Here is a 60,948-nt window from a genome sequence, read left to right on the forward strand (position 1 = left end):
GCTACCCTCTTTTTGTGCTGCACCTGGTGCTTCCCCAACTTGCACCGCTCCTCTAGCCAGGCTTCTCTTTGCCAGTAACACACAAGGGAACTTTTTGCTGAATGAACAATATTGCCCAGGGAGTTGCCTCAGCATTGTTGCGGTTGATCATGTAGGAAAGCACTGCTGTTAGGAAACATTTAAATAGATCTTTTGCCCTGGGTCTCATTTTGTTTCCTGTTGCTGAGAATGTTGTTTTTCCCGAAAAAAAAACGGACCTAATATTTTCTTGGTATTGGCAAGGCGACACTACACTATTGTTAACTATTTTTGATGCCTAGTTTACCAGGTAGTTATTCATCAAGATCGGCATTCCACTACAGCTCTGTCATTTACCCCCACTGGGCGCTGACCCTTTGGCCTTGGGAGAGGAGCTGTGGAAACCCATAGCAACCCTTCAAAGACAATAGGCGGCAATTACTCATATTCTGAGCAACAAGTGAAGCAGAAAAGCTCAGGATGATTGATTGCATCATATATGAATGGGGAAAGGAGGTTTGTCTGATCCAATAACTTCACAAGACATATTTCTTAAATCCAAGAATGCCAAGTCAGTATTCGTGTCCTTGGGGAGAACGATCTTCCCAAGTTGTCTTGGAGAGAATGAACTTCTCATGAAAGCATGCTTACAGTTGGAGATGTGCTTGATGTCGCGCGCCATCAATTAAGACGCACAGCTGTTCATTTCCCCATCTATTTCAGCCGGCTGTGTACTGTACACTGCTGCGCTGTTTGGATATGATGTGTTGTTCTTGCAATTAATCTCAGGGCTTCCCATTGGTTCTCGACGGCGAAGTTACCCTCCGAACTTCTGGTTTCTTAATCCATCCTCGTGTTCTTTTGTTTTGGAATCGTACCTCGGCCCTTAGATATTATGTCAAACTTGTCATGGAGGACACAAGTATTCACAAGAACGCATTGTGAGAAAGAGCTAAAGAGAATATGAGTCCTGTGTTTGTTGTCCTGTGTCAGCTATGATCTGGAGCTTTTCTTGGTCAGGGTGTCGACTGAACATCCTATCAGTTAGAATAGTGATGTTTCATTGTTTTATTTACATTTATGAACCATACATGTTGCCTCTGTGTTTTTAGGATGAAGGCAGTGAGCAAGAGCAAGGAGTCTGTGCTGACTGAGGGAGAGAAGGAGAAGTACCCACCGACCGTCCCGTCTCTGGACTTCAGCCTGGACGACCCGGCCCTGGACGACTCGGCCCTGGACGCCGGTCTGGAGTGTCACAGCCCGCCGCCTGACTACAACTATGTGGTGCGCTACTCCACCCCACCTGTGTAGCCCCCCTACCACCTCAGGCCCCGGAGAATCTGACTGATAGCCTCAAGGCCTCTGCTTTGTTCTCCTCTCTTTTGACTCCATCTCTGGACTTCACAGTAAACCATAAAATGCCCTGCCTTCCTCCTCTTTAACATAGCTTTGTTCTTTGCCAAGGTTTGAGAGACAAACATGTGAGATGCTCTGTTCAATTGTGGCTTTGTTTAGAAAGGACACTGTGAGATGCCTCTCTTTGCATCTGCTCCTCTCTTAACTTGCATCTGCCAACTTCCCATAAGCCTCCTGTGCAGAAAAACGAAACCTCTGGTCAGACTGTCCATTCCTCTCCGGTTTTCAGACTCGGAGCCCCACATTAATGCTGCTGGTCCTTTCCACATCCACTGTGATATCTCAAACAGCTAAAGACAGGCTCAGGTATTTCTTTGATCTACTGTGAAAACAAACAAAGCACAATGATTCCAACTACAATACAGATTTTACACAAAATACAATACTTATAAAGGAAGTGGAGTGGGAAGTGGGAGCATAAATGAAGTATGTGTTACCATGAGGACCATCCGGGGAAGAAAGGAGACAGGATAACTGAGGCTTTTCTTGTTTATATTGAGACTATTTTATATCTGTATTAGTATTTTAAAAAGTTGAAAACTGGAAAGTAATTTGTTATTTTATCCTTTTTTAATTATTCTTATTAATTACCTATATAAGGCTAAAGAGATGTTCTTTTTATAATGTGGATACAATGCCATCCGCATGAATGTCAGCTAAAGTTCAGTTGTTTTTTTTAAAGCACCAGGCAGACAGATAATAATATGATGGTGGCTATTAATTAAGGATGTGCATTGGAAATAGGTTTCTTATTTGAGAAGTCATTTCTCCTGTATTCCCCATTAACATGAAATATTAGCTACACTAACTCAGGTTGATCTAGAGTGACAGAGGAGAGAGATACTCAGTTATCTAGTGGTGGATTGGTCTTTTCTAAACCACCCAGGTTAGAGTCAGTCTGGAAAATCCCAGGTTAATGGAGGGAACGGGGCAGAGCTGAGAGTTAGACCAGACTGCTTTGGATTCAACACTACATCTCGACCGTGAATTGCATTTTAAATGAATGAGTTATATTTAGATTCCTCCTCCTGCCCTGATCTCGTCCCGTTATTGAAGAAACCCAAACGCTGTGTATTTTTGTTAGGGCAAAAAAAAAAAGTGGGGAAGTGAGAGGCTACCAGAGAGCCACATGGCTATGTTTATTTTCTTGTGTACAAAGCTAATTAGAAACATGAAGATTAGAATACAACTTCATAGGAACTGTCTTCAAAAGCACTAGTAAAATAAACTTTGCGTATTTATTTAGATTGTAAACATTGTCACTTAATAATCCGGTTCCGCTGATTCATACTGAAATGTTAACCAAAGGATTTACCAGCTCCCTCCTCCTGATATCAACATGTAATATTCCAGCATTTCATTCCAGATTTATATGCTGTTTACGCTGCTGTATACACTATAATGACATAGTAAAGCTGAGGGAATCTGCCTTTGCAGAAGTGTGTATAAGGAAATACTCCGTCCTTTGTCTTGTGCTGATTGTTACTAGAGCTTGCAGGGCAGGCTACAGAAACTCTACATGTGTATGAAGTTAGCACCAGGCTGGTCACTATATACTGGTCACTGTAACTTATATTATCTGTGTTAACATATGTACAATCTGTCATTATTTTTTAAAAGGTGAGCATTTTATTTGTAATACAGAATCTATTGGATGTACTGTGGACCAAACCTTTATTTACTTCACCAGCTAATAGTCCAGCTTGTGTTATCAGACACATACCCTGTAGGAGTGTGGCTAGCTCGTGCTTTTTGACCACTAAATGAAAATGAAGTTTTGTCAGTCAACTATAAAGTGGGTATTTTGAACCCTGCCTCTAAACCCCTAAATGTTGCCAAATGATGTTTTGTTGTGTGGACCAATTGTTTTTTGTTTATTTTTTGTGGAGGGGAAATGATAATGCACTGATACTTTATATCAAATATAATTTTTGTATTCTAAATGTATATTATTAACCAGCAGTGTTGGGGGTCACACATTACAAAGTACTCAGATTTTATTTTATGAGTAATTTAACACTAGTCTTTTGATTAATGTAATTCAATACCTTACGTACTTTTTCAAATAAGTCGGTTGTTACTTTTACAGTATTATGTTGTATTGTTTATTGCCAGCCTATCATCAGTTTCATGCTTTATTATGTTCACTACATCTTAACTTTCCTGCTTCATTTGAATGGTTTGTTCTGTCATGTTGGCTACTGCTATCAACAATAATATGCAAAGGCCTCAATTTGAATGCAAAGAGAAATATATTTGCAATGTATTGTATTTATACAGAACAGTGACTAATAACACCTGCAAGAGTCCAAGCCATCTTCCAAGATTTGTTTTTTGTTTGTAACAAGTTATTTTACTGAAAGTAATGTTCCCCAACACTGTTAACCGAGCATATGAAGTAAATGAATGAATAAAGATCTATATATTTATACATTACTTGCAGTCTAGAGTCATAATTGTTCAATAATCTTGCATGAAGAATATGTATTTGCTCTAGTCAAGCGCACTACCAAGCACCAGAGCTAAAAATAACTTAAACCCCAATTTCAGGACCTTCATTAACCTTCAATATGTGACTGAATCACTGGAAACTTTGAAACTTTGAGTTCTTTGCTTTCATTTGAGCCCAGTTACATCTCTATCCAGGCAATGCAGAGGTTTCTGCAGCTCAAAGTATGTGAGTTAAAACCATGTTGTAGGAATTTAGGCAGGTTGAAGTACTTAGAGGTTGAAGTACATACTTCGAAGTATGAGGAAAGAAGTTGCTGAAAATGATTTAAGGTCAACAAAGAGTCTCACAGATCTTTGAACATTTTTGTGTGCATTGGATTACTTTTTGGTCATCTTGCCTTCCTAAATCAGGAAAAAACAATGTGCAGCTACATTGCTTCACTCTGTAAGACAAAACATTTCCTGCTGTACATTTATTGAGTCTGGAGAAAGGTGACTCATGGGCTTATGAGAATCATGTGTATTTAATTTTATTTTCTTTTTTAAAATGCATACAATCTCCTCATGAATGGTCATCTATGTGATAGTATGTTGCTAATGAAATAAATCATGACTGAGATGATTGAAATCAGTCAGGGCATAAATAAACATTAAAATGAGCAAATCTTGAAATGAAATGGTATCTTCAGACTGGAATGTGGCCCTGTGTCATCAACATTCGGCTCTTCTGCTGCTCCTTGGGCTGTGAGAGACGCCCTTCCCTGTCGGGACGAGGTGCCGGCAGCCTGTCTGTTCACCGGGACAATGCCCCACAGAGCGGGAAAGGAAGGAACTCTTAATCATCCTGGTCACGACCGGAGGACGCCACACACAGGGTTTCCTATGGGACCTCGCTGCCCCTGGTTACTGGCACAGGGCGTGTCCAGAGGGAGCACACGCCACAGGACAGGTTTGGCCCCGGACTGTCTCCGCTCATCACACACAGGATTCACCGTGTTTACGGTAAGGTGAGCCGCTTGTTTTGTGAAACGCTGCCCAAATATTAGACATCTCAACAAAGGACACCTCCAATACAGACTATTTCCAGAATATGAGATGCAAACAAACAAGGGAAGGATGTTGGAAGGGGGAAGGGTATCGTGACTGTCATTTTTTTTTTTTCTTTTGGTAACAAACACAACAGGCTTGTGTATCTACACCTACACAGTACTTTTCCATACAGACAGAAGCATGAAGACCGCCCTGCTCCTTTCCTGAGGGGCTGGACAGACGACAGACTGAGCCTTGAAGCAGCCGTATCACTGCTGAGAGTCTCTTTAAACTAATTCAATAATGTGCAAGACATAAGGTAAAGATTGAGTTCAGGTAAAATCAAAAACTGCACTTCTGAGGTTATTCAAAACAATCAATCCAATTCTCTTCACGTTTAAATCAAATGTGGCACTATATCCAAGCAACAAAAAGAAAAATCTATATTAGTAACTTAGTAATTAGTGAATGCTCAGTAACATACATTTTTGACTGTCATAATGGCAATAATTTACTCTCAATTTACTCTTATAAACCTCTTATTATACTCTAGTATAATTTACTCTTTGGCTCGTTGCTGGAGATGGAGAAAGACTTTTATTCTCAATGACTGTACTTTTAATAGACAATGATAAAAAAACATTCTGGTGGCACTTAATAATGATAAATAGCAAGTCACCAAGTGGGAAATACACATCACTGAGCCTCATATACTGTAAAGTGCAATGCCATGACCTATATAAGTCCTCATTATTGTTCTGTGATCAGAAGTATTACTAGTATAACGTAACAGCATAAATCTGTCATCAGAAGGGCCAAGAGGAGGATATGAGTCAAGATGGAATGCATAAAACATTGTAAAGTGCTTTTGCTCTAACGAGAACAGTATAGGACTTTCCCAAAAGAGTCTTCTGTGTTAGTAAGGTCGCCTGCAGCACAAAAGATTTAGGTTTGGAGAAGCTATAATATTCAAAAACATCCAGTTTGCATTGAGCTTCTCACCCACCGCGCTGTGTGTTTTTGTTTCTTTCATTTAACAATTGTATTTATGAAAATGGACCCCCTCCCCTCCTCGACCACTTCCACATCCCCCGTCCCAAAGCAAACACGGCCCACTGCAGCAAAACACTCCATTAATCATTAAAACAGAGGCATTAACACATTCAGGACCCTCTGAAACGGTGCCAGAACACATCCTTAATCCAACGGAACGCTACGCAGCTTGAAATCCTATCATGTGCTGATTTGAGGCCATGGACCATACAGTACAATGATGCCCAAAAAAAGGTTCCCCATATAATGGCCGCGCAATGTTATTCCCAGACCCCTGCCCAAGAAGGTGAATGGTGGGTAGGCCACATCCGCGCCTCTCACCTAAATGCAGAACAATGAGCCGGATACTGTCCCCTTAGAAGAGTTAACTTCACTCCACCTTTAACAAGCAAGGAAGTATAATAGACCGAGCCAACAACACATCCAGCTAAATAAAGACTCCTCCATAGTGGGCTTCACAGCTCTCTGTAGCGCAAAGGGTGGTGAGAGAAAACAATCAAGCGCCAGTATGCATCAACAGGTTGCTGTACTGTCTTGCAGAGTTATGTGAATGTCTGTGATCATGAATGAAATAAATCTAAATGTGCTGCATCAGGAAAAAGCACAATTTCAAAACATTTCAAATAAACGTTTCATGTTGCCATGAATCATTCGTGTAAAATTCCAAAGTAACTGCTTTACTATAAGTCATCCTCTGAAACCTACTACATTGTTTGACACAGTGAAAAAAAGTCAGCAAATTAATTTAAAAAATCTGGGATTTCACATTCATTCATGAATGATGAATGGTAACCGAAGCCACACAAGGCCACTGCAAATGTTGGCAATGCAGCACGGGGAGTCAGACGAGACCAGATCAGACGAGGCCAGAGTGCCAGTCCACCACCACACATTTGCAAACTGCTTGTGGCAGCAAACAACAGGAAGTTCTGATGTCCCACATTTGGGCTCATCGACGGGATTTGAGTCCACTAAAAGGGGGTCGACCAGAGCCACAAGCATGGTACAGCCGCAGAACAGCCATGGGGTGCTCAACAGAAGCCACGCTGCACCATATCTATCCAGAAGATTATAAGACTGGGATTAGCACCACAGCCCGCCACAAACACGCATTTGTGCTCAGAAACAACCCCAGCATCTTCACATTAATTATGGCAATGTGGTCCCTGCATATTTCCCATGCCCTCCTGATGTATGAGCATCCCCCCCGCCCCGCCACAGACATAAACAATGGGGGCAAACGGGTGAGCTGGATTCACTGCACTGCTTTCCTTTGAATGGGCATTGATTAAAATATGAAGCATGGCTGACACGCTGCTGTCACAGTTCTCCGGAAACAATGTGAAGTCTGAGAATTCATCAGCTGTAAGTTATGTGAAGTTCGTGATATCCGTGAAATGTGGATATGTGGAAGCAGAAGATGATCAGAACAATCGGTTTTGTCTGATATAAGCCTGTTTTCAGTTTGCCCATCGGTAAACAAATAGGGAACGACAGGGGAGAAACACATGCTATGAATAAAGTAAACATTGTGCAATATCTCTTTGAGTTGAGTAGTGTTTTCCCCACTGGCATGCCAGCTTGTCAAATGCAAATTAAGACTGACACACAGGCTTTCTATTGTTTTGGTGGAATGTGGTTTTCAGAAATCCACTAAAAATTACATTTGAACTCTCTTCATCTCCTCTCACTAATGCACAACACATGAATGGCTCAACCAAAATAAATTGCAACCTTTTTATAGTTCTTATTTTCAAGAATAGTCCTGAAGCGAGTTTAAAATTCTTGGAGCATCAGCAACAGCACGCATTTTCAGCATGCTGTGTTTTATCACTTCCAGCAAATTCTGTCTGTTCTGATTTATCGTGAATCAGCTTTTGTCCGGTGCGCATGCTGGATTTACACTTGTGCAACGCTGTAGATCTGTTGCCTTGTTGTGGCACAGACTGAGGTCAGATGTGTGGGGTGAAACATCTCATTTTAACTTCCTGTGTAAATGCAGCTACAGTGTAAATCCCTTTTTTCTTTCACTTTTCCCATTGTTCCTCATCTTGGGGCTTCAGCGATGGTGTCTTCTTTGTTCACAGATGAATGTTTTTGACTTCTAAAGTTTCCTTCACACGTTTCTTTTCCAGCAGCTCATTTACAATCATCTCCCCAAGCTGTAAAAAAAAATGTTAACTCTCAGGCATTGTCAAAACAATAGTAGCGTGCTTTGTGAGATGGAATGGTTTTTCCACAATCTTGCCAACATCTCTGTCTGTTATCTCCTGAATGAAATAATCAAAATACTTGAACCTGACTTGTGTTTGCAGCATCCTGCTTCAACTTTAAGATGCATGTGTTTTACATTATAGATGACAAATAAGGACCAGTGCCTGTGTATCAGCCATGCAGGCAATTTTTCTAAAAATAGTAGCAGAAGGTCGTGTTGTACCTTCTTTCCCACAGTGAAGCTCTGTGTCCACTTCAACAACAGCTATGGAGTTACGTAACAAACTAAATTCTTGGGCTGCTTCAGTCTGTTTGCATTGCTAACTGACACAGATCTGTACCATGTTTGTTTAAGTAAAGACAAGAACTGAGTTTTGTTAAATTTGTTGACTTAAATGAGAGACGCTAATTTTAGTAATCCAATCATCATTCTTATGTCCTCAGAAAGTCCATATGTGTGTCAGACACTTGCCACAAATTAGCATTTTACTTCACTTCACCATATAGTCTGAAACTGCCGTCCCAGGAGTCATTTTCACCCATGCTCAAACTGAGCAAATCATTCATACAGAATTAAATGCTGACTGGGCCTTTCCCAAATCAATCAGAGGATCTCAGTTTTTGGACAAAAGGTCCTGCTCTCTCCATGGGGATCAGCTAGCTTCCCGCAGAAAAGCAAGACCAGACTCAGTAAATTGTCTAGGAAGCTGAAAAAAGTGAGTGTACCAAGGTGGACAAGGCCAACAATATAGTGATTCATGGGGCAGGATCCTGAAGAAGCCAGAGAACCAGAAGTGTGATTTGAGTCCGAGGTGCAGTCTGGACTGAGGCTGCTCTGCTCTGCTAACAATGAATGGTAGAATGGAGGGGTTTTTTTTTTTTTGGGGGGGGGGGGGGGGGGGGGGGGGGGGGGGGGTTATACAATTTGTCTGAACTTCAACTGCCAAATGAGTATTGTATTATAGCAGCGCTTTCAGTCCTGAACCAGACCTGGATACTATCACAGTCACCTTGTCAATCTTTTGCAGTGTATTGTATATTGAGCTGTACATCTGTGTATCATCACAGATTATGAGGCAGGAACTGTGGTCAATCCAGATAGAAGTTTTTTTTTTTCTATGTATCTAACCATCTGTGTGTGTGTGTGTATGTATGTATGTATGTATGTACAGTATGTATGTATGTATCTATTTATCTATCTATCTATACATACATACATACATACATACATACATACATATCAAACTTTCCCAGGTCACAGGAAGAGCATATTTAGTTAAATTAACTTGTATTTGCCTTTTAAAGATATATATTGTGAGCCTGCAGTTTCACACACTTTTTCTGCTTCACTCTGTCCAGCAGAAGGCATGTAGAGGCCAATAATGTGATAAAACTAAATGTAATTAAGCCAATAATGCAATAAAAAGCAGGTGTAATACAGTCTTGAACCAATAATGTAATAATTTTTTGGCCAATAATGTAATTACTTATTACATGAATGTAATTACTTGTTACATTATTGGCCAGTCATTACATTGTTGGCTTGTTAAGTATTTTGTTATACATATATATATATTACATTACTGTACTGTTTTTTAATGATCAATAGTGCTATAAGGTGTAGTTTGCCTCACTGAATCTCTGGCTGAAAATGCACATAACTGACTCAAGAGCGCCATCTAGCGGAGATATGCGGCTTGTTCATGGAGGGAATTGAAACGTTTAAACTTTGTGTTTAGTCTCTACACAGTTTTCCCTATTGAACTGCCTACTGTCAGTCAATCAAGTAATCTGTAACCGAAAACTACAAGTCCTTACAAAAAAGAACTAGCCTACTGTAAAACACAATAAAATGGTATATAGTATAACACAGTAAAATTATGAGTACCTGTAGGAATTTTTAAATATATGTATATCAGATCATAAATACCATAAAGTGTGATATAAATAACTATAAAAACTATAACTTGACTTATATTAATTCAGGTTGACAGGTATAATGACTACCTCAGGCACACTGTAAGACCCTATAGGACTGAATATTATAGTGACTTTTCATGCGGGTGTAATATATGAAATATATTATAACATTGAGTGTGGTGTATATTGTGGTATGTATTATAATAGAGTTATTATATTATTATAATGAGTTTTAATAAATTGCTGCTAAATACTTACCAAATCCTCCACAGCTGTAGTGAAGCTCACTGTGTTAGTTGGTGGACGCCGCCCTCTGCAGGCTGCGGCCCGGTCAGCGAGCAGCGGGAGTTTTACACTCAGTTTGATGACAGTAAATGGAGTCGTGCAGCTTTCCACAAGAGGGCAGCAGTAAGCCTGAATCATCAGTCTACCTCCTGTATGTGACACAGATAACACACAGGACAAACCTCTCCTCGGTGCAAAGTCAGGGGTGAGGCCCGTCAAAAGAGGATGACAGCAGACAAATTACAAAGAACCGGTTCAGCTGCTGAATGTTATTTTGAATAACTAAATGTATTGTACAGCAGGAGAGCAAATATATTTCAGAATATCCTGGACATTACAGACTGAGGTTCATTTGTTTCCAGTAAGATGAAACTGTGGAATGATCATAATGGATTTGTGCCTGATCTGTCTGCTTAGACATGGATGGTTGTGCATATGTGTGTGTGCTGGTTTGGTTTGTGTGTGTCCTGTGTGTGTTTGGTACATTGTTTGTGATGCTTCTGACATAGAAATTCTCCAGTTGTATTAATAAAGTAGTAGAAGTAAAGTTTAAGTAGTAGTAGTAAACCCACCTATAATCGGTTTACCCTCCTTTTTAGGCTGACATAAATCTAGCTATATGACCTGAATTCATAAATCACCCTAAGTACCTGTTGTAAATTATATGGAAATATGGGCTTTTAAGGGGAAAGGGACTGATTAATGCGTTTCAGTAGGCTAAATATCTTCTTTTTTTAATTATTATTTATCTTGGTGATCATGATGCCATATGATGATCACTGGAGGCCAAAGTTAATCTTTTCTTTTTAAGTTAAACTTTAATTTAGCACTTAACCACTATGCAAAGTCCTTCCTAAAGCCACCCAAAAAGTCAGTCCAAAGAAATGAAACGGGTCATACGCAATACTTCAGAGTAGAGACAGCCGACGGACAGCCAGGACAGGACAGTCAACTGTGTACAAATCATTGGTAGAGAGCTGGCTGGCCGTGGGCTGTCAGCAGATAACTCGATTACACTGTCACATAAATATTTTCGGGTCAATATACCAGATGCTCCAGAGAGATCCATCAGCATAGAGGACTTTGTGTTGGACTTAGCAAACCAATTAGTCAGCTCTAATAAATAGGCCCTTGGACACCTGCCAAATTAAAAAGAAATAATAAGAAAAAATCAAGCAAAACATTCAACGTAAAACAACGACTTTAACAAATGATAAAACATCCTCTATATGACCCAGTGCGTCCCTTATCCAGGCATAATGACCTATAGAAAAAGACAAGTTTGAACAGGTCAGACTTATCAAATAGGCCTAAAATTTCGTTCTTGATAGAAAAGCTGCATTGTAAAATCATTGGCGAGGTAGACAAAATCCTTTGACATTTACAGACAGATCACTATTCAGTTGTTTTATCAACTGAATGAACTAAAGTCATTTTTCTAAGTAAAATAGTGAATCAGTTTGCAAGGTCTAGTAGCCTAAATCCCTACTGTCAAATGGAAATCTTCAAAAAATCTTCTCAACAAACTCAGCTTTTCAGGAACTAATAAAAAAAAAAGTCTATGTGTTCAGTTTGACGCTCGTGCGTTTTTAGAAACGAATCACTGACTTTTGAAATGGGCTGCTGTGTCACTGAGGCTCGTGACACTTAAGGAACCATGTAACCCATCAAATATCAACAAAATAAAATCCCTAAAATTGGAATTAAGGGATTTTCACTCGACAGCAGTGAGTTATGTGTTGACGTGTAGGCGGTGGGACTGCTTTGTCATGGAGGGGGTTGTCTTCATGCAAGGAGTTTCCTTTTAACCGGAATTAGCTGTGAAGTGCGACCTTGAGGTGTGAACATGGAAAGGTCCGACTTGCCTAGAGAAAAAGTCTCTCATACTTTGCACCTCGTTTGCAAGTGAATATCTTAACAAATAAGATGGGGTGTAAGCGTCAAACGAAGTTGGGAACTGTGTTGAATTCCCATAATAACAGGTTCAAGAGCCAATTTAAAAACTCACAGAAAAAGAGTTTCGTGTTGGATTTAGTGAAGAAACACGTTATATGAACTGATACACAACACATAATTTCCAATGCCTATTCTCTTTAAAATCAGTAGCCTATTACCACAAAACACAGTTAAAAGTAATTGGGTTTAACCAGTAAAAGGCCCTAAATATCTGTGCAGCAGCATAATAAAGAAAAAAAATGGTTTTGTAAATTTGGGAAGCCCTAACTGGCGCGTAATATTAAAGAATTACGCACAGGCCTTCCTTGCGTGAAAAAAGTGTTTGTGGGTGTGTTACCTTGGCCTATTGCTGGTTCATGTAGCATGTGCAGATGATAGGCTATGGTGTTAATTTATTCATGGAGTGGAAAATTCAGATGTTCAGGATAGGCCCACTGTCAGGTGATGACGCGCTGCAGGACAGGCGCAAGGGGCCAGCTGGGCCGGCAGCATCGCTTCTCTCTCATTTGGATGCAAATCTTCAAGACTTGAGGACTTGGCTGACGTCAGGCAGACCTTAGTATACCTTTACTGTCTTGTCAACGGAGCCACATCATGTGAGACTGGATGAAGTCTGGAACTACGTCGCAATTCACTTTGGGAACACCTCTGGACTACACAAGCACAGCATAAGGATTGTTTTACGGTTGCAGACAGACAGTTGCAGGGCAACCATGTCGCCTTAAGAAATACTATTGTCTTTGCTGTTTCTATTTTATTTTGTTTTGTACAAATCATGTATGTGGGATACCTACTGGATAAGGAAAGCGGCATGTATCACCAAGGGCCTGTAAGAAGATCAAGCATCAATCTCCCTCCACAGAATTTTGTTTCTACCCCACAGTACCCCGACTTTACTGGATACCATCATGTGCCAAACATGGATACGCACGCACAGTCTGCGGGGAGTTGGGGACCTACATATGGCGCTCCAAGGGAGGACTGGGGCGCATACAGCCTGGGACCCCCTAATACTATTCCTACGCCCATGAACAACTCTTCTCCTGGACAAGTTTCTTACTGCTCGTCTGAGTACAGTCATATGCATCCTCCAGGATCAGCGGTATTACAACCTCCACCGGAGAATGTTACTGTTGCACAACTTTCCCCTGACAGAGAAAGGCGCAATTCATACCAGTGGATGAGTAAAACTGTGCAGTCGTCTTCCACCGGTAAGTTCGTCACAGATCTTAAACACTGTGCCAAAATGATATTCCTTCCATGGTTGTATTTGATTGGCCTGTATGCTCACTTCATGTTTCCTTGCATGCAACAAGGGCAGAGTGTTTTTCCCCTTTTCTCCCCTGACATTTTAATGAGTCGAGACTGTGATACCTTCAAATAGTTCCATGTCATTGGAAATAAGTTTCCCTATTGGGTTTATATTACTGAAGAAAAACGGGGTATGTAGCATTCATTTATTGCTGGAGTACAAAATGTAAACAACTTGGTAAAAGCTGAAAAAGTTTCCAAAACTTCCAGCAACTGGTTTTTGAAAACATGACTTTTGAAGTAACAGAAAGGCAGACTGTCCCGATGACATTCATAATAATATTGATAACTGAAGGGGTTACAGGCCCTTCAGCGCGGCCTTCTCTATGCGCTCCTGTGGTAGAAATACAAAAAAAAAAAAGGTGTGAGGAATCGGCGCCAGGCGCAGTTGTAATGTTAATTTCATGACTCCTGTAAACAAGATGTGAGGTCGACTTCCCCGTGACATTGTTTCAGGTTTGGAGGGTTATCCGTCATATCCAGGCGGTGGCCCCTTCTTTCAACACCTCTTCACTTTGATATGCACCAACCTCTCTTCTCTCTTCCTCTGCAAGAGTTATACTGCCGGAGAGAGTGACGTTTTTCACAGCAAATGTCGCAAACGTGGCTTACATAGGCCTTTAGAGTATGAGCTAAATTAAATCTTCAAAAATAGAAATACCATATAATATAAATTCAAATGATATAGGCCAATAAGCAATTTAAAATTATTCGTTAAATGCATTTGACCTTAGTTTGAGGAATACGTTTTGAAGAAACAAAATAAAAACAAAACATCATCCTCATAGCTTTTTATTTTGACATAGCCTAATTCCTCATTATCTAATTTGTTTTCAAGCTTATGAAAATAATAAGATAATATTCAGTCGTGTAAACTAATATATAATATTATAAAACCAGCGATATGGTCCAGTCATTTCTAAATAACCTGCATGTTATCTGGAGGTGTTTATCGAATAGGGAGTGACATGATTTCTCAGACTTCATCTCTTGGTATCCTACCTCGCAGGCCCGTGTGTCGTGTGTTTCAGTTTAACATGTCAATGGGGGTCTGGGTCACATATTTGAAATTCACTGTACTACAGTTTGCTCCAAGTGTCATCAAAGCAGGATCAGAAGCTCAATTTGCGTATCTGCAGACCGAGCTGTGGAGATGTGGATTTAAGGCACAGCTAATAAAGATCGGCTCTGCAGATAGGCTTGTCTTGGCATGCAGCCTCCTCATTTAACAAAGTTATAGAAGAAAAATCGATGTAAAATTTCCAATTCAACAACAGGCCTGTGAGTTATAATGGTTATTAAGTCCATGAATGAAAGATGGACCTGCATGGTGAAATGGAACTATAAAGAATTTCTGTCACATCCACGACCTTTGAAGTAAAGTGTTTTTCTGTTTTTGTGACATTCACAGGTAAAACGAGAACGAAGGAGAAATACAGAGTGGTGTACACCGACCATCAGAGACTGGAGCTGGAGAAGGAGTTTCATTTCAACAGATACATCACGATCAGGAGGAAATCTGAACTGGCGGTCAACCTGGGGCTGTCGGAAAGACAGGTAGGTCCAAAATACTGATGCCTGATATATAAAAGCACTGACATTTTGACCCCATATGCATAAACATTGACTAAATTTGCATACATGACATACAGTATAGCCTACTGTATGTTATGCATTGGTATTCATGGAAACTACATGTAAAAAAAATTTAATCACAGGCTATATGTAGCCTACCTATACAATATATGAGGAAAATGTAATGTCAAATACAAAAATGGACACTTTTATATGCAGGAGGCTCCATGTATTTACATTCATGGCAGTCTAAAGAAATTAATTTGACTTGGAAAATATTTAAATGTAGCCTATGTTAACCCTGGATCTATTATCCATAAGTATAGCCTACATTTTGAAGTATGAACCTATCCCAGAATACAGTATTCATGAATATATTTCCTAACATTTTAAAATACATACATGCTCATCCCATGAAGCATTAAACATAAAGATATTTAGGCTACTTACATTTTGAAATAACCTTACACACAAGTCATCATATATTATTCATAAATTACATCTATCTATCTATCTATCTATCTATCTATTTATCTATCTATCTGTCTCTGTCTACCTATTTATTTAGGCTAATTTACGTTCAGGTAGGCCTATTTATTATTTTATTTAGGCCTATCTATAGGTTATAGGCCTATAGCACTGGGATGAAACGACCAAGTGACCAACAAACTAAAAATGTATTTTATTTTTATTCCACTTGCAGGTAAAAATCTGGTTTCAGAACCGCAGAGCCAAGGAAAGGAAATTAATCAAGAAGAAAATGGGTCAGTCTGACGGCAGCGGGGGATCGGTGCACAGCGACCCGGGCTCGGTCAGCCCTCTGCCGGTACCGGGCTCCCTCAGCCCCACAGACATCCACGGCTCTCTGTACCCGCCACAGGGAATGAACACCTTGCCATCTATCAGGAATATACAGCAAGTTACTGTCACCCAGTAATGAAATTCGCCTTCTGGACCATTTAACTGAGCACTCCGACACACTGAGAGGACACTTGCTAGACTTGGATAGGCTGCCAGGGGATGAACTCACATCCTGAAGCACACGGCTGTGGATAAAGAGATGATTTATAGCGACGAAATGCTGGAGGCTCTTGAAATATTGCTTTTTTTTTATAGAATAGTTCTAATAATTGAGAAAAAAAACGAAAAATCGACGTGTTTCAAATTTAAATGCTTTAAATTGTTTGTCTCTCTGAGTTAATAAGATATAAATATCATTTTTTTTTGTATGTGATGGAGTGTATGTGTTTGTTAATAAAATGAGAATTCAGGGACATTTTGAATGAAGTTTAACACTGGATTGTAGCCTATGTAGCTCATATCGCATTGGACAAACTCGTTTGACTTTTCAAATAGGTTATATGCATTATCTTCCATTTCAGCACAATTAAACCTCTTCAATAAAGCAGGGGTGACAACCAGGTTTTAGTGATACGGGTAGAACGGTTGTTTGATGGCAACGTTCAAAATGTAAATAAACTGTTTGTTTTTTTTGCAATAGATCTGTCACTTTTCTTCTTTCTGAATTTGGGGCTTTAGCAAAGTTCATTATTGCATCATTTTATTTTGGTCACTAGCATTTCCAATGCTTTTCTTTGCAGGTATAGGGTATGACCATATAGCTTTTTATTTGTACTTTCCAAAATGTTACACTTTGACAAACTAGGCTATAGCCTGCATTTCCAAAGGATATTAATTTGGCTACTTGTAAGTTTGAAATGCACTGGCAAAGTGAGCAAAAATAACCAGCAGGCCTATAGGTGTATTTTATTTTGGGATAGACACGCCTGATTTCTTGTCAGTTAGGCCTACCATTTTCTTTGTTGCCTGTTTTATAGGCTCTAAATATGTGAAAGTCTCCACAAATATAATAGCAAGTAAATTTAAAGAGGGGTTAATATATTTGCTTTGCACGTTTATTAGAATTTGCTGTTTGGATTAGGGTTCAGTTGATGTGTCAGCAGTGACACATCGACAGGTGCAAAAACATTTAGCATTAAATCTCAATGAATGTACATCCAATGCATGATGCTATTTAGAAAAATTACAAAATTAGGATTTGTTGTGAAGGCCTATACTTGTAGACTGTAATAGTCTTTATGTAGGCCTAACGCAGGCCTGGGTCTACTGAGTAGGCTTGGGTTACTAAAATTGTAACCTCAAACAAATAAGCATTTGAAGTAGCCTTCAAAAGTTCAGGCTTTTAACCGGGTTCAAAGTGTAGGGTTCGCGTAGGCTAATTGCTTTTAGTGACAAGCTAAAATTTGCAGCATGTTTTAATGCAAGCTATTTGTCATATGGCTGAATAGAATAGACTGGCTATAGCAGGATCAGGACTTCTCTTGACTTTGACACAGTGTCAGTGATTGGAAAAACTTAATGCAAACTTTATAACCTGCAATATTATAATTTCAAAGACTGCTTAAAAAGTCAAATGCTTACTCCCCTCCTCTCTCACTCATGTTAAGTCAGGCCATCAGGTCTATGAACTACAATTTGCAGCCAAGTCCCTCTGCTCATGGCGGAGCACAGAGGGCGATCACCGGTTACAGACTGGCTTCGCTCGCTCGTGCGTGCGCATCCTGGTAGGAAAACGTCATGAGCGTCTTACTACCCAACATGGCGGACTTTGATACCATTTATGAGTTAGAAGACGAAGATGATGAGCATGTAGTGAGTGAGGAACACTTGCCCAGATACTGTCCAGAGCCCGTGGTTATGCGAGGGGCCGGGCACATCACAGTGTAAGCAATACCATGTTTGTCGCTCGTCTCCGTCGGGCTTTGCTCTGTTGTTCTGGTACCAGCATCTTTAGCCTAACTATTTAGCTGATGCTAACCTGCTAGCTAACGTAAACCACAACAACTAGCCTTATGGTTTGTTATGAAAATGGACGGTTGGCCAAGTAACGACAGCCAACATTATTAAGACTTTTGCTAGCAAGTTTCTGCCCACACGATAACAATAACAGTCAACTAGCCAACTAATGTTAATTAGTAGGTAAGTTGAATTGCATGTGATGAACCGTTAGCTACAAGTCAGCGAATTTAACGTTATAACCAGGCTGACCACTGCATCATCATGCCTGTCTTTTCGACAGTAACATCACTGTCAGCCAATAAGACAAAGGCATTTCAGCAACTTAATCATCATCCCGGACTTTTATATTGTTAATATGATTCATCATCGTTTACAAGGGGGACGTCCAGTCATTTAGCTCTCGCCTGAGGTTGTGGCACTAAATCAGGACGATAGCTGGAGTAGACTGCGTTCATGATGCATGTCAGCCCCCTGGATGACGTCATCCAGCAGTTTGTCAGTTTCTGGACAAATTTCAAAGCTGCAACGGCAGATCATTTTAACCTGAGAAGTTAATTATCAAATCCACCCCTCACCTTAACCCTGACATTAATCTGACTGGAGACTGAGTGCCTAAAGTTCACCTGCCTTAGTCTTTCTCCTTTTAATTCAGCCCGTCGTGCATCTTGATGCCAATAAAAATAACAAATGGGATAGTCAATTTTAAAACAAAATCACGTATGTTATTATTCACATCTATGTTGTTATTGAGCTTGGGCTGTCTAGTCCTACATAGGTGAACATGAAAACAGCTTCCTACCAAAGCTAAAAGATAAGAGAAAACACAACTCTTGTAATAATGTCATCAAGAGACAAATTCTCACGCTGCTACATTAACAGGGGCACAGCCACAGTGAGATATGGGCACATTTTCTGGTTCGTACTATAATAAAATAAATGAAAATGAATACCCAGTCTACAATGTCAGTGCCCGGTTCATAGTCAATGGAGCAGCTTCAGGTTTTGTCTTATCAGGTCATCAAAAAATGCAACCTTGGTTAATTGGTTTTAGCTCTAGGAAAGTTTTATATTTTCATGTTCAAGTATCTGAGTTCATAGGAATATCATTTCTGTGGAATTCTCTTGAGGGTGGAGTTTTTTATTTAGTTTAGGATAAAATGTTAATTATGAAATCATTGTTAACCTTCTATGTAATGGTTTTTTGTTTTTTTTTCAGGTTTGGACTGAGCAACAAATTTGACACAGAATTTCCCTCTGTTCTCACGGGAAAGGTACAGTTGCTTTTTATCTTTCATGCACTTCAAGCAATGTCTTGCAGACTGCTTTTCTGTTTCAATTCCAAGTGGGATGAATTAAGCAATTAAAGTCCATGGTGATTCTATTGTTCTTTTGGGCCTTTGACAACCCTGACTTCCCCAAACTACCCCTTTCAGGCCCCTTGGAGCAGTTTTTGATCTGATGGTGATGCATTTCAAGTAACACACCACAGTGTATCCAAAGTGCCTGAATGTATAGCTCTGTAAATGAGTAAGCCATCTTTGGGGCTCAGTTGGCGGGGACCCCAGTGTTTGGGAAGGTACAGCTCCAGGTGATAAAATAAAGAAATTAAGACTCTGCCATAGACACGAAAGGAAAGCTTCCTGGGTCGGACGCTGAAACACAAAAAGGCTGCAGGGGTAAGAGCAGGCCGAGGGAAGTGTGGGGCAATAAAAAAGTACCTTCAGTATTGTGACCCAGGGTGACATGTGATGGATGAGGTCACAATTATGATGATTGAAGGGTGCAGATCAGGCCCTGCTGGGCTTTATTCTAAGGTCTTTGGCTGTTTGCAAAGAGACCTTTGCATCCTGTCATAAAAGATTACGACCCCTGTTTTATGGCGTACAGACTCAGCGAGGAATGAGCATCCATTCATGTTGTTTGGCCGGCGCTGCCACAGGCAGTGAGCTTATCTCTCCTTTGAGTCCCTCCTTGCCTTGAATAGTCTAGAGCTTGGTTAGCAAGTCGCAGGCATACTCTTTAGAGATCTCATCTCATCTCTGGACAACATCTCCAAATATCTACCTGTTGGTTTTCTAAAGCTCTTTGATCCTCCAGGACAGGTTTCTTTAGAGCAATTAGGAATCTTTCATGTCAGTACCACCTAGAAACACTTTTGAATTGTCTCACTCCTTCTCACTCTTAGCTGTTTGGTTCATGCTTCATTTTTCTGAAATGTTTTGTCATTGTATAGAACTTGTAGGCGGTCTTCATTTGTTTATTTGAGTATACATGCATACATCCATTCCCTCTTTTTCTAGGTAGCACCAGAGGAGTTCAAAACCAGCATCAGTAGAGTGAATGCTTGTTTGAAGAAGAAACTTGCCTGTCAATGTGAAGTGGCTTCTTTGCGGCTGCCTGTGTTGTTGCTGTACAGTAGGCTGCAGTCTATGGCCCGTTATCTGCCTCAACAAGAGAGTAAGTCCCAATCCTCCTGTGACGCGTGCTGCACCGTCCAAGTCTCCCTTAAATCAGCACTAATTACTCAGGGGCTGTTATAGCAATCCAGCCGTATTGGTCAAAGTGTAGAGGGTAATAAACTCGTGTTCAATTAGTGGCTCTGTGTAGAAATGATACATTGCGCTGCACAAGTCCTGCCCAGCTCAAGGGTGTGTCATTTAAAGGTGGCGTTACTACTCAGAATTACTGACAACAAAGTGGAAATTACTAGCTGGTTAATTGGGAGTTCAGTCCATAAATCCTGATACTGTGGTTATTTACTGTTACCTGTTAAAGTGTAAAATTGAGTAATAAGTGAGTATTCTGCCACTTATTGTGCTTACATTTCTTTTTTCCCCAACAGACAAGACGGTCTATTCAGAAGTTGTTAGAGTGGGAAAATAACCGATTATACCACAAGGTAAGAAAGAGGACAAATTGCAAATTAGCACCTGTCTGTAAGTGTGTAACTGTCTGTGTCAGTATTCAGCGTTAGGGGAGTATCATAATGATGGATAATGACCATTAATCCGTTCTGTAAACTCTAACCCTCAACACAGCTCATTTTCCCTCAAAGCTATTTCAGTCAAATCTGGTGATCTAGAGTGCAGGGTCTGAGAAGACCATGAGGTCAGCAGTAACATGCCATGTTAATTTTGTTTTGTCTCGCAGCAACAAATTACAGCTAGTAGCTGTGCAAAGGCATAAAGGAAGCTCTTCAGGGTGTCTGGCCACAGTTTGACCCCAGCGAGACCAGACAGCCCTGCTCTCAAATTCCCCTGACACTGAAGGGGAGATTTCAGACAGATTTTCCTTTGTGTGTTTGTGTCTTTGTGTGTCTTCGGGTGCCTGTTTGAGAGAGAGATGTGTTTATTCACCGTGTCTGTGTCTCTCATCAGCTGGGGCTGCACTGGAAACTCAGCAAAAGAAAATGTGAAAGCAGTAATATGATGGAATATGTAAGTAAAGATGCACACATCAAAACAAATAAAACATACACGTTATTGGATTATTGCCTCTCTTTAATGTTATGAACACGTTCATAGTTAGGTTTAGACATTTTACAGTTGTCCTGAACGAGAATGTAATTTCTTTTCCCTCCATAGGTGATTCTTATAGAATTCTTACCCAAATATCCTATATTCCGACCAGACTGAGGAGGCTGTTCTGAGACTGGATGTGTGGCCCTTGAATCTTATCCTTAGTGCCTTGTATATATGTTGGAATAAGGGTCTGCACTGGTGTCTTGTGATGACCCTGTACATCTCCCAGTACCTTGTACATTAGAATTTGCAACACTGTCACTTTGCTTTAGAGCAGATTTTGCACATTTCCTGACAAAAATAGACATGTTCCCTTTGTTGCACTCTATTTGTTTTTGTTACATGTGACAAATAAGTGAAAATCTTAACTCTCAAAAAGTGCATTTACCCCAAAGAACCATCAACCTATATCCCATCTATTGTATCATTAATCCCTTGCAAAGAATTTGATGCCTCCAACTTCCTTAAGTATCCTTGCCTTATATAATAAAAAAAAAAATAACTACATGTAACAGGAGGAGGAAGGCATTGGGCAGTTCAACAAGTTCTTAGGTTCAAATGCTGTTTGTTGGGTTTCCTCTCTTCGAATCTGGTTCTTTGCAAGTAGATGGGATGGTTGAAATCGCCTAACGTACAGTGTACGTCATCACCCTGTGTTTTTCTTTACTTTAGAATTAACCCTCTGTACATGGGAACTAGCTAGAAAAAAGAACTTGACTTGTAAATACCATGTTAGGATAAGCTGTACAGTGGTATACCATTGTTTACATAAAATTACTTAGCTCTTTAGTTTGTTCTGCCAATATATTGCTGTACCATAGTTTTGTTTTATGAAAGATGTCTATGTACCTTTCCAGTTTATATGGACCTGTTTACCTAGTAAGCCATATAGTTACAATGTATGTGATGCCAGAGTTAGGACTGATAATTGCACTTGAGCCCAGCAAAATGTCAGGATTTCAGACTGCAGTGTATCTGAAGTCCTGAATATTCTTACAATGACAATAGCAGTGCATGCTACCATGTGGGTTTTGCCAATGAAGAAGATGACATTCAATTACATGTCATCCATTTTAGCTGGAGATGGCTGCATCTCTGATGTGTTGTTGGAAAACAATGATTTGAACTCTGCACTTCCACTCATTCATTTTGTCAATCTTTTTATCACAGCTTTGAGTTAATTTTATAGTTTTGTAATTCCCTGTGCTGTGTTTTGTCCTCCTGATGTGTTGCGAAGCACATACATCTACAGTACATGGCATATTGAGCTGAAGGTTCCTTTGTTTCACTCATTCTGTCCAGTGTTAGTATTATTTTCCTGAATCTTAGTCAAGAGATTGCTGCAATGCATTGCATTAGAGTGCCTCTGGAGTAGTAGGTGAACCACAGAAGTACAGGTTGAAATCTGTTGACTTGTACAAAGGAGATTTTAAATCCTCCTCCCAGTATTGTCCCTGTTACAATTCTTGTAAATGTTTGTCATGATGACCTAATCCCTATGGAGAGAGGAAATAAATTGTTGATTTTGAGTTTTCTTTATTGCGTCTGTTAACAATCTGTTAAAAAGGAAACTGTTAGCATCTACTGTCATATGCTTAATGAATGAAGTGCCATCTTAGTAAAAATAGATCATTATTGACCTGGTAATGCACTTTGCCCAAAGCCTGCTGCCTCACTACAGAAACGTGGCTATTTGTCATGTTTAACAAGGTGTTGAATCGTTAACTTAACAAGACAGCCAGCAATTACTTGACACATTTGTAAAACTCAGGAATGCTATTACCATAAACTGCGACTACTGCTACTATTTTAGGGAATACTACGTTTCTACTGTATATCACAACAACCCCCGAGTGCAGAAGTGGTGTGGGCTTCACTGGTTGGTTTTATGGTCTTTTTGTTCTTTGTTTTAGTGTTCACATTGTCCTCTCCTGTTGATGTGGACAGAGGGTTTCAGTGCAGTACCATGAGAGATTTCTACATTACCTCCAGTCAGCCATTAATGGTATAATTGTTTGAAATGGACATTATTTCTTTAACTTGGAGTATGTTATACTCAAGTTGCCACCAATTTCAGTTGATTTAGTTAATTGTTTATAATGTAGTATATCAGTTATATATAAGTTTCTGTAATAGTTTATAATGAGAAGATGAATACTTGCTCAGAGTTTTAGCCATACAATTTATTCTTTGAATTCATTTTGACAATTCCATTAACAATGTACAGCACCTTCAATGGATAATTAACATTTTATGAAGCTTATTTGACTTGGGAACAGGAAGGCAGTCAGTTGATTGACTTGCCTCTGTGTTTTGATTGTTGAGATACCGGAAGCAAGAATTGAAAGCATTTGTTACCAATGCTTGTGCCATTTACCTGAAAATTGACAGCCTGTTTTTTATGTCACAACATAAAACTGCAAGATGTGCATATTTAGTGAAACACTCTTTGACATAATTCACTTGCAATACTATTGCTTACAAATGCTAACAATTTCCAATATATCAATAACCAAAACACTGGTGTCAGTATTTTTGGATGGACTGAAAGCACTTACAGTAGTTCAGTATTCAAACCAGGTTTCTTGTCAAAACCTGAATCTCTCCTTTACCTCGTGCAGTCTCTGGCCACTAGGGGGCAGACTGAGCCATGAACAGACTGTACACTTAACACTGGACATTTCTGTTTCCCTTCTGGCAGGCTTGCTCACCCATTTGCATTCTATCCTGTAGTCTGTGGTGAATGTAATATTCTATCCGGGAATCTGCCACACCTACAAAATCCCTGTGCGATCATGCTGCCAATAAGAGCTGCTTAACCCTGATCACCATGAAATACGAACCAATAATAGCTTCTGAAGCCTATAGTGACCTACACATTCACATAAGCATCATGTGATTTGCAGTGATTCTCTACAGTTTCTTTGACATTTCAGAGGTGCGAGGCAAAATATTAATGAAATTCACTACGGGGCTTTAAACCTTGCTCGATACCCGGGGTAATTTACACCAGCTGTCCTTGAGTTGTGTCCGTTGCTCTCCACTACGCTGATTTACATTCTTCCTCGCCAGGCTTTGCTGTGAGATCTTGCCTGGCCCACTTTACCCTACACGCCACTTCAGATGAGTGATGTCCCCCACAGCGCAGTCAGAGGCTATGGGACAAAGTATTAGCAAACAAGATTCATTGTGTGGAAAGCAGCAGAGCTTTCATCTGATAGAATGGCCATCGAAGAATATCACTTGATGGGGCGTGAAAGCTAGATAAAACAGAAGATAAACAGAAGAAAGTTGTCATTCCTTAAGAGTTTATTGAACATGATGGGACAGGGGGATGGGCCGATACAACATGTTACCTACATTTCACAGCCACTCTTGACTTGACTACAAAATTACGAAACAATATTCAGACTGGTTCCATGTTGTCTCCAAGATACAATAAAGGCCACTCAGAAAGTGTAGAGCCAAAAAGAATGACTGAGGTAAAATGAATAAGCTTTTGTGCCATAGCAAGGACATTATATTCTCCTCACAATTCATATGAACAGGAAACCGTTTTAAACAAAACACAGTGTGCTACGTGACATTTCAAAAGATTATTTACCATTAAAAGAGTGAGATGGGAAACAAAAGACGGGGAAAAACATTTTGGTTTAGTGGCAATTAAGGCAAGTATTCACTGATTTGTCCTTCAATGTGTACAACACACCCACTTATCAGAGACATTCAGTGTGAGACATTGTACAGAAATTGAAGATAAATACAGCACTGTGGTAAATGGACATGGATCATTCATTTAATAAATCAAATGCCACTGAATGTATTGCTCATGGATAAACACCACTGATGAAGACCAAACATGCATCACAGGATCATAGTATCCCCATGTTTGCTTCTATACGGGTTCCCTGTTAGTTTTAGGAGTAATTTTAAGACTTTGTTGATTCATTTTAAGGCTTGGATTGGCCTGGACCTTAGATATATGTCAGACCTTTTAACCCCTTAAGAACTGAACTGCAGCTTGATGTCGCCGCGACTGGACCTTTGCCTTGCAGGTTCCTAGGCTTTCCAACGCCCTGCCTGAGGATCTCACTTTTTAAACCATTTCTTAAAACATTTACACACAGGATTTTGTTTCATATATTTGTTTTTACTCATTTTATTATGGTTGTAGTAGCCTGTTTTATTCTTATGTAACCGTAATTTAATTCATGTCTGACCTTTTTGTTGTTTATCTTACTGGCATTTTGTAAAGCACTTTGTTGCACAGTCTTCAAAAGTGCTACATAAATAAAGTTTATAAAATCAAAAGCAGTGGTAAAACAGGCGTAGGACAGGATGATTTATCTGTCTTTGGCATCTGTCTGCACCGTCAACAGTCATTGTTTTCTTATTATACCAAGTCATCCGTATTTCTTCATTACGATTATGCAAATGTATACACTACATTTCATCTTTGGATGATATTTATGCAAATCACTTGAATCAAAATCATGACTACCAAATGATAAGAGTATTCAACAGGTAAGCAAAAACATACATAAAGCTTTCAAGACAGGATAAAAAAGGGTAATGATCCTTCCAGTTTGCCCTTATATAATACAGTCCACTGATTGTCATCAGTTCTGCACCCTGATTTAACCCAATTTGTTCACTGAGTCATGCAATCAACTGCCCTTTACATCAGCGTTTGCAACAAGTAGGTACCTACTAAGATTATGTTTGTGAAAATCAGTCCCACTCTAGACAGGATGATCTGCAAGTACATATTCTGTATTACATAAATGAACTCTGATGATCAAAAGACTTTGCAAGAATGTCACCTAACATAGAGGAAGGGACAGTGAGCGTCCAAGTGAAGAATGCAGCTGAGCAGGGCAAGGTGTGTGTGTGTGTGTGTGTGTGTGTGTGTGTGTGTGTGTGTGTGTGTACACACCTAAAGGGGGTGAGAGAAAGAAGAGAGAAAAAGAGGAAGAATGTGCATGTGTGTGTTTTGCTACACCAGGCTCCCCGGCCAGGACACCACAGTCAGTGTGACTTTATTCTTCTGCAGCTTGAGCATGGGGATGAGAGATGAGTTGTTCATTCCCACTGTGGTGGCTCCGTTCACCGCCACGATCTCATCACCACACCTGCAGGGAACCACAGGCCGTCAGTAAACATGGAGTATGGTGAGTAAGAGTGATGAGAGGGTATAGGCGCTAGTGACATCACATTATGGACGTCACGCTGTGGTTAACTTACTTGAGGCGTCCATCAAAGTGAGCGGGTGTACCAGGCACGATGGTTTTGATGAAGAAGGGCTGCTGGCCGTGGCTCTCCTCGTAGCCCCCGACGATACTGAAGCCCCAGCTCTCATTGTTGGTCTTTAGCAGGATAATGTCACGACACCAGTGCATGTGACTGAAACGACAAGGGCAGAAACACAGCTGAGTCCATATCTTTCATATAAATATGCAAACTAGAGATGTCTACGCAGCAGTGATGAGGCTGAAGGCGGCTGTACCTAGGCAGGCCCAGCCAGCGGGTCCACAGCGGGGTCCACTTGAGGTTGTCTTCCCCTGGGATCTCTATAGAGTCCAGCTCGTCCATGTTGCCATCCTCGCAGTCCTCCTCAGAGTCCTCGGAGATCGTCTGGATGACACGCAGCACCACCTGGGCCTGAGCCGTCTGCGCCTTCAGCACAGACACGGCCTCGTTGTAGGTCAGCTGGGTCAGGTCCACACCGTTGATGCTCAGCAGAATGTCACCTAGGGCAACACAGACCCATGGGAGCAATTTTAGATCAGAGGATTTCCATGTTGAACAAGACACATACAGGTTTCTATCAGAGGAGGCTCAATTCACTGACAATTCAAGAAGTTATTCACTGGATAAGAACTAGGCCAAGAGCTAGAACGAGGACCAGGTTTCAAGTCCCTCTTTTGGGGAGCATCCGCCCTGCTTAAGTGTCCTTAGCAAAACACTAAAATCACTGAATGGAAGCAAGTCAAATGAAAATTTCCCTTCCCTAATCAATCAAGTATCACAGGATAATAATAATAATAATAATAATAATAATAGTAATAGAACATGAAATTGTTTGCCATAAACAGTTTCCTATTGTATCTGTATCAAATCTATAATGAAATTATACATAGTGAAGTCTCTATCATCATAATGTGAATTAAGTTTTTAAACTTTGAATGAACTGACCCAATTCCTGGTATCTATACACTAGAAACACTTACAATAAAAACCCTTTTTGTGCGTTTATATTTAGCTGGCCAGGCCATGTAACATTACAAAGATACTTTCCTGTTACAGTATGAAATCATAGATTGCCAGATGCTATTTTGTACCTGTTTTGATGGTGCCGTCTCGGTGCAGACAGCCTACAGGCTGGACACTTGTGATGTAGACCGGCAGGCGGCTGCGGCAGTCCCTCCCCCCGGCGATGGTGATGCCCAGGGAAAGCCGAGGCTCCTTCTTCAGGCTCACGGTCTTTTCCTGGCTAGAAAAACCACCTGGAGGATCCTAAATGTCAAAGAATGAGACAGATTCAGTACTTCAGAATGATAAACACATTAATCTAGATAGATGAATGTAATGATAGTTAATACCCTGTTACCCTGTTATAACACTCCATGTTGCCCAATTTCTCCAGATGGATCATAAAAGTTTCATCTTATCTTATTCATGTTTTCTATTATCCATTATCTTAGGCTCTCCAGGATCCTTTGACTTAATTGATTCCTCTTACAAAACCACTCGTAGAAACAAATGTGAAACATTTGAGATGCAGCTGAGAGGTAAAGGCAGAGGCAAAGTGTGAGGATCCACACTAAGCTCTCGTAGTGGAAAAGATGTGTGGAAAACGACAGCTTGACCCAGCTTCCTTGTTGCTCTGTGGAGTCTGTAAACCATCAGAGGGGACGCTCGGGGGAGGTGGGGGCTCTTCCTCCCCCAGCAGGGAGCCCATCCCCCCCAGCAAGACTAAAAGGCTCTACTCTGCAGGCGAAAGCTAACTGTCACCAGCTTTGATCCTCTGCCACCCAAAGAAACAACAAAAAAAACAAGACAGTGGCCCCGTAGCAGCAGAGTGAGCAGCACCCTAGGCCTTTTGATCAGGACAGAGGGAGGCCCCAGAGAAGGGCTTTTATCTCTGCTCACCGAAGCAGGCGTCTGCTCGCAAGGCTTTTCACCTCCAGCTGGGGTGTTGCTACTCTCTCCACTGATAGTGTATGGTATAGCTGAGTGTGACCGAGAAAGGCCCAACGATTACTGTTACACTATGTAAACATAAACACGCCGCGTTTGTAAGACCCTATATACCCGTAGCTATTAAAATCAAGCTAAAAACGCACATAACACATCAATGTAATTCAAGGACGACAATATAAACACAACCACTTTAGAATTAATTAGAATTAGAATAAGCTATAGAGTGCAACAAGAAAAAAAATGTTAGTTTGAGGCTTGATTTGAATAGTTCTATTATGCAACAGTTGTATAAACAAAGCTATTTATCAAGTAATGGTAATTTTGCAACAACAGATTATGATTATTATTATTATTATGTCTTTTATTCGTCTGCCAACAAAAACAGTTCCCTCAGGATTCCACTACCAAGACCGTATATCAGTACTCATTGAATGCCTCCTGTCCAATCGCATTACCTGACGGGAAATAACGGTTGTATAAACACACATAACACATCATTGTAATTCAAGGATGACAACATATACACAACCACTTATAATTAGAATTTCTAACACTGCAAAGAGAACAATGGTTAGTTTGAGGCTTGATTTGTGTGGTTCTGTTGCTTTTCCAGATTACCTTCATGTAGGTAGAGCGGCGCCTGAAGTACTGCGGCTCCGGGACTCTCCTGGTCGCTCTGCCTGGTCCCTCTCCACCGCTCCCTCCTTCCTCCTGAGTCTCCGCAGGCCTCATCACCACAAAGTTCACCCGCACCTCACTGGCCTGGATGCACACAGTTGCAGAAACGGCAATTCATTTCACATTAGATATATATCCTTCTTAGATAATCACTGATTGATCAATATTGTTTTGGGGTTAAGCAACAAAATGTAACTTCATTAATATGGCTGTGCTACTGAGCCATACCTGTATGATCTGGGCGGCGCTCTCGGGCGTCCCGTGCCTCAGGTCGTGTCCATTGATGGCCAGCACCTTGTCATTGTTCCTCAGTTTGCCGTCCTTGGCTGCCAGACCCCCAGACAGCAGGTCCAGGATAAAAACCCCACTCTCGTCGGATTTGCGGATGAGTTTGATGCCCAGCGGTTCGGTGCGCTGGCTCTTCACGAGCGTCACCTGGATGACGGTGCCGGGGTTGTGATTGGAGGTAGTATTGCCATGGAGATTGTGAGAGGGCTGGGAGGCAGTGGAATTGGTAGAAGAAAGAGGGTGATGCTCGGGCCGTGGATCCCTAGTTTTGAAGCCCTTCTCCTGCATAACGGTGAGCCGGAGCAGGGAACATGGCCGCCGCAGCACAGTGATGGCCCGGGAATGAGGGACAGAAGCCAGACTGACATCATTCACCTAGAAACACGACACCATGGAGAGAGAAAGAACAACACCGTCAATGATAAAGCAGCGCTCACCAACAATGCAGCTGAAAGTCAACATAAACATGTACATACATGTTGGCCAACACTATTGAGAGCTGTGGGAATGCCACATGTAATGAAGGAAAGTGAGATTAAATAATTATCTTCCCCTCCTCCTCTAAGATGTTTATGTTAACGTGTGCCAAAAAGTGTAAGTGTAACTGGATCTCATTAGAGCTTGTCCCTCTATCTCCGTTCCTGGCATCTCACATGTTGGGCACTTTCTTGAGCTTACATCACAGCAATTAAGAACATATCAAACTATATATGGAATTGAATGCTATGTGCAATATCTGATATTTGGCTCAAGATTCACTTGTTTTGAAGGTAGTGCAGGTTTGCCTCCTCCACTAAAAATAAAAGTCTCTCAAATTGATGTCTGCTTTACAAATCTCATCTGAGAGAAGGCCTTCACAAAAATCAATGCATCGATTCAAGGGGAAGAGAGAGATTGAGTTGCAAGAAATTAGGAACGTAATCTTCACAAGTCTATAACATATCTCTTTACATCCACTGGCCTTCCACAAAAGCCAAAAAAATGGAGGCTAACGTTTCAGATCCTGAGGCAGCCAGTTGGCTGGGTGGTTTTCGCTTTCATTTTACGGGTTTGGGATTGGTTGGCTTAGAGGAAGAGCTGCATTTTAGAGGACATTCTGAGGCAGGGGTGCCAGAGCCGAGGGTGAAATAGTCCATAAGCTCACTTTACAGCGGCACAGGACAGCCAGAGGGCAGAAATCCAAGAAGAAAGAGATTGTAGGAAGAGAGGAAACCACACCTTATTAAAATCCCCTCTAAAGTCACACTCTGTACCTCTGTTCTGCTCTATGGGAACCACAAGAGAGCCTTGTTTACATTTTGTTTCACAAATCTCCATGATTCACTATGAATAAAACACTGATATACTCAAAATGTATCCTATAACTAGGATACATTTTCAGAAACCTGATCACACCGTTTCATAATTAGCCCTCATTCTACAAAAACCCAAACTTTTTTTTAAAAGGGCTAAGGCCAGATTAAATTCCAGACAGCTTTGGGTTTGAACCTTGATCCTCTGGAAGAGAAAGGGGCTGAGTGAATCAGTGACAACAACCAGTAAATGTTGCTTATAGTGTTTCATGAGCCGTTCATGCCCGGTAGTGCTAGGCCACGCCTGTTGCCATGGAGCTAAAACTTGTTTATCTTGAATATCTGCTTCCCCAGTCCCTACTAGCAAGTGTGATGTTTACAGTACTGTGTAGGTCCAGAGAATGCAAAGGATGAGGGTGTTTATGGAAAAATATATTGGACTGAACCGTGTCAAACTATGCCCACAAAATACTTTCAACTTCCCATGCTGATTCATAGTCAAAACAGAGGAGGAGAGATGAATACTTCACAATACGGGTTACTTGATCCTCACACCCTCCTCACTTAGCACGATGAGTCTATCTCACCTCTAAGATATGGTCCCCCGGGGCCAGCCTGCCATCGCGAGCCGCCAGCGAGTCCCGGACAATCTCCTGGATGACTATGTTCCCCAGCGGCGTGTCTTTGCCCCCCACGATGCGCAGGCCCAGCTCCTCCTCCAGCTCCTCTCTGAACAGCTCCACCACATTGGCCTCGGCCACCAGACTGGACCGCAGAGGGGTCGTGTCTGGAGGGAAGCGGGACAGAGGGCCGTGTGGAAGACATATGGATGAATTTCCTAATTATAAAACAGTTCCAGTCCAGTCTCACTGGCTGAGTCACATTTGAAGCCGTTTGAAAATCATCAGCCATACCAGAACTAGAACTGTACTGCTTGGCAGACTACTAACATTTAGTAATTATTAAATAAAACATTTATCATGTCTAAAAATACCTCTTGGCTGTCCTAAAATCACTGTGAAGCAGACCTCTAATGTCTTACTTAATTATGTCACTAATCTATGACAGAAAAGGAAAGTTGTAAACAACATGACGAATCATCAGTACAAACACCCAATACATTATGCAATGCCACCCAATAATCTGTTTAAGTCAACATGCTGCCATCATTGTCATTGATGACAAAAAGATGATAATATCTTTTGGTCCATCAACAATCAATAAATACATGGTTTAGATGTGAATGAAGTGTGAGGATGAGTAATGTGTAATCTGGTAGTCTGTTTTTTCCTGTTTGTATTTCGCTTAGCCCTGCCTGATTTTAAGAGCAGACAGTGACGTATTGTTTCAGATAGTGACAATGATATGGATGATGCAAACGTCTTGGAGAATACTGATCACCCTGTTGCCTAGAAACTATGTTTCAACAGACTTTGGTCCATGGTACTGGCTTGCAAGTTGCTTGAAGGGTTTTTCTTACTCGTGAAAATGTGACAGTCTTCCAGTTAAAACATCTGTGAGTTAGTACACGTTCTAGGCTGATGATTCACCTGCGACTCCTGTCTCAGAATCTAAAACCTGAGGCCCGAAATCACGTCAGCAATTCTCGTCTGTGTTTTGACAACTTTCCCCACTGGAGGTGATGGGCACTTCAAGAAGGATTTTTGTTTTCTCCCGTCACCCCAGCAGGAAATCCATTTCCTTTCCACCAAGACACTTTAATAAACTAGGTTCACCTTCTTTGCCAAGACCAACACATATATTTGTATGACCATTCTCCTGCTTACAATGCAGTCACTCTCTAAGAAGTGATGGTTCTATGTAATTACGGCGCCAGCGTATCCCAAAAGGGGAAAGAAATAAAAATCACTGTACTTGGTGTGCCAAGATGAACACAATACCGAGTCTGCAGACTGACTCACTGAATCTGTTTTACTGGTGGGTGTTTAGATGATGAAATGACTCCTTACCATCCTCACTCTCCTCATAGGCGGGATTAATTAGCCCAGGCTCGGCCTGATCTCGGACAGGAATTCGAGACAGCGTTGGCATATGTTTAGCATCGCCAGACGACTCCCCATCACCCTTACGACCCTTTAACTCATTCCAGGACGGCCTCTTCCTCCTCTCCGCTTCCTCCTTGAGCTTTTTAAAAACAGGACATCTGAGGAAAGAAAGGCACACCGGCAAACAAGTGAAGAGAATGATATGGTTGATATGAAAGAACCAAAAAATCCATTACAAATGCAACAAATATGTCAAAGTGATTTGGTTCCTTTAGAAACAGCATAGGTGAATTCATTTCAATGTTTCTGTGATAAAATGACAGGGGAGGTTGTCAAACTTTTTCGAGGCTACCCAGGAGTGCAGGGGATAGACAGACAACAGAAATGAAGAGAGGGGGAGAGAATGGAGGTGAAGAGTCTCTGTGAGAAAGCGAATGTGAGAGGGTGAAAAGGAGAGAGGAAGAGAGAAAGAGTGAGACACTGGACTCACGCACAGAATTTAGAGGAGAAGCACTATGCAGATGAGCAGACAATTTTACTGCATTGCAGGGTGTCTGGGGCGAGACAGGTCGAGTCTGATTAAGTCAGTCATTCAGTGCTAGTACTGCTGTTTGTTCCTCATGCCTGAACTTTGCCTCCTCACTGTTTGCACTGGGAGGCTGCAGCAGGACCGTCTATCACAGCAAACCCTTTACCCACAACTGACTGCGTCATCACCGGCCACTAAGATGATAAGCACCACACTGGCCATGAGAAAAACAGTAAGACTAACGTGCGCCTTCTCCTTTGCTCATGAATGAAAATTACAGGACGCACACAAGTTTCTACGGCAATAGGCATCACTAAAGAGGACATGTGCATCAGCCCGCGACCAGAAAATGCGTGGCACAGCTCCAAAGAGGGAAAACAAATGCCTCAAGTGGACAGAAGAGAAACAAACAGCTCTGATGGTAGACATTTTACATTCCACAGCAGACGTCAGGATTCTTTTGTCATGACTTAACAACACTTCAGATCTCATGCTGACCTTCAGGCAGAGTTACACCAACACCACTTTTTCACTGCTGGCACTGAATTTGAGTACAAGACTTTAAGTATGACACTTGAGTACCAAACAAACCCATTATTTTACTGAACAAAACAGACTGTAGGACTGTTGGTTTGGGGTCACTGGGCAACAAGGTTAATTGTTTGCCATTATAGAGATTTAACATCCTTATATGCAAAAAACACAGAAATCAAACTGTTTTGCTTTTCCCATCCAAAATGATACACATGACTCTTAGTATCAGATATTACTGGAGAAATTAGCCAACACCAATACTGTATTTTAGCCCGGTAGCGAACTAATATCCACTATTGATACCATTATTACCAGCCTATCAGCATGACGATCCCTCTGTTCCTTTTTTCCCCCCGTTCCCCATCCAGCAGTGTCTTACCTGTTGTGCAGGTGAGGCTGCAGTTCGCAGCGCTGCATCTGCTGCTGGCACTCTGCATGGTGAGGACAGAGCACGCTCAGCTTGTCCAGCAGGTTCCTGACCAGCAGGCTGGAGGGACGGCACTGGTGCAGCTGCAGCCGCTGGCGGTCCACGGGGCAGAAGTCCTGCTCTTTCAAGAAGCTGCTCAGACAGTGAAAGCAGTAGGTGTGGCCGCAGGGAGTGTCCATAGGCCTGAGCAGGGGCTGCAGACAGATGTGGCACACCAGCTCATCGTCCACTTCATCCTGGTACTCGTACAGGTGGTTGTCCTGGCCCTCGTGCTGCTGCCCGCACTCCTTACATACCCGTGCCCAAGTCAGGCCCCCGGTGCCACTGTTGCCGGGAACCTTGGGCTCCGTCATGGCCGCTGGCAGAGGGACTTCAGGCCACACTTCTGCTGCACAGGAAGAGATCTGCGTCCGCTTCTACACCCCCTCTTATCTCCTCGAAAACTGTGTCTAGTTTACTTCCTAAAGTCTGTGTCCGCACATCCCAAACTGAATCCGTTCAAACGATGAAGGCGAAACAACGATCCGCTGTCCACCGCGTTATCTTCACGTCTTCATTTTGGTTTTCTGTTGAGAGAGAAACACAATAAGGTCTACTGCTGAAGTTGGACTTTTCCTACTCATACCGGCCAGCTCCACAGGAAATGACACAAATCCACAGAGCAGCAGCAATATGGCAGCAAGCCGCAGCTGTTTCCTCTCAGCAAGTTTCCTGAGGGACAAAAGGAATTCTCATCTCAGCTAAATGTCACTGTGCACTTCATTAAAAGGGCTAAACTCCATGAAAGGAGGCAAGAAAAGAGAAAAAGGACTAAAGTCAAACCCCTGCTAATGGGAAGGAACAAAGGCATGGCACTACACGAGAATAAGAACTTTGAATGAACTGGGCAGAAATGCAATCCCCATCGCTAATGACCCCCTTGCGCCCAATCAGCAGCGGTCTGCATCCCTCTGTGCAGCGCCTAATCTCCTCTAATTCCTTCTCATAAGGAGAGCGCTGATTATGAATGCATTCTTGGAGAAACTTTTGGACTCCACATATGAGCAAATAAATAATACAAAAGTCCAACTGACATCTCATAAATTCTGTCTAATATCGAGCTCTTAAACTCAAGTCAGATCTCACAAACTTTAGCATTAAGGATAAAAATGCATCCATTAGAAAAACAGTGGGGGAAAAAACAAGGGTTTCCAAGAGGCCCGCAGCAAATAAAATGAAAGCATTCCCTGAGGTATTGATTCTGCCTGAGGAAGAGCGCTAAGCTTGAAACGCGTTGCTTATCTTACATGTAGTATAAAAGCCTATCACTGTGTTCTATGGTTGCTCTTTATGCGCCTTATTGTTTTTTGCGCCTACTAAGCAGTTAATAAATGTTCACCCTTTGCATTGAAATGGCTTCCAACCTTTTCATTTTCGATAAAAATACACAAAATAGGCACTACATAAAGAAGCACAATTCTGCCATAGATAGAGCAGTAATGATTACTTCCCTTTACACAGTCACAATATGAATTCCCCTTTGGACACAAGAAAAAAAAAACAGCACCTTAATTAGCCTACTACCTTGAATTAACTGGTCCTTGTGACCCCAGTCCAGAGTTCAGGTATAAAGCACCCATTCTCTCTTTCCGTCATTAGCTTTGTGCTACTCACCCAAGATGATATCTGTGTTGTCAAGCGCCCAGCAGCCACTGCACGCAAACACGAGACTCTAACCTAGCAGCTGTGCTGGCTGCCTGAAGCCTGAATGAAACCAGAGCCCTGCCTCTCCAGCACACCATCAGAGCAGTGTGTGTGTGTGTGTGTGTGTCTGAGTGAGAGAGGGAGAGCGAGAGAGAGAGAGAGAGAGAGGGAGAGAGAGACTGCTTATTTGTGTGCATGAGTGTGCATGTGTATGTGCTCCCACTGCACCGATGTGAGGAATGCAGAGGGGGAATTGGTGTGACTAGGCAGAGGGGAGCTCAGCTGAGAGGAGAGGAGAAGCGTTCATTCTGCTTCTGTCAATTCCTGAGGTGTGTGTGTGTGTATGTGTGTGTGTGTGTGTGTGTGTGTGTGTGTGTGTGTGTGTGTGTGTGTGTGTGTGTGAGAGAGAGAGAAAGGGGGGGGGGGGGGGTTGCTCAAGCTGCTGATGTTGCACTACCACAGGTAAAAACACTCTCAGAGGCCGAATGCTGGACCGATTACACACATGCGTGCACACGTCCTTCTGCATGCACGCGCGCCGCCTGAGGTCAAGCAGGCCTTCTCTCTCACAGCCTTTCTTTCACTTTGCACAAGTGATACCTATTCCTGTAATGGATAGGGGTCATGGATCCTGTAACACAGTGAGGGACACACACTAGAAACCAGGCCCTGTGTTCTATTTATTTTGGGAATTCAGATAACCTTGTTGTTGGCACAGGAATGTGACCCGGCGCATAAATCCAACAATACAGTAGAATAAATACGCTATGCTGCCCAGTTGAAAAGGGCATGGCTTGTCCTCTTATCAAGAAAGCATATTCAGAGTTTCAATGATAAAACTACAGACAAGTAATCAAATTCCCTTTCTATTGCTTCTTGCCTATTATTTACTTTGTGATAAAGCAGTATCCACTGGTTGGGAGTCAAATAAGCACAGCTGGCCAGAGAGAAGACCCATGGGGTTTCATTTAGGATGCAGCACATGTCTTCATTACAGCAGTGGACAGCTAGGCAGGAAGACCTGCAGCGACCCTGGGGATGATGGATGGCCTCCTGCTTACTTTGTCTGAACACGGCTTGCTACGAAGCTGTGTGTCAATGTCCGCTGCCACCACACCAACACAGTGGTTTACGACGTTGTTGCTATGTTTCTCAAGGATGCGCACACACGGTTCGCGGGAGAGAATGGCTCTAACCCTGCAGCACTCTCGTCTTAATCAATATTACCTACTCGTCTTTCTTGGGATCTTCCAAATGAAATGAAGACCCATCTAACAGGTATAATATGATAATGCGAACAATGTGAACGTTGTCATTTTAGATTTTAGTGTCATCTACTGTTTCAAAATCCTGCTATATTAATATTAGGCAAAGCATGAAGTCGGTTTCTTGTATGTAAATGCTTGTAAAATACCTAAAAATCCCAACGTAACAAGGAACAAACCAGTTCCACAGATATGGATGAAGCCTAATCCCTACTGTACTGTAGAGTAAGAAAATTCTTTCACTGGAATCCAACACTTATAAGAAACATTTTAGTTCAGCACTAGATATAATTCCATAAAACTAGCACAATAAGACAGCTGTGCATTGGATAAGCTGCAATATATTTTACGACCTTGATGGAGGAACACCTTATCCAAATCAAATGCTTTGCCATCATGTGACTTTCTAAGCTTTCTAGGGAAATGTCTCTGGCCCTAAAGTGTCCTCTGGTCTCACAGAGGATTACCGGAGGTGGCATTCCCCCACAGCTGAGCCGAATCACTTGTTCAGATGGTTGATATGAGTGAGTCACATGTGCCGCCACGCCCGCGGCGAACACAGGTGAGGCCACAACAAGACAAAAAAATTCCATTGGCTATGAGACTGTGGCAGACAGGAGGTGTGTCATGTCTGCCTCTGCCTTAAGCCGGGGTCTGTCATTATTAACAATACAAATACATGAAAATACGCAAATACATGAATGCAAAGTCAGTCAGCTTACTACCCAGAAGGGAATGCCTCTTAATCATCAGTGTTTTGGGTACTGCGTTGCCAAGAGAGGAGCTGGAACACGACTCGGGTTACATTTTTATGGAAACATCATGTATTAGCTTGTGCAAGGAGTTACTTGAATACTTTTTCTGATGAGTACCCGGTTAAAATATATTAGATTTTTCATTACTTTTTTTTAGGGTAATCGGTTTAAAGCATTGTTTAGACATTCATGCAACAGCTATGGTGATAACATGCAAGTACTACTGCTTTAAATACAAAGTGTAGAAAGGGATGGGACGATATATCGAAATTCAATATATTGTGATAAAAAATGTGACGAGATGTTATCGTGGGGCAGAAAAATGATCGCAATATTAGCTCCATTTTATTCTGCTGTAGTAATCACAAATGAGACGCCTTGCCCAGCACAATTTCACAAGCTCTCCATCCAAATTATATTATTTGCACTTTGTAATGACATTTTTAAATTGTTGTTCACATTCTCAGCAAGCCAATACCATTGCTAGAAAGATTTGTGGCTCCGAAATAAACAGAATTGCGCAGTCAGACTTTGTTGTCACTAAACTTTTTGTATTACATCGTATCGTGGTTGCGTATCGAATCGTACCGTGAGATAAGCCTATCGTTTCATCCCGAAGAAGTAGTGTAAGAAGTTACTTTAAAAAGAAAAACTATGTTTTTAATGTAACAGCTTATACTTTTTTACACCATTAAAAGCATCATTCCCAACACTGTTTCCAGCCCTTGCCCAATCTGCCCACTCACACTCTTAACCAAACTCCCACAGTTCTCAGCCTGATTGCAGCTTCGCACATGGTACCAATGTCTCTCCTACAAAAACACATGGGAAACTAAGCATGTATTCACAGGGCATCTAAGCCTCCCACTGTACAGCAGCAGACCTCTGCCTGCGCATACCAATCTGGGCTCACACACCACCCATGGCACCAACTTTTCAGCCAAGGATCCTGTTAAGATGCCATTCTATTCAGCATGAAGAGCGAGAGGTATTAGTGATTCATTATAAGGCCCGCTCTCTAATTTCTCACAGTGTACGGCACTGAATTTCTCAATAACTCTGAGATGAATGGCTAATACAAAGCTGATGATTGATTTTCCGCAGAAATATATCTTGCTTTACCTCTTTTCATGGTCATGGATCATGACACCAAGTTCTCATGGGCAGATTGGTGTAATTAATGAAGAAGCTTGTCATTAGTATTGCCACTTCAAGATCAAATATGGGGGGGTTGCAGTCTGGATTTTCCAAAAATAACAAGATGATTGGTGATGCATTCAGTGAACTCCTTATAGTCTCGTTATAAAACCTGCATTTTAATCCCTTTTCACTAGAATTAAACGTTTTACAGTTTTAAAAAAAAAACACACACATTCACACTGGTGTTTGGCCACAGTAAAGAGTCCTCACAATAGCAACTTGGATGTAACTGTTGTCACTAGAACCATAAATAATTCAATGTCTCCATTGTCAGCCTATGACAATCGGTTTGGTCCCTATCGCTACACCCATGTGACAGATCCAAATGATAGAAGAGGTAATAAAAGTTAGGTTATATCATGGGGAACAATCATTTAACCAATACTCACAGCTTACACAGCCCGGGCTCTCAGTCCCACCTATAGGAGGATTTGGCTTCAGCTTCGGCACATATAACCTGCTGAGAAAACGCAGCACCTTGAGCGGGAAAACTCACTTAGGAGTCAATTTTAACACAACTGCGCACACAGTTTCATTATAACACGCGGGCTCGGTACAATATACAAAGTCCGAAACCAGCCGCGTTTGATGTTTGCTCAGATAAACTAACAGAATCCGCGCGAGCCGAGACCGAAACTCGTCTTACCTGTGAAGGTTTTTCTCCCCGGAAGTAGCGAACCTAAAAGACAAAGAGATCTTTGTAAACTCAATGAATAACGAATTTAAAACACTCCGACGACTGGCGAGCGTCTACAATGCCCCGACTTTTTCCATTTTACCGCATTGCTGCTGTTGAATTATCATAACACGCTGCCCCAGGTGTATTTCATCCTACGGGCGAGGGCTGGGCGACTTTCCCAGTTTCGAGCAACAAACAAGCCAAAGTCTGACGTTCGCCACAGGAAGTCCGTGCAGGTGTTGTTGCACAGGGGCTTTTCTGTTATAGGCCACAGCACGTAGGCTATCCGCTAACTCAATGTTATTTTCATTCATTTAGTCCTATATCATACATTTTTGGTTTCTAGTACACCTAAAATAACCCCTATTATCCTAATCCTGAATACAACATATTTCATCAATCCAAATGTATGTCACTATTATAAAACAACCAATCATTACCCTAAATTGACTAGTAAATTGTACAATTAGCCCAGTAAATAACCTCTACGCGCATATTTTGTGTGTTTAGGCTACCTTAAGAGTCATTTTGATTCATTTCTGAAAAGGCAAAACAAGGCTTAAACTCACTGTAGGCGTAATTCTTTTTTATTTTTATTTTAGCTAATAGGTTCAGTCTAGTAACCTAAATAAAAAACACAAATTATTCAAATATGAGTTAATAAAATGGGGACGCTAACAGCCTGGTTGGGTTTATATTTCTTATGAAAGTTGTTGGAATCTAGTTTTTAGTGTTATTTACAAGTAAACACTGATGAAGACATTTGAATTGATTCATCGTATCACTCTTTGCTAAACGCTACATTGCCCACAAACTCCAGATTTGTCCAGTCATGTCAGTGTCTCTGTATCCGAATGCATGTAGCTACTTATCAAATTGATTTTAGACATGTGACTGATGCTGAATAAAATAATAAGACTGGTTTGGGGACTCTCAGTTGAAAGGGTTTTGACACATGAGCAGAGCCAGGCGCCATACCCCCTGCAGGATGGAAGGGAAGTCTCTGTGCCATAAACCCTCTGTGTGAAAGCCTGTTTCCCCCAGGATTTATAGTTCTGGTAGGAAACCTAAATACAGAGTGACATTTGCTGATACATGCTCACAGAATGAGGGGAGGCTAAGTATATCCCCCTTCAGTTTTACCTGAATTGTAAGGCTAATTAGGAAGTGTCATAATGTGTGTTGAAAAGTGAATACCACCCTCAGCCCTAAAACCATCTTCTTTATGTAGCTGCTGCAGCCTAAATAAAAAGAAGAACTTATTTAAAGCAAACAATCCCCAAAATAAAAATGTATGTTTAGAATAGGATTACTTTGAATGCTGTTTGCTTGAAAATATTCAATTTTCATGTAACTTACATTATTCTGCCACTGCTTAACCTACTATGTACTGCAACATTACATCAGAAAGTTTTATATCAACCTAAAAAAAAGTTTGATAAACTCTATTTTGTCATGCACACATTTAAGTACTGTCATATCAGTTGCAGTGCTTGTATTTCATAGTAACACTTTCAACCATCAGAGTTAGACATATCATGTTGTAAACATTGTTTGCAACAGCTGACAGCATGACTGTATGTGATAAATGTGGGATGATAACAGTCTGGGGGGGTTGAGGACTCCCTGCTATGGCGATCAGTATTGATGAGGAAGAGTGACACCATGTGGTTAAATGAAGTATCACAACTCACTCTCATCTCTCTTATCTCTCAGATTCAGAGATCTTTCATGGTTGTTTTTCTTGTGTCACCATGAAGACAGGCTGATGCACAGCTGTCATGTACTAGTTGAACATAAGATTGAAGTGTTACGAGCTATCATTTATCATAACCCCTAAGTAAAGTGTAAGAAATAGGCCTATATGCATATTTGAGGTTAATACAATTTTGTAGAGAGGTCAGGTCTCTTTATTTTAACGGAACGGTAAAGCAAGTTGAATTTCACAGTAGTGAATTTGGTCTGACTTCTGACGGGAAATGGTGGAAGTGAGGTGAAAAGAAAGAGACAAGATAAACACTGAACTAACAATGCAGTACATCCTGACGCTCTCTCTCTCTCTCTCTCTCTCCCTCTCTCTCTCTCTCACACACACACACACACAGAATAGATCCACAGCCCTCTATTTGAGCTAAGGCACCTACAAACAAGAAAGAGGCTGTTTGTCTTTCCTGGGATCAGTAAACATCCTCAACACAAACAAGTTCCTCTGGAGTGAGAGAGGAGAAACTCACACCATTAGGGCAGCTGCACTCTCACTCCACCGGGGCCTTTGATGTCCTTAAGAGAGGGCTGATAATGAAGGCCTCTTACATCTTAATTCTTTCAACTGGAGCGTGGATGTAACAGGTCAATGATACCTCACTCTCATTGTCTTCGCTTGATATGAAGTAAGGACAAATAAAACAGGATTCACATGCAAGAACTTTACACCAAATCTAATCCTAATTTAGAATTTTGGTGGAGAGAGTTGGTGCAATTTTGTCTGTAAAGAGAATAATGATATTTTCACAGCCTAACAGTTTGCACACAGTAAAGAAAACTTCTCAATGTTATAACACCAGAGCTTGGAGGCTCTGAATATTTTCTGAAAAATTTTAAGTACCTATTATGTATCGCTGGGGCTTGTTTCTGTTGCACACACACACACACACACACACACAGAAAAAGAGAGAGAGGCTTTAGACACAGGTGCAGTGAATATCTGCTCTATTGCTTAACTGTTGCTAAGGGGAAACCAAGGACACATTAACTCCGCAGCAGCTTGCTACCCCCGCTCCGGCCACTCCGGGCAAAAATCCCTCCATCTTCCCCTGGGCGAGACAACGAGGCATTTGGTTCAGGCCGCAGCTCGCACTGCAGCCCCGGGCCCTGTCTGGCCTCCACATGACGCTTCTAATTTAACAACTTGAGAGGCAAAACCCACCGGACCGCACTGTGACATTCAAGTTTCTAGTCGATTGGCTCATAATTTGGGGCTGATTCAATGGTTTTAACTGAGTCTGATAATATTGCCTTATTGTCCATATGGCTTACATTACCAAAGAAATGCTGCATCATACAACAGTTCTGTGCTTTTTTAAAATTATATTACTAGTCAGGATTTTGCCGGCCGCTTTTTCTTGCTCTATCAACAAATGAGGTATTCTTCATGCTTTCCAATATAAAATGATGACTAACATGTTTAGAGTCTTCCTTTGGTGTGAACTCCTAAAGACAACAAGAAAGAAACGTGTTTGTGTATGTGTGTGCGTGTGCGTGTGTGTGTGCGTGTGTGTGTGTGTGTGTGTGTGTGTGTGTGTGTGTGTGTGTGTGTGTGTCACTAGAGACTTTCCAGTGCCCTCTGTGTAATTGTTTGACTATATACTTAGTCCCAGATGATCTTCAAGGGCTCGCTTGTTTGTACCTGCCATGTCGCTCAGCTCGTCCACCCAGCATGACACCCTGTAGCCCAGTATCAGGCCCTCAGAGATCAAAAGACCTGGGTGATGCTTATCAGATAATATTCTTGTCCACCTTCCCTCCCCTTCGAGCCCAGCCTGCTCACACTGTGTTGACCTGAACCATGCGCACTGTCCCTTATGGCCCTTTGGCCTTTCCTCTTCTTATCACCACGAGGGGCAGGCGGTGATAAGGCAGGTCCAGCCTGAGGAGAGAGGGAGGGTGCTGCTCACTCTTCTGACCCTGCTCCGTTGCATAACTCAGACACTTAGGGCACTTAGGTTATCTCAGCTCTGTGTCTATGGTACTGTGTTTTACACGCTCGCTATCAGGACAAGCGAGATATCGCTCACTTTGACCATGCAGGTTAAATTTAGATTGAATTATAGTTACATTACGGATAGGTTTAAGAGATTTTTCTGCACATTAAAATGTCTGCGTTCATTTTCATTTTTTGATGCCAAAGGTGTCCATTAGGTTTCATCCCTGTGTGAATTTGAATCAGGATGATTGTCAGGACTGATCTTTCTCTCATCCTCTTAGTTCAAATAGGCTCAGCTCTGCTCTAAAAGCCACAGCTTCCCCACTGAAATGTGACAACAGTACATCTGTCTCAGTGTTGCGTCCATTTATGAGTGTGCAGACCGCGCAGACAGACAGGGAGGACCGGTGTCCAAAGTCACGACCCTGCCCTGACCTGGATGAAGGAAATGGTCACGCTGCTCGAGACAAAGCAGGGTTAGGAGAGTCTGAGGGGCTGGCCGCTCAGCCTCTAACAATGGGTCCGTGCTCTAAGACTGTGGGCCACACAAAGGCCACAGCAACCCCCTCCTTCCCGCTCCCACATTGCAATAGAGCTGGCATTTCACACTGGCCTGTGAACAGCCATTCAATCAAACTACTGTTTAACCTGACCCCTGGCCTACACAGAAATCAAGATGAGTCTGGCGGGATGTATTTAGGTAAGTGACCTCATTGACCCTACTCCGAGCCAGCCACTAGCCACTCCACACCCTTTTCTTTCGGCTATCTTTACTTCTGTTGTCATGGTGACTTAAGGTAACAGAAGGGTATGGTATTATTTTAATTTCAATCTCAAAAATGTATTCTTCTTTTGCAAGCGCTGTTAGAAATTCTTGTGAATATTCCTTAAAAGCATGTAATCAATAGGCCACCCAATAAATTATGTGTCTAGTGATGAGTGTATGGGGGCAATTGCTCCCTGGGGAATAAGAGACACCACCAGACCCTTCGTCTGGGTCAGCTGCCCTCGAGCCAGGGCTGAGAAGAAACCACATGAGCCTCTCTCCCCTCAATGGACTGCTCCTCCCCTCTACCTGTACGTGGCTTGGATCAAGGTGTGGGGGCTGCATATCAAACAGACCGGGGCCTTTGATGTGGATGGAAACACAAACACTGATTTGACCAGAGTCGTAACAGCTTATTTGTTCCCTTTAGTCATTCATGGGCTCCTTGTTGAATGTGTATGTCTTCAAAGGCTGTAGCTGCATGCACCGGCGGTACAGTAGCCATGCAGGCCCTGAGAGGCTCTGACCTAGTGGGTTGAGGGTCTGTGAGAAGGCCATCTGGCTTCCTGTTCCTTAGATTTGATATTGATTTATTGGCTGTACAGGGGAAGATAAGGGGACACCAGCTGCCAGGAGCCCAGAGCTCTTAGTTCTCTTCAGCATCCTCACAGACAATGAGCCTCCTGGTCATCCACATCATTGAAAATTGCAATGAAGAAATATGCAATACAATGTTCCTTGTATGGTTTTTCCACAAGCAAATGAACAGAAATTCCACCAACAATGAGAAAAATCATTCTTAAAACATATTCCAATTAAATTCTATTCAAAATTCACACTAATTTGCACTGACACACCAAGGCATTTTTCTTGATAAGCAGTAATTAATATAACAATAAATTAACAATTCCAATTAAATGTTAATGTGAATGAAAAAGTTCATATTAATCAAGTTGGTATAATAATCTATTGTTGTGTTACTACACAAATGAACTGCTTAAGGCTACACATTTATTGTACATACTGTGTTTTAGGTATTGTATTTTAGGACACATTTATTGGTGTGCAGGGCTGACATTACAGTATTTTGTATGTTTTTGTAATAAAGACCATTCCCGATAATGAGGTGCAAAATTGTGTTGACTAATCCTAACAATCACTGGCAGACTTTCACAGTTAACCCATTAGAGAAACCGTTAATTCAAAATTGGGCTCCTGTGCATAACAAGTCTCCCGTTCCTGTAAAGTGAGCCAGAGAGTGTGGCAGTTTGGCCTGAGCCTTTCTGGTTAGAGGTGTCAACACAGTGCCACAGTGAATTGTTCTTACGTCTTATTTCTCTCACCAATTCAACCCCCGCCCTACACACACACACACACACACACACATACACTCTCACCCACCCAAACCTTCTCCCCTCCCCTTCCCCCGCCCTTTCTTCCCCTTCCCCTCCCCTCCCAACACAAGCCTGTGATGTGACTGTCTCAGATAATGAGGTGAGAATTTTATTGCAGCAGTCTGTGAGCCTGGCACCAGTCTGTGAGGAGGACGGGAACTCCGGCCCGCGTGCGTCCTCGCTGGTCGCAGGCGCCCTCTGTTGACTGCCGCAGGTCCACACCGCATGCATGCAGACCGCTTTGCCAGGTCCTTCAGCACTTCACTTCAAAGTGGGAGATCAAGGGTTGATTTGCGCATGACATCCAGAGCATGACAATGCCTCGGCCAGCCTACACCTGCTGCTATGTGCCAGTGCCTGAGACACAAAGACATGCAGGCAGCTCCCGCGCTACTCTGTGGAGGAAACACTCATTCAGGGAGAAGGCAGGAGGGGAATATACATACAGGAAGAAGGCAGTACTCTATCTGTATTCCATACAAATAGTGGAGGGCAATGACAATGTGAGGGGCAGAGGAAGGACAGCACATGACACTAAGAGACCCTCGAGACAGAGTGGCAACAGATTCTAGGTGTGCTGTTAGAATGCCGAAGGACTAATTGATAAGATGCAACATCGCACCACTTATCTTTAAAGAAAGCCATCCCATTATCTGTTGTACTGGGAGCCACATGCATATGACAGTGAGATCAAAGGGGGTTTCCAAAGCTTTTTCAAAGGAAGCGCTGAGTCTTTTATTGCTCTTGGGAGCAAAGAAAATTTTTATTCCCACTTTGACATTCTTCAGCTGGAGCTCGAAAGCCAAGTATCATTTCATGCAAAGCCATGGCTTGTAAAATTTCATTGATTTGCTATTAACTCAATGTGGGTTAGAAAATTCCAGTGGACCCTATCCATATGTGGCAAAAATTACTGTTCACAGTTTACATTTGACCTTTAAGATACCAGACCAACTGCCTGAATAGTTAATATTAACTATAACTCTGGTGTCTGCACAACTCAGAGAGCAATAAAGAAGCTCAGCACTTCTTAACAATCATTACTGTAACCTCCACTGCATCAGAATTACATATTGATTTTTCATGGGTGAAAGCTAGTGTCCCATTCACACACACAACCACACCCTTTTCCACCCCCAGTAGGCAGCGAGAGGGGGAGTGAGGGAAACCTCTTTTGAACACAGGCTGTCATTTCCTCTGGTGGGCTCTGTTATTCCAGAAGCCTTTGTGAGGGAGCCAAGTGGTCCAGCCGCAGACAGGAGGTGGGCTCCTCGCATGCATCTGAGGTTGTCAGCCCGGCAGGGGAGGGAGGCGCTCCTGGCAGGCAAAGACAGGGAGAAAACAAACACAGGGCTGAAACAAGATAGGGACAACAATCCCTGCTGATAAGTACAGTTATACAGTGAATCAAAATCAGTTTAAGTGCAAAGTACAATAAATGCACAAGAATTTGTCTAACTGGTGCAGAAACATGTTGACAGTTTGCAGTGTCATAGTGCATATTGGTACAGGGACAACACATACACACATACACTGCAAAGGAACAGTAAAAGACACACATTGGAGAGCAGACTGTAAATACCAGTGGTGGAAAGTAACTAAGTAAATTTACTCAAGTACTGTACTTAAGTACAATTTTGAGGTACTTGTACTTTACTTGAGTATTTCCATTTTATGCTACTTTGTACTTATACTCAACTACATTTTAGAGGGAAATATTGTACTTTTTACTCCATTACATTTATTTCACAGCTATAGTTACTAGTTACTTTTCAGATCAATATTTTATATTTAAAACATTTGATTGTCTTTATAAAATAACTATAAAATAGCATTGTTATAGATTAGACTACCTAAAATAGCTAAATTGTTCACGCTGACAACTTTAAAATGCTGCTTACATGTACATGTATGTCAATAAATCAGTATTAATATTCTAATAATTTATGAAAACTATAACTCTCTAAATGGGGACAGTTTGCATAATGAGTATGTTTACTTTGATACTCTAAGTACATTTTGCTGCCAATACTTATGTACTTTTACTTAAGTAAGATCTTGAATGCAGGACTTTTACTTGTAATGGAGTATCTTTACATTGTTGTATTGCTACTTTTACTTAAGTAAAAGATCTCAGTACTTCTTCCACCACTGGTAAATACTAGTCTGCATATAGGGCAAACTTGCAGGGGAGATCAATAAAACATTTTGATAAAAATTGATATAAATGAGAGTACTGGCTGTCAGCCAATGCCCAGCTTTGAATGAGCACATCCCTTTCCTGTACTTTCTCTTTTCCACTCCAAATTCATCCTTAATGCAGTTGGGAAGAATGACACTTAAAATACTCTTCATTCTAAGAAGTGGAATAACAAACCATCCCACATGAGCAGGGTTGCCATTAAGCCAAATCATGGAGTACTGCGCCACCTATAGTGAAGAAGTTGCACCAGTCATCCTCAAAATAAGTGGTTCCCAAAGTGAGGTCCGAGGCTCCCAGAGGTTCCTTGAGGGGGTTGAAGGGTCTGCAGAAAATATGAGGAATGGTTTAATTTGACAAATTCACCAGAGTTTAGTCCAATAATAAAATATATAAAAATACACTGAGCACAGATTTCACTTTCTCTCCACCTGCAGTAAAGACAGTTATGCAGTTCTAAACGAAATTATATTTAACAATGAAAATATCTTCTTAGATGGGTGCTACATGGGACACATTTTTTTTTTTTTTTTTTTTTATCAAATGGGGGTCAGCGGCCAATACTGATATATTTGGGGGCCCTTGACTTCAAGAAAGCATGGGAACCCCCTGTCTAAAACCACACCATCAGTACCTCTGTCCTCTCAGGCCGAGGGGAAACTGTTTCAGCTTGCTCCAAGCTCCCAAACTGGGCCAAAGAGCGCCATCCAGTGGTCTGCTGCTGGAGCTTCAGCTTGGCTCGGTGCACCGTTTCTCCATCTCTGACCAAAGTGACGTGGCTGTCACACAACACCGCTGGCCTGGGTAGGAGACGGATCTCTTCTCGGTCCTATATTTGGATGTCTAAACTACATAAACAAATACTTACCTGTCCCTAGAAGAAGCAAACTGAAGCCATCTTCTGAGGGGAAAAAAGAGTTTCGACGGGGATTGTACAGTTATGGCAACAGTTAAAAAAGATGATAGGTTGACAAGTTCTCAGAGCTTTTCCTGTGTTGGTTTTGCCGGATTTTTCAGTAAAACTGTCACGTCGCCTTTGGAGGTAGTCAAAATTAAAAGTCAAGTGGGCACTTTTCATTGCAAGAGAGGGCTTTGGCAAAGTTTCCTCCTCATCTACCAGAATGAGGGACTTCGAGGATTCTGGAAAGGAAATCTTGTCTCCTGTCTCCGACTGTTCCCCTACAGCGCAGTTCATTTGGCCACATATAAAAAGTAGGTACATTGTATTATATTATAACGCCGATTGTTTTGTCTCTTCTTGTAGCTATTGGATAACTGTTCGTTGTGTTTGTTTTCCTGTGAATTGTGCTTAGCAGCTAAGATTAGCTAGTTAGCTAACGTTTGGTTAGCAAGTCAGCTGATTAGCTAGTTGATTACATTAGCAGGCTTGTGTGTTGTGATGAACAATAGCGACAACACTTATCAGCTTGAATAGACATTTTCGGCCATCAGAGTCATTATTTGTAGTTTGGACTGAATTAGGGAAATTATTAAACGTACTTTTAATATTCTGTTTACTTTTATCAGTGCTAGCTAGCCTAGCTAGCCTGCAGCTAAAGATACACTTCCTGTTTTCTCAGATGAGGCGCACCTTTCCTTTTTAGCCAATCGGAAGGCTCCATTTTCTCAGCCGATTGTGGTGTTACTTCAGGGCAAAACATACCGCACTCCCCACAGCATGGCTGGTAAATAAACATGCGGGGAAATAACAGCCGTGGACTTGTGCAATCCAACATACTGTCATAAATAGACTATCTGTCTACCTACTGTAGGCTGTAGTGTAATTCCCCCAGTCACAAGATAGCCTATCTTACGGCACGTGTACATGTAAACACCACCCCACCCTTACTAGGAAAATGACTGTTCTGTACACAGTGTTCCAGGAAAGGAGGGCTATTTTACTCCATGTGTGTCTCCTACACACATGGCCTGAGTAATTCATTAGCTCTTTTGGTGTAGTAATTAATAACCAAAATATGTACTACTTGATGATAATAGGTTTCAGATGATGTACACAGTAAGGCCTCTGAGGACATGTGTCTGTAGCTGATTAGATCACTCAGTGGAACCACAGGGCGTGCCTTGAATACAGTGACAGTATCCGCTTACTTATTTGCACATATAAAGACCAAACAAACACATTATGCAGGTGACTTAAAAATATAAAATAAAAAAAACCCAATGGGCTTATAAAACCTCTAATCAGGAAAGAAATATAGACAAAAAAGTATCTATTTTTAAACTAAGTCAAATTAATTTTTTATAACAGTCACACAGTTACAGTCTCAAATAGCCCACATTTTAACACACTAAATGAAAAACAAAAACAAAAAACGACGCCCCGCAAACTCAGATGCTCAATGAAAATAAGTAAAAACAAAAAAGAACTAAATAAAAAAGATGGAAGAAACCTTGGGAAAGGCCCCACACAGACAGGGATCCCCATTCTAGGACGACCAGAAGTGCATTGGGTGCCAAGAGTGGGCAGAAAAAGATGAAATATCGATAAGGAGCATAAACCAAATAGACAGAATAAACAGAACATGAAAGCTTAAAAACCGACATCTGTCAACTAATACCATCAAAAAAACAGGACAGATGAGTGAATGAATGAACCTTTATTGCCCCGGAGGTAATTTGTCTTGCACACGATTGAGCAACATCAAAAACATTAAAGACATTGAGCAACATTAAAACATAACGACCAACATTTAGCAGGGACACATCAAGTCACAACAAATAATACATAGGAACAAGTCATCATCATCATCCTCATACAATAACTATAATAAACTAGAAGGGCACTCGGAGAGCGCAGACCTCCGCCAAGGTTCGTACTATTATTGCTTGTTTGTGAGTCGGATCCGGATCCGCTCCAAAATTTGACGGGTTCTTCCTTGGCCCATGCTACACCCTTCCACGAAGTTTCATGAAAATCGGGCCAGTAGTTTTTCCGTAATCCTGCTAACAGACAAACAAACAGACAAACAAACAGCACCAAAAACATAACCTCCTTGGCGGAGGTAATAAGTGTATGACGTAAAAAACATAAACAGAAGCAGAACTGGCGATCTATATACAATACACTGTAAGCAAAAGCTAGTGTCAGTTCCTGAGATGAGATTAGTGTAAACTTGACTGTGTCATTAATTTTGCCCTGCTCTGTGTCCAGGATAGTCCACCTCCACATGGATGAGCTGGGCTTCATCTCTCAGTGGAGGGCCATATTCGCTGGCGGCCTGGCCGGGGTCGCCGCCGCCCTGGCCACTTACCCTCTGGAGGTGGCAGAGACCAGGCTCATCGTCCAGAACTGCAGAGAGCCCACATATGTCGGCGTAGTTCACACTCTTTCAAAGATCTACCGGAGTGAAGGACTCCCTGCTCTTTATAGGGGCTTCTCACTCACTGTCTTAGGTATGCATTTCTGTTTTGAAGAAGTCTGCATTTCCCTTACTGCATGGTGAAAGGTCATGTTTACATGGGTTTGACTGATTAAAATATATTATTGATATTCCACTCACTGTTGATGGCTATTGATTTTGAAAATTGTCCTCACTTGCCAAAATTTAAATGGGGCCTAATTGAGTTGGCATAGAGCTAGCGGCCAAGTAATCTTGATGGGCTGGTGACCAAAATCTTTAACCTCCATTCCTTATTAAAGGCATCTCTATACCTCCTTGCAATAATTTTCACCTACAGTCTTTTATGGTACATGTTACAGTAATTTTTACTTCATTTTGCTACAGGTGCATTTCCCTTCTCTATTGGCTGCTATGCAGTCTACATGAACTTGGACAAGCTGTGGCAGGAGCCTCCTTTCCGGTTCACTTCCCTCCAGAACTTCATTAATGGCTGTCTTGCAGCAGGAGTGGCTCAGACCCTCTCCTACCCCTTTGAAACTGTAAAACGGAAGATGCAGGTATGTCACTACTAGATTGTCTCATTTTCTGCATGTCGGTTATTGTTTCTCAGCATTCTTGCCTGAATTGATTTTGAAATGACTGGAAACAAGAGTGCAGTGTAGTTCCTCTGTGCTGTTGTAATGCCACATTTTGTCCACAAGGGGGCAGTTTGGACATGGCTAAATGAAGCCTTCCCTTATTTGGTCACTCGATGATGGGGGACATGGAACCTTTCAATTTTTCATTCAAAAAAACATTAGTCGCTCTTCTTTCAAGTGAGCCTGCAAAATCATTTAGCCTGTGGAAATTTAGACGTATGCAAGACATTTTTCATATGTACTGTAAAAATACCATAGTTGCAGATGCAAAAACATGCCATGCTTGGCGATGCTTGGTCTGCACAGTTCACGTGTATGAGACGACTTCTGTACGTTTGAGAGGACACATGTGGAACAATAGCACAGCGAAGGACAGAATACTACATCCGGTTTTATCGGCCTATTATTAGCTGCCACAAGGTTCAGCAGCAGCTGAGAATGTGAATGTTGTCCCGGGTCTGCAGAAGCTATAGATAAGTTCTCTAAAGATAGCCAGTAACTATCACACACAGGCAAGCTGAGCGTCATGTATTTTCACTCCAAACCATCAAAGCTACATGAGAAATGCCCGCACATAATTATCTAATTTAGGTCTTCAGTTATAGTTTCTCTGGTTGTCTCTTAGTCATCAAAGGTTCAGAGTTAAACAATAAATGTCAGGCAGAGAACATGATGGGAAAAGAGAGCATGTTTGCAGAAGCTTAGGGTAATGGTTTAGGCTAAGTATTGTTTAACTCACTAGTTAGCGTGATGTTTCCTCCCCAAACATGAATATTTGAAAAGACTTGTGGCTGTGTGTGTGTTCCCTTTGGGGAAACTTGACACTTCTACAGAGAGACCAGTGTCCTCTGTCACATGACGATCAGCCTGTAAAGTGGCTGCTGTGGTTAACCAAAGGGCACGCAATGTGACTGTATCACACAGAGAGAGTTGAGAGATGTTTTTACTACTGCAAGCAGCACAATCATGTGTCACTTAGAACTGTTTCCTTATACACTTTTAACTGCTCTGTTTTGCTTCTAAATTCTAATCCTGTGTATCACTATTCTATCTGAATGATTACACACTCATTATTTCTTTGTTATCTATAAAAGGGGAAAAAACTGTGTTGGTGCTGTGTTACTCTACCCCTTGATATGACTTAAAATCTCTGACCATTGTTTCTTATCTTAATCCATTAAGATATTTCGTAGCTGCTTTGCGCTGGTTCATCACTGCTAAAGAAGTTTAAGTTAATTCAAGTAGCAGATCTACCCACATGTAACAAAAAAGAAAAAATGCAGGTATCTTATCACCTACTGGTCTCAAAGCAATCCTGAATAGAGTCAGCAGTGTCGGTTTTCCTTTACAGCATTTTTTATTGTCAATTCAACGTCGATATATGTACAGTATTTATATTACAGTATTTATACATCTGCCACAAATCCCATAAAGTGCATGCATCCGCTCTAACTTGTTATGAACCCACTTGACTTTCCTGGTTGTCGCTCTATAGACACTTCATGACACATTGCTGATTCATTGCTCTTCATTTTCACTTTTATTCTTTTCCCAGGCCCAGAGTGCCCGTCTTCCTCATTGTGGTGGAGCTGATGTCCATTTCAGTGGAATGAAGGACTGTTTCATACAGGTGGTGAAAAACAAGGGCATCCTCTCACTGTGGAATGGCTTTACAGCCAGTACAATCAAGGTAGAGCTTGACTTATATATTAGTTATAATCTGTCATACATTATAGGTTTTCTCATTAGTTATACTAGACACAATTGTACCCTTTATCGTTCATATGACTAGTGTTGGCTTGATTTTTAACTTGTTTTTATGAGAAGAAACAGGAGTCAAAATAAACTATAGAGAACAGTGATTGCACGTGCTTCGAAACATGACTTTATTACAGTGAAAGAATCGTAACCCAAGTCCCAAACGTGGCAAGAGGGAGGGAGGGGGGGGGGGGGGTACAAGCTAGGTGAGCAAAGTCTGTCTCTGGAACAGCGTGCTCCACTCTCATATTTCAGCTCCAAATGTCATTTCATGATAGCTGTACATTCTTTTAAAGATGTAAAGATGTCGATCTGAATGAATACAAAGATAGAAACAATTTGTGCGAACATCATGCATGCTGTTTGGCTTTTAGTCGTGTCCAAACCAGATCATAACCGTCTCTGTGCAGGTCTACACATGGACAAGGCACTTAAAGTACATTAATTACTGATGAAAAATGTGGGCTCTTCTTCTCTATTTTCTAACCTCTTGTCATTCCTTCACAGATTGTCCCCTACTTTGGCCTCCTCTTCACCTGCTTTGAGATGTGCAAGCAGGTTTGCCTTTACCACAACGGATACATCGTCTCTCCTCTGAGCTATAAACTCGCCCCAGGGGTCGACCAGAGCCTGGGGCCTTCTGAGCTGGAGGAGGTGAAGCGCTACTGGAGAAACAGGAACTTTCGGTCGCGGGAGTCGTCCCTGGGAAATCGTTGGTGAGAGCGTACGTGCTGCAAGACGTCTTGTGAAGAACTGCTGACCACACTGGTGTATAAAATAAGGACTTGGACTGACAGAATGAGTCAGGAGTATTTGTTGGACTCTAATACTTTTAAAGTGTCTGTGATAATTGTATTATACTGTATTTCAGCTTTGATTTGTGTGTTATACTTGACTCACATTTGTGTACTGTCCTGTCAGCAAAGGTCTACCTCACTCAGAACATTGTTATTTTTTCCGGCAGTATTATCTCGTTATTGACTTTTTAATCATGGTGCTTTTGCCATAGTCCAGCATGGAACAAAGCACAAAAATAACCTCATATGTAAAGGAATTACTTCGTTCACTTACCCTCAGTGTATTTCCAGAACTGTTTATGGTGCACATGGTTTTAAGTTAACATTATGTGCCTTGAGAGTTTGCTATTTATTGTTGGGCTTATTTCAATTATTGTGGCATTGACATCTGATAGAGCCATAGTATTGCACATAGCCTGTAATTTAAAATGCTCTCTTAACCCATAAATTGCAGTTTGAGCACTCTGATACTGTATAATAGGCTCCTTGTGTGATGTATGACATTTGCTAATGTATAATGAATGTTAAATTTTGGTTCTTCGTAATGATTTGAGTAGGTTAGAGACAATCATTGAAGTGCTAACAGGAATTGTGACAGGAGCAAATCACTTACAACATTAAATTTCCTCATTTTTTCCATTGTAAAGGTTTTCTTTTGTATATTTTGGAAATTCCGATACAAATGAAAATGTATTTCAAACATAGATCATGATCTATAGGGCTACACTTTCACTTAGTGGTGAAGCCCAGTTTCTTGTGTCCAGGTTCAGAGTGACAAGAGTGTTATTTTTTTCTACATGTTTAATTTTGGAGGGATGAACAGCACACACCACTGTAGTATTTACCCCAGAGTCACTGCTCTGTCCCCTAGTACAAAATGTAACTTAATCTCAGTACTCCACTGTGCCATATAGTCCCACTCAGCCATATATATTACCCTAACTTGTTTCAAATGCATATTTCAGCAGTATTTCTGTATTTTCTGTCCATTGATCATATATGATAACATGGGCAACATCTCATCTCATCTGCAAAAACTTTGAACAGGCAGACTTGGTGTTTAGTCAATGAGAGTGGATTAGCCTACAGAATCAGTTCACTGATCAGATCATGTGCTCCTCCATACTGTGAGAAACTGAGTGACAACCAAAGGACATTCACAGATGGGATGACCTTTCCCCGCCATAGCCGAGGCCCTCAGGCTTCAGCTGCTTCAAGCTGACATTTATTTGACACGACCTTGAGCCAACTGGGACCAAAAACAAAATCTAACTGCATGATGGTATCTCCCAATTTCTGTTGAGTGGCGATGCGGTTAGAATATCTAAACAAATAAATTTACAAAGTAATCTTTGCTAGTTTGTGGTGAAGATAGTAACCAGAGGCTATGATTTACTAGAGTGATGAAGGAAAGCACCAAATCTGAATTAAAGGACATTATTTACCCCGCCCACTACTACCCCAGTCCACCAATGAAACTCGAGAGTCGAAGTTCACGTTTTTTCTCGCGCACAGTCTTCTTAAATCCCCTCTCTACATTGGCTGTGGCCATTTCAGCTCCACCGTCATACCCCACCGGTCCTTTGCCTGAACGGGAAGGTATCTGATAACTGTTGAAGATGGGTGATCAAGCCATTTCTTTTGCCAAGGACTTCTTGGCTGGTGGTATTGCCGCTGCCATCTCCAAAACAGCCGTTGCCCCCATTGAGCGAGTCAAGCTTCTTCTCCAGGTGAGCGGGACGTTAAAACTTTTTCTTGCTGTAAAGCTAACGGCTCCCTGATAACTTCTACAACCGCTCACTATTGCAGCTTGCGCACCACTGCAATACCCAACGGAATTTGGGAAATTAGTTGGTTAATATGTGCTATAAGTTGGTGTTTCAGTCATGTTTTAGACGGGGACCGAATATAACAAGCGATAACTGGATGTTGTGATTAACGCTTAAGATAATGGCGCTACAATGTTTAACAAGTTGAACCTGGAAAGTAAATCACAGTAGCTAAATTGTCCAGGCAGAGATGAGGAGTGAACCAAATCGAGGCTCATCCAACCTGTTACGTAATCGACTGGCATGCAAGCTGCAAGTCCCACAAAGACTAGGACAACGACTCAAGTGATCATCAACTGTATTGTTTGAGTTAAAAAAGTTCTTATCCTACATGTCAGAGTTACTATGGCGGGGGCTTGACAGCAAACAGACAAGGTCAGAACAAGGGTAGCAGGACTTGAGTTGGGGGGGCTCGCGGCTGCACCGGGCCTCACATCACGAGCAGGGGGGGGGGCGGGGCTGTGAATAGTTGCATGGGTGCCGTCAGAGTTGCACTCTTGGCGTGGATGCACAAGTGTGTCTGTCAGGCAGCCTCATGCGAAAAGGAATTTGTGGCCTAACGAGCAAGTCCTCAACCGTCATCCAAGTTTAGAAAGTTAACGAGTTGTTCACCTTAGAGTTTGAGTGTTAAATGCTGATTCGCACTTGGTGGGCCAAAGGGTAAGATCAAAATGAAGAGCTACATTGATAAACTAGACCTGCTTTTAAACTTCCCCATCTTGTTTAGGCTCCCCTGTTCTTCAGCCTTCATTTTACAAACACTAACATAACCTAAGTGTAACCAGAAGTCTTGCTCTTCTTTCCTCTTTGATGTTTTTGACCTCTAGCACCTTTGCAAACGATAGTAGCTGAGTGTGCGGTGATCTTCCTACAAACACTAAGATTGACTTCTAATGCATTGCCATACTGATGTTTTAATTGCAGGTGCAACATGCCAGCAAACAGATCTCAGTTGACAAGCAGTACAAGGGTATCATCGACTGCGTCACCCGAATCCCCAAGGAGCAGGGCTTCCTTTCGTTCTGGAGAGGAAATCTGGCCAACGTCATCAGATACTTCCCCACTCAGGCTCTCAACTTTGCGTTCAAGGACAAGTACAAGAAGATTTTCCTCGACGGCGTGGACAAGCGTAAACAGTTCTGGAGATACTTCGCCGGCAACCTGGCCTCCGGTGGCGCTGCCGGGGCCACGTCGCTCTGTTTCGTCTATCCCCTCGACTTCGCCAGAACACGTCTGGCCGCTGACGTCGGCAAAGCTGGACAGGGGCGCGAGTTCAAAGGCCTGGGAGACTGCTTGGTGAAGATCTCAAGGTCTGATGGCATCAAGGGTCTGTACCAGGGCTTCAGCGTTTCAGTACAGGGCATCATCATCTACAGAGCTGCTTACTTCGGCGTCTACGACACAGCCAAGGGTGAGTTGTCACTGTCAAGCTTCATAAAGCTCAGTGTCTAAGTTAAATGTGTGTTTTCTCAGTGGCGTCTTTGGCCTGAAGACTTCATTAACCCTGTTGATTTGATATTTCTTCTGTAGGCATGCTTCCAGATCCCAAGAACACACACATTTTTGTTAGCTGGATGATTGCTCAGTCTGTGACTGCGGTCGCTGGTCTTGTGTCCTACCCCTTCGATACTGTCCGTCGTCGTATGATGATGCAGTCCGGACGCAAAGGAGGTAACGATTAGATATGAAACATACATTTTGATCTTCTGATAATGCGTTACTGGGTTTGGAGGTGTGATGTCTTTGTAATTTTTCTCTCTGCTTTCTCAGCGGACATCATGTACTCTGGCACCATTGACTGCTGGAGGAAGATCGCACGTGACGAGGGCGGCAAGGCCTTCTTCAAGGGAGCCTGGTCTAACGTGCTCAGAGGCATGGGTGGTGCTTTCGTGCTGGTCTTGTACGATGAGCTTAAGAAAGTCCTGTAAACTGTTTTTGTACGTCCACTGTTCATATTGTGAAGTTTAACTGTAACATATCTTGTACATTTGGAAGGACTAAAATGACGCAATATTTATAGGGACCAACTAGTATAATGCTACTAGTTGTACCAGGGGAATCTGTTCTGCACTCTTCTCTTGGCCCATGTTTTTTTGTTTTTGTTTTGCCCCTCACCAGAATGTCATTCCCTGAACACAGGAACCTTGCCGGGAAAAAAGCAAATAAAGGCAACCTACTGAGTGAATCTCCCGCCTGGTTTTGAATATATTGCTATGTGTGAAGGGTACTGCTAGGTGACGGAGTGTCTTGCCTGGCCTGGTCCACAGTCGTTTTTATTGGGAAGCCATTTGGCATCCTCTTGCTTGAAATGTAAGCTTAGAGCTGGGGAGGTTTCGCGGGTTGTAGCTGGGCTTGAGCCAAAGTCAGCTGAGAAGTTTCGCTGCTGATGATTTTCCAAGCAGTGCATGCAGAAAAGTGATGTGCAGGTCTTTGCTAAGAAGTCAGAACCTTTACCATTTTTTTTTTTTGTACATGCATTGATAATTTAGAACATTTGTGCGAGTGACAATCTGCAGAGAAGGAACCAGGATTACCTGTGGTGGGGTGGATTATTCCAGCCTTCTAAATATACTTTTATCTCCTGTCAGGCCTCTTTTGACTCCAACTGGTGTGATTGAGGACTTTAACCTTGAGCTGTTACCATATACCAGCCAGAATCACACACCTGTTTGAGCCAAGTCATTTACTACTGCAGTCAAGTAATTGCCTTATCTCTAACAAGCAAGGTGTAAAATCATGATTTGCATGTTCCAATTCACATATATATTTACAATCAACTACAAGAAAGGATAGTATTCTGTGATAGAACACATTTTAGTTGGTGTCAATGTGTTTGTGAGGGAGTGTTGTGACAGGAATTCCTGCTGATACATGATCACGCCAGCTGTAAAGAAACACATGACTCGAGCCAAATGTCTGTCAACACAGACGGGACATGGAGTGCTCACTGCCCTCTCACGTCTGCCACAGTGTCATTGGTGTATCGGCCATTCTGTAGTAGCTGATTGTAATCCTTGTCTCCTGGCCCCCGTCCAAAGATGGGACAGTCAAGGCGACTACCTAATTACGCCGTCAAAATATCTGCACTGTCTCTTTGCTGCATTTGGAAGCTCACAGTGTCTACTACAGTATGCTCAATTTAGACACCGACACATTGATGTTGCGGCACTGTACTTGTACTACTTTAGATGATAAATGGCTCGCCGACTACGAGGTCAAAGTGCAACTTTCCAGCTTAAATTTTAGAGCTTAATTTTAGACGGCCAGTTAAAGAGCTACTGCCCCTTTTTTTTTTTTTTTTACATTATCTCCCCATTTCAGTTCAGTTAAATTGTCACTTGCCAAAAAAATCTTACTTTGCAATGACCTGTAACCCCATAGACATGAGTCTTAATATAGTATTGTCAGGTTCTCTTTCCAGGCCTTTAACATTACAGAGGATCTCCATGAGGATTCAGCTCTGACTACAGCTGCTGCTACTCTCTTTTTGGTTGTATGGAGAACATAGTTTGGGTAAATGAGAATAAGTGAACTAGGGTCTGAGATATCAATCCAGCTTTGAACCGTCATGCTCTTCCTGCAGAGCATCAAAATTGTGATTCTATGACTCAAGAAGTTGTGTTTCTTCCTGCTTAAATTCTTCACATATGCATCTAATATATGTAAATGGCCTCAAAAGAAATCATTCACTTCCAAAACAATGAGAAAGGAGCCAAAACATTACTGTGTCACTGACACAATACTTGGGGAGCTCACTGTATTTGTGGGCATTTTGATTACATTTTCTCAAAACATTTAGAGGTTAAATGCCAGTAAAATGCGGGTACATACTATTTAAGTAGTATGCAGCATGAGCTTTCAGACACAATCACGGTGTCTTGGGCACTTATCCCAGGCTGATCTTGAATCGAGGACAAGTGTAACCTTGTTTTAGCAACGCTATCAGATTACATGATTTACTCAGTAGGACACAGTCTAATCTTCCTTTCAGGATCCTTGGACATAACTCTTTGACCCGGGGAAATCAGTTTTAATACCAGTCTGGTCGCTGCATCTACAAAAGCCTGTTTCAGCAGGTAGCAAAGTTAATCCCTCATTCAGCAAGGCCTTTCCACAGCTGCCCCATTACAACTCTCTAAGAGGGATTAGTGAATCAGAAGCAATAGGGATCACTGCCATTTACGCACTGTCTGTGTGTGGCATTAGACAAGCAATGCCAGTTTTGAGGCCCACATTAGGCTACACAGTTTCAGTGTTTCAGTGCCACATGACTTTACACCATGTATTTCAGTCCATTTTTACTTTTATCAGCGGGCTGCAATGTTCACAGTTGAGTCCTTGAACATAATTTCTTGCAATTTTTTTGCAAATTACAACACGTCCTATTCCTGCA

At 41.7% G+C, this 60,948-nt stretch overlaps 6 protein-coding genes across 9 annotated transcripts in view; 5 read left to right on the forward strand and 1 right to left on the reverse strand.

The window, feature by feature from the left end:
* kdrl (kinase insert domain receptor like) overlaps positions 1-3,844 on the forward strand; it is a 47,556-nt gene extending 43,712 nt beyond the window's left edge. Inside the window, exon 30 of the mRNA XM_071539388.1 lies at positions 1,131-3,844. Within this exon, the coding sequence (XP_071395489.1) occupies positions 1,131-1,329 (199 nt within the window). The 3' untranslated portion in view covers positions 1,330-3,844. The remainder of the gene's footprint in view (positions 1-1,130) is intronic.
* Positions 3,845-13,117: 9,273 nt separating this feature from the next.
* Positions 13,118-16,165, forward strand: cdx4 (caudal type homeobox 4). The gene is made up of 3 exons (XM_071539474.1): positions 13,118-13,553; positions 15,065-15,210; positions 15,932-16,165. The coding sequence occupies exons 1-3, from the start codon at positions 13,118-13,120 to the stop codon at positions 16,163-16,165; spliced, it is 816 nt and encodes a 271-aa protein (XP_071395575.1).
* Positions 16,166-17,826: 1,661 nt separating this feature from the next.
* chic1 (cysteine-rich hydrophobic domain 1) lies at positions 17,827-23,075 on the forward strand. Its single transcript, XM_071539417.1, is given in 7 exon segments — positions 17,827-17,972; positions 19,265-19,319; positions 20,349-20,405; positions 20,407-20,505; positions 20,891-20,947; positions 21,426-21,485; positions 21,633-23,075. Coding segments are annotated over 7 exon segments (525 nt in total). The 3' UTR covers positions 21,684-23,075.
* Positions 23,076-24,860: 1,785 nt separating this feature from the next.
* On the reverse strand, positions 24,861-40,282 carry lnx2b (ligand of numb-protein X 2b). Of its 4 annotated transcripts, none has more exons than XM_071539415.1 (11): positions 40,076-40,282; positions 39,819-39,886; positions 34,479-35,092; positions 33,001-33,194; positions 31,618-31,817; positions 29,679-30,113; positions 29,391-29,534; positions 27,911-28,085; positions 27,076-27,319; positions 26,814-26,972; positions 24,861-26,701 (listed from the first exon to the last, which is right to left on the reverse strand). In XM_071539415.1, the coding sequence occupies exons 3-11, from the start codon at positions 34,877-34,879 to the stop codon at positions 26,566-26,568; spliced, it is 2,088 nt and encodes a 695-aa protein (XP_071395516.1). In that variant the 5' UTR covers positions 34,880-35,092; positions 39,819-39,886; positions 40,076-40,282; the 3' UTR covers positions 24,861-26,565. The 4 variants fall into 4 exon arrangements, with proteins under 4 accessions (XP_071395516.1, XP_071395514.1, XP_071395515.1 ...); XM_071539413.1 differs by having other exon boundaries at positions 39,819-39,889; XM_071539414.1 differs by lacking the exon at positions 39,819-39,886.
* Positions 40,283-48,955: 8,673 nt separating this feature from the next.
* slc25a43 (solute carrier family 25 member 43) lies at positions 48,956-55,360 on the forward strand. The gene is made up of 5 exons (XM_071539454.1): positions 48,956-49,383; positions 51,344-51,585; positions 51,918-52,090; positions 53,727-53,861; positions 54,437-55,360. Exons 1-5 carry the CDS (start codon positions 49,112-49,114, stop codon positions 54,647-54,649), a joined length of 1,035 nt encoding a protein of 344 aa, XP_071395555.1. The 5' UTR covers positions 48,956-49,111; the 3' UTR covers positions 54,650-55,360.
* A 931-nt stretch (positions 55,361-56,291) lies between these two features.
* On the forward strand, positions 56,292-58,732 carry slc25a5 (solute carrier family 25 member 5). Its single transcript, XM_071539401.1, has 4 exons — positions 56,292-56,456; positions 57,480-57,966; positions 58,086-58,226; positions 58,326-58,732. The coding sequence occupies exons 1-4, from the start codon at positions 56,346-56,348 to the stop codon at positions 58,481-58,483; spliced, it is 897 nt and encodes a 298-aa protein (XP_071395502.1). The 5' UTR covers positions 56,292-56,345; the 3' UTR covers positions 58,484-58,732.
* The last annotated feature ends 2,216 nt before the right edge of the window (positions 58,733-60,948 follow it).

This window comes from Centroberyx affinis, unplaced genomic scaffold (genome assembly GCF_046629955.1).
Source record: "Centroberyx affinis isolate AG114_WGS23_722 - 3 ecotype Tasmania unplaced genomic scaffold, CSIRO-AGI_Caff_v1 ptg003460l_1, whole genome shotgun sequence".
Classification (NCBI taxonomy): domain Eukaryota; kingdom Metazoa; phylum Chordata; class Actinopteri; order Beryciformes; family Berycidae; genus Centroberyx; species Centroberyx affinis.

Bases quoted from the DNA above. Each gene is read 5' to 3' on its own strand.
- lnx2b (XM_071539414.1), bottom strand. From the start codon at position 34,879: ATGACGGAGCCCAAGGTTCCCGGCAACAGTGGCACCGGGGGCCTGACT. The intron at 30,114-31,617 runs GTGAGATAGACT...TCGTGTTTCTAG, and splicing joins CGGGGGACCATATCTTAGAG to GTGAATGATGTCAGTCTGGC. The intron at 26,973-27,075 runs GTACAGCCGCCT...TTGTCGTTTCAG, and splicing joins CGCTGGCTGGGCCTGCCTAG to TCACATGCACTGGTGTCGTG.
- slc25a43 (XM_071539454.1), top strand. From the start codon at position 49,112: ATGGCAACAGTTAAAAAAGATGATAGGTTGACAAGTTCTCAGAGCTTT. The intron at 51,586-51,917 runs GTATGCATTTCT...ATTTTGCTACAG, and splicing joins CTTCTCACTCACTGTCTTAG to GTGCATTTCCCTTCTCTATT. The intron at 52,091-53,726 runs GTATGTCACTAC...TTCTTTTCCCAG, and splicing joins CTGTAAAACGGAAGATGCAG to GCCCAGAGTGCCCGTCTTCC.
- cdx4 (XM_071539474.1), top strand. From the start codon at position 13,118: ATGTATGTGGGATACCTACTGGATAAGGAAAGCGGCATGTATCACCAA. The intron at 13,554-15,064 runs GTAAGTTCGTCA...TGACATTCACAG, and splicing joins TGTGCAGTCGTCTTCCACCG to GTAAAACGAGAACGAAGGAG. The intron at 15,211-15,931 runs GTAGGTCCAAAA...TTCCACTTGCAG, and splicing joins TGGGGCTGTCGGAAAGACAG to GTAAAAATCTGGTTTCAGAA.
- slc25a5 (XM_071539401.1), top strand. From the start codon at position 56,346: ATGGGTGATCAAGCCATTTCTTTTGCCAAGGACTTCTTGGCTGGTGGT. The intron at 57,967-58,085 runs GTGAGTTGTCAC...TTTCTTCTGTAG, and splicing joins CGTCTACGACACAGCCAAGG to GCATGCTTCCAGATCCCAAG. The intron at 58,227-58,325 runs GTAACGATTAGA...CTGCTTTCTCAG, and splicing joins GCAGTCCGGACGCAAAGGAG to CGGACATCATGTACTCTGGC.